The following is a 72,089-nucleotide window of genomic DNA, read 5'->3' on the forward strand; positions in this document are numbered from 1 at the left end:
TCTGAAACAAAATCTTTGAAATTATACAGCCTGCATTGACACCACACTGTCTTAATTACTCTTGTTTCGAATATGACAACTAATTGACAACTTACAATTCCCTGCTTGCAGTTGTTGAGCAATTGAGTTATGCTGACTTTTCGTAAACTGTACATGCCTGGAGTGAACTTGTCTTTATTGTTTGCATCTCCTTCAATTAGCGAATGACACTCAAAGGTCAATCAAAAGGTCACAATATTTCCATTTGGTTTGGTCGCATTCCATTAAAAAGGATCTTGGATTACTTTTAATGAAAGGATAGTATGTAAGTACATTTGAGAAGTCTGACAGTTTCAGAGGCTGGACATAAAAGGCTTGAAATTCCTAGGCAAACTATAATTGCAGGAGAAAGTGAGGTCTGCAGATGCTGGAGATCAGAGCTGGAAATGTGTTGCTGGAAAAGCGCAGCAGGTCAGGCAGCATCCAGGGAACAGGAGAATCGACGTTTCGGGCATAAGCTGAAGAAGGGCTTATGCCCGAAACGTCGATTCTCCTGTTCCCTGGATGCTGCCTGACCTGCTGCGCTTTTCCAGCAACACATTTCAAACTATAATTGCAGCAGCAGGTACAAGGCTGACTTAGATAAACAGGTATATGATATTATACACTTCAAAACTTTAATAACTGGTCACGACTTGAAAGTATCAACAAAGATAAACTGTGATACATGGAAAGCAGCAGTAATAATTCTGTCTGGAATAAAGTATTAAAGTGAAGGACAAACATTCCTATGTCTAGAAAAAGGAATCAAAGCTACATGAACAAAATTGTTTTTACATCTGCTTGATAACTGGCTGCTTTATTTATAAGAATAATTGATTGCCCTGCAAAAGAATTTAAGGAGTTAATCACATAAAAGTTGTGTCTTCAAATAGACAGTCAATACCAAATGTAACAAGGAGCAAGGAAGCTACTTTTGATAAGATGGCAAGCTGCAGACTTGCAATAATTTGGATGAAAGAAACTAAACAAACAAACAATAATATTACATCATAAACCTAAAGGATGAAAAAAACTATGTAAGAATCCAACACTAGAATCATTCGACAAGGATCGAACCCTGGACACTTCCAAATAACTACACCATTGTCTGGAATCACAGCTGAATTCCACCATTAATTGTGTAATAGCCAAGTTGAGTTGTGAAGTTTAACTTGTTTACTTGAGAGGTCTTAATTTGTTGCTACACAATGTTTAAATCATTGTTTCAGTACTTGATTGTCCGTGAGATCTCTTAATAAGTAGTGAAATTACCAATGGTGTTGATTTACCAATAAGTATAATGCTTGAAAGCTTTGAAACTGCAAAAATTGTAGGCATCTTTAATTTTCAAATACATTAACAAATCAAACTGGCAAAAAAACAGGAGGAAGCTCCCATGTTCATGGTCTGTATTTCAGACAATTTCTTAATTCTGTGTCCAGTCAGGGAGCAGACATGTGTTTATTCTTGTAATGTGTAATGAGACAGAATCGATGACCTTATAATAATCATCCTGTAGGCAACAGTAATCATAAATCACACAGAATTTGACATTGTTTTGACCAGATATGAGAGGGTGAATTAACACTCTGCATTCCAACCTTTTTAGTTAACCACAAAGGCTGAAGTCTCAAGTTGAAAAGAACTATCTGTCTCCAATGAAAATGTAGTTAACGTTTTTTAAACTACAGCAGTAGGGAACCAATCAAGGTTTTCCGGAGTGAAATTTTATTTCTGGCTAGCTCTGACAAAAATAATAAAGATGTGACATCAAGCATACATTCATCTGGCAGTCTCTCTCACACATAAATATCCAAAGTTTAAATGGGATAGTGTCTAGTTCACAAAGAAGGTAAGAGAATATACAGCTTAGAGTCCTTGCCATGTCCCTGAAACACAAGGGTTTTAATCTAAGACGATGATTGATTAATTGACTTTTTAGATCATTAGCAGAAGCAAACACTATTTATTTTAAAGTTCTTGGTTTCCTGTTGAGTCAGTGTTGATACTGGGCTGTTTTTCTTGAGAGACAGGGAAAGCCTTTTCCAGCCTATTTCAGACTGCAACTAAAATCCATCTCCTCAACCTTTTCACTAAAAGCACCTCAAAATACAAATCAAAATACAATGTACTCTGTTCTAAAGTTTTGGTTCCTCAGGCTTGCTAATCATAGATGGTAGAGTGAAGACAGAGTCACTTAACAGAGTTTTAGCGTTACGTAAAAGGTAATTATATAGGCCCGAGGAACGAGTTGGCCAAGTGGACTGGGCAAAAATATTAAAGTTGAAGAATAGTGGCAAATGCTTTGTGAGTCATTAGATACCTCTCAATTAAAGTATATTCATGAGAGGAAAAAGGATTGTAAAAAAGTTTTTAAAAAATCATTCATGACTTAACAAGGAGGTCAAGGATAACTAAGGCAAATCATACTGCAAAAGATAAATGACACACTGGAGGATCAGGAGAAACGTAAATTTCTGCAAAGGGTTTCTTAAAAATGAAATCAGAAGAGCAAAGATGAACTACGAAAGGAAACTAACAGAAAACATAAGCACTGATACCAAAAGCTTCTACAAATATAAAAAGGAATACTGAAAGTAAATGTTGTCCATTTAGAGGGCAAAAATAGTGAGGTAATAATGGGAAATTCAAATGGCAGAGACACTAAACCAATATTTTGTTTCTGTTTTCACCAAAACTGCAGTTACTACAGAGGAAATTACAGTAACAATACAGTAACAGGAATGGGAACCTGAGGTGTAGATGCAGTGCACAGGAGGATGAGAGTAGGGAGGACATGAACAGGATTTCACGGTCACAGGAGTGTGCTGGCAGACAGCAAGCTGGTTTGAAGTGTGTCTACTTTAACGCCAGAAGTATCTGAAATAAGGTAGGTGAGCTTGAAGCATGGATAGGTACCTGGAACTTCGATGTTGTGGCCATTTCAGAGACATGGATAGAGCAGGGTGAGGAATGGATGTTGCAGGTTCCAGGGTTTAGATCTTTCATTAAGAACAGGCAAGGTGGTAAAAGGGGGGAGGTGTGGCCTTGTTAGTCAAGGACAGTATAATGGTGGCTGAAAAAATGTTTGATGAGGACTCATCTACTGAGGAGTTACAGGCTGAGGTCAGAAACAGAAGAGGAGAGGTCACACTACTGGGAATTTTTATAGGCCTCTGTAGAATTCCAGGGATGTGGAGGAGAGGATTGGCAAAACGATTCTGGGTAGGAGTGAAAGGAATAGGGTGGTCATTATGGGGGACTTTAACTTCCCCAATATTGACTGGAAATGCTATAACTCTAGCACGTCGGATGGATCAGTTTTTTTGTCCAATGTGTGCAAGAGGGTTTCCTGACACAGTATGTCAAAGGGCCGACAAGAGGGGAGGCCACACTGGATCTGGTGCTTGGTAATGAACCAGGCCAGGTGTTTGAGCACTTTGGAGAGAGTGATTATAATTCGGTTACATTTAGTTTAGCGAGGGAAAGGGATAGGTATATGCCACAAGACAATAGTTATCGATGGGAGAAGGGCAATTATAATGCGATTAGGCAAGACTTAGGATGCATAGAATGGGGTCGCAAAATGCAGGGGATGGGGACAATCGAAATGTGGAGCTGGATTAAGGAACAGATATTGTGTGTCCTCGATAGGTATATCCCTGTCAGGCAGGAAGTGATAAGGTAAGGGTTTTTCTAAAGAAATTGCATCTCTTATTAAGCAGAAGAAGGCTTATGTGAAGTTGAGATGAGATGATTCAGATGAGGCAATGAAGAGTTACAGATTAGCTATGAAGGATTTAAAGAGAGAGTTAAGAAGAGCAAGGAGAAGACATAAACAGTCCTTAACAGGTAGAATAAAGGAGAACCCTAAAGCTTTCTATAGGTATGTGAGGAATAAAAGGATGACTAGGGTAGGAATAAGACAGAAGTAGGAAGTTGAGTATGGAACCTGTGGATATCGGAGAGTTGCTAAACGAATATTTTTCATCAGTTTTCACTCAAGAACAGGACAATATTGTAGAGGAGAAGAATGAAATATGGGCTATTAGACGAGAAAGGATCGAGGTTAGTAAGGAAGAGGTGTTATCAATTCTAGAAGGAGTGAAAGTAGATAAGTCCCCTGGGCCGGATGGGATTTATCAGAGAGTTCTCCGGGAAGCTAGGGAGGAAATGGCGAAGCCTTTGGTCTTGATCTTTGAGTCATCATTGTCTACTGGTTTAGTACCAGAGGACTGGAGGATTGCAAATGTTGTGCCCTTGTTCAAGAAGGGCAGTAGAAATGACCTAGGTAATTACAGACTAGTGAACCTTACGTCTGTTGTAGGAAAAATTTTGGAAAGGATTATAAGAGATGAGATTTATAATCATCTAGCAAGCAACAATTTGATTGTAGATTGTCAACATGGTTTCGTCAAGGGCAGGTCATGTCTCACAAACCTCACTGAGTTTTGAGAAGGTGGCCAAGCATGTAGATGAGGGTAGGGCAGTTGACATGGTATACATGGACTTCAGTAAAGCCTTTGATAAGGCTCCCTATGGTAGGCTTTTGGAGATAAAGAGTGATTTAGCAGGTTGGATTACGAATTGGCTATCTGTAAGAAGGCAAGTGGTGGTTGATGGAAAATATTCAGCCTGGAGTCCGGTTACTAGTGGTGTGGCACAAAGATCTGTTTTGGGACCACTGCTCTTTGTCATTTTTATAAATGACTTAGATGCAGGCATAGATGGATGGATTAGTAAATTTGTAGATGACACTAAAGTCGGTGGAGTAGTGGACAGTTTGGAAGAATGTTACAGGTTGCAGGGGGACTTGAATAAATTGCAGAATTGGGCTGAGAGGTGGCAAATGGAGTTCAATTCAGCTAAATGTGAGGTGATGCACTTTGGGAAGAATAACAGGAAGGCAGAGTACTTGGTCAATGGAAAGATTCTTGGTAGTGTGGATGTGCAGGGGGATCTTGGAGTCCATGCGCATCGATCCCTGAAAGTTGCTACCCAGGTTGATAGTGCTGTTAAGAAGGCATACAGTGTGTTAGGTTTTATTGGTAGAGGGATTGAGTTCCGGAGCCCTAATGTCATGCTGCAACTATACAAAACGCTAGTATGGCCGCACTTGGAATATTGTGTATAGTTCTGGTCGCCCCGTTATAGGAAGGATGTAGAAGCATTGGAAAAGGTGCAGAGGAGATTTATTAGAATGTTGCCTGGTGTGGAGGGAAGGTCTTATGAGGAAAGGTTGAGAGACTTGGATCTGTTCTCATTGGAAAGAAGAAGGCTGAGAGGGAATTTGAGAGAGACATACAAGATGATCAGAGGATTAGATAGGGTAGACAGTGAAAGTCTTTTCCTTGGGATGATGACGTCAGATCGTATGAGGGGGCATAACCACAAATTGAGAGGTGATAGATTTAAGACAGATGTCAGAGGCAGGTTCTTTGCGCAGCAAGTGGTAAGGGCGTGGAATGCCCTATCTGCTAATGTAGGCACCTCAGCCACTTTAGGGACATTTAAACAATCCTTGCATAAGCACATGGATGAAGGGATTGTGTAGGGGGATGGGCTTAGATTAGTTCACAGGTCGGTGCCACATTGCGGGCCGAAGGGACTGTTCTGCGCTATATTGTTCTATGTTCTAACAAGGGAGAAGCTATTAAGCAAACAGATGGGATTAAAGCAGATAAGTCCTCTGTGCCTGATGGCTTGCAGTCCAGGATATTAAAGGAGGTGGCAGCAGAGATAGTGAATGCATTAGTTATACTTTTCCAAATTTTCATGGATTTTGGAAAGTACCACTGGATTGGAAACATGCACATGTGACACGTTTTTTCATAAAAGGAGATAGGCAAGAAGTGGGAAGCTAGTTAGTTTGACCTCTGACTCCAGCAACATGACAATCATAAAGTAGGTGATATCTGAAGGCTTAGCAAAACAAAATTCAATTCACCAGTGTCAGCACGGTTTCTTGAAGGGTAAGTCCTGCTTGACAAACTTGCTGGACTTCTTTAAGGACGTGACCAGCAAGGTGGATGCGCAATATTGTCAGAAGGCATTTGACAAGGTACTGCATAAAAGACTGGTCCAAGAGTTAGATCTCAGGGGGCTCAGGATAGAGAGTATTGGTTTATATAGAGGATTGGCTGACTGACAGAAAGCAGTGGATCAGGATAAATGGGGCACTCTATGGATAGCAAACTTTAACTAGTGGGCGAGTGAGGGGCTCAGTTCTCGAACTCAACTACTTATCTTCCATATAAATGATCTGCAAACAGGGACAAGAGTGTATCATAACAAAGTTCGTACATGATATACTAAAGTAGGTGGGAACGCAGGCAGCGATGAGGAGATGGAGTTTATAATGGATATGGATAGGCTTGGAGAATGGGCCTGAATCTGACAAATTAAAGTGGATAAGTGCGAGGTTGTCCATTTTGGCTGGAAAACTAAAAGGGCAAATTTTTAGTTAAATGGAAGGAAGATTCAAAGTGCAACAGTGCAGGGGATCTTTGTGCATGAATCATAGAAAGTAGGCATGCAGGTGCAGTGTATAATAAGAACGTCAAATGGCATCCTGGCATTTATTGCAAAGGGACTAGATTGTAAAAGTTAAGAGGTGTTGTTACAAACATATAAGACATTGGTGAGACCAGATCTAGAATATTGTGTCCAGTTTTGGTCTCCTTATTTAAAGAAGAATATGGTAGCACTGGAGGCAGTTCGAAGGAGCTTCAGCAAGTTGATTCTAGGGATGAAAGGGCTGTCATCCAAGGAACATTTGAATAACTTGGGTTTGTACTCTCTGGAGTCCAGAAGAATGAGGGGGCATCTAACTGAGGTATAGGAAATGCTAAAGGGGATTGAAAAGGTGGATGCTCCCCCCGTGGGACAGTTTCGAACAAGAGGGCATAGATTTAGAGTGAGAGGAGGTAGGTTCAAAACTGAGGTAAGGAGAAATTATTTCTCTCAGAGGCTTGTCAATCTGTGGAACTCTTTGTCCCAGAGTGCAGTGGAGGGAGAATCAATCAACAGACTCAAGAAAGAAATAGATATATTCCTGATGAAAAGTGAGATAAAAGGTTACAAGGAGCAGGCAGGAAAGTGGAGTTGAGACCAGGATAAGATCAGCCATGATCATGTGAAATGGCGCCTCAGGCTCGAAGGGCAGAATTTCTTACTCCTGTTTTCATCTGCAACACCTTAAGAACCTCATGATAGTGCAAATCATACGAGGATCTATTCATGCCTTTGGAGATAAGATGGCAAGGGTGGAAGGAGCTAGTTGACTGTTTTTATTGCCTTGGGGAAAAGAAAATCAAAATTTCAACCCAGGCTATCTCTTGTCTAAGACACAGTTTCATGAAACTTGGCCAACCTATGTATCTGATTATGCCTGTGGCCATTTTAAATTTGGTGCACTTGGTTTCTTTTCAAAATCATTCAGTCCATAAAGCTTGGGTATTAAATCAGAGGATAGAATTCAAAGATATTAGTCGATATTTTACGTCATGGTAAGATTTAATTGGAGAATGAAAATTGGACATTTGAAACAAGAGTCCTGGATACAGACTTGAATAAAACAGATTAAGAAAATAGGTTAAAGGTAAAATTGGAGAGAAGCAGGGCAGATGCTGAAGGAGATATTTGATAATTCTCAAAGATATATTCTCTAGGAAAGACCTTGCAAGAAGGTTGAACTATCCATGGTCATCTAAAAAAATTAAGGCTTGTATCCAATTGAAAAAAATGACACACAGTTCAGAAAAAGATTAGTTATTCCAAATGATTGGAAACTTTACAAACCAACAGAGGATAACAAATAAATAAAGGGGAAGAAATTAGAATAGGAGAGAAAATGAGGGAAATGTAAGAACAGACAGTGAAAGCTTCTGCAAATATATACAAAAAGAGCAAAAAGCTCAGGTAAACGTCTCCTGGACCCATTACTCTGTAGTTTGACTCTAAATAAATGACTGCAGGCATTGGTGTTGCATCGTTTTCCATCTTGCAGAATTCCTTTGATTTTTGGAAAGGTCTCAGCACATTGGAAAATTACAAATAAAAACATAGGAGTTAAGAGCAAAAATAGTGTATTTAGGTTCTACAGCTCAGTTCTGATCTAACTGTATCCACCATATTACCCTGAGAACGTTTGGCACCCTTGTTATTCAAGAAGGTATCTACCACTGGCTTAACAATATTAAAATATTAAACAACCATGCCACCACTATTCTCTGGGGAAAGAGGATTCCAGAGACGTATGACCTTCCAAGCAGAAAAATATAATTTCTCCATCTTAAATGAGAGGCCCATATTTTGAATGGTGTCCCATAACTCTTGTCTCTCTCGAAGGAAAACATCCAACCAGCATCTAGTCAGTCAAATCCATTCAGGATCTTATGTTTTAATAAGATCTCCTCATTCTTCATGACTCCATTGGATATAGACTCAGCCTATACAATCTATTCTCAAAATATAACCCTTTATCTCAAGAATTAGTTGTGTGAACTTTCTCTGAACGGGGGCAAATACATGGTCGAAGAATATAATTTGGATTAAGTGTGACAATATCCATTTTAGTAAGAAAAATAGATTGGTGGAGTATCTAAATAATGATATATTGGGAAAAGTTGATATCTGTACACCAGTCAATGAAAGTAAGCAGGCATAAGCAGCAAACTGTTAGGAAGGTAAATGCTATTGCACAAATACAGAGGCATGGGATTGAGGGTGATTTAATGGTTTGGATCAGAAATTAGCTAGCTGAAAGATGACGGAGGGTGCTGGTTGATGGGAAATCTTCATCTTGGAGTTCAATTACTAGTAGGGTACCGTAAGGATCTATTTTGGGTCCATTTCAGTTTGTCATTTTTCAAATGACTTAGGTGAGGGCGTAGAAGGATGAGTTAGTAAATTTGCGGATGACACTAAGGTCGGTGAAATTGTGGATAGTGACGAAGGATGTTGTAGGTTACAGAGGGACATAGATAAGCTGCAGAGCTGGGCTGAGAGTTGGCAAATGGAGTTTAATACGGACAAGTGTGATTCACTTTGGAAGGAGTAACAGGAATGCAGAGTACTGGGCTAATGGTAAGATTCTTGGTAGTGTAGATGAGCAGAGAGATCTCGATGTCCATGTACATCGATCCCTGAAAGTTGCCACCCAAGTTGATAGGTTGTTAAAGTGGCATACGGTGTGTTAAATTTTTTTAGTATAGGGATTGAGTTTTGGAACGATGAAGTCACGGTTCAGCTGTACAAACCTCTGATGCGAGCCCACTTGGAGTATTGCGTACAGTTCAGGTCACCGCATTATAGGAAGGATGTGGAAGCTTTGGAAAGGGTTCAGAGGAGATTTACCAGGATGTTGCCTGGTATGGAGGGAAGGTATTATGAGAAAAGGCTGAAGGGCTTGAGGCTGTTTTCGTTGGAGAGAAGAAATTTGAGAGGTGACTTAATAGAGACATATAAGATAGGGTGAACTGTGAGAGCCTTTTTCCTCAGATGATGATGGCTAGCACAAGGGGGCAGAACTTTAAATTGAGGGGTGGTAGATATAGAACAGATGTCAGAGGCAGTTTCTTTACTCAGAGTAGTAGGAACGCACTGCCTGCAACAGTATAGATTCGCCGAATTTAAGGGCATCTAAATGGTCATTGGATAGATATATGGATGAAAATGGAATAGTGTAGGTTAGATGGGCTTCAGACTGGTTTCACAGGTTGGCACAACATCGAGGGCCGAAGGGCCTGTACTGCGTTGCGATGTTCTATGGTCTATGGTATGTTGGCCTTTATTGAAAGAGGGTTTGACAAGAGCAAGGAAGTCTTGCTGCAATTGTAAATGGTCTGGTGAGACCACACACTTGAAGTACAGTCTACAGTTTTGGTCTCCCTACCAAGAAAATATACACTCATCATTCGGAAAGCACAACAAAGGTTTGCCAAACTTATTTCTGAAATGGCAGGTCCTGTATTCAATGGAGTTTAGAAGAATGAAAGGGAACCTCATTGAAATAAAATTCTAACAGGGCCGCACAGACTGGATGGAGGGACATTTCCTCGGCCAGCGACTGTAGAACAAAGGGTCTTGGATTCAGGATACTGTTTAGGCCATTTTGAGTTGTGATGAGGGTAAATTATATCATTTAGAGGGTAATTAACCTGTGGAATTCTATACCAAAAAATGGCCATGGAGGCCAAATCACTGAATACTTTTGAGAGATAGATTTCTAAAGGCTAATGGTATCAGAAGATATGGAAAGAGATCAGGAGTATGGTGTTAAGACAGAAGATCAGCCATGAGCATGTTAAATTGTGAGGCAGGCTTGATGGGCTGAATGGTCTACTCCTGCTCCTATTTTTTATGTTTCCGTAGCGTACACAAAAAGCATTTCAGGTATAGCTGTAATTGAGGAGGTAGAAGGATGAGTGGAAATGACAACCACTGGGAAGGTGTACTGACCAAACAGATGGAGCTCTGTGTTGGCATGTCCCGGAGTCCTGAAGGACTTCATCCAAAGGTCTTAAAAAGAAATAGGTCATGAGATCATAGATGCCTTGGTGTGAATTTTGCAAAATTTATTAGTCTCTGGAAAGAATCCATCAGACTAGAAAGTAGCAAACATAACTCTGATATTCAAGAAGGGACAAACTCGGCAAACAATAAACTATAGGTCAACTAGCTTGATGTCTGTCATGGGGAAGGTGTTCGAATTGATCATTAAGATGATTGTAGATGGGCACTTCAGAAGGTTTAGAGGCAGGGAAAACCCGGGAAGGCAGAATAATTGAAATAGTCTTTCAGAGAACAAACCCAGTCGTGATGAGCCATCACGGTAACAATTAGCCCACACAGTTGCTGTGAATCCATACAGAGTTGGGTATTGTCAGTGTACATGCAGGTCTACATGTGAAAGCAAATGTTGTGCTTTCATATAATTCAGTGCATGTCAACAAGTAAGTGTGAAATAGGAGAGGGCTAAGTACAGACTCTTGAGGACACCACAGGTAATGGTATGGGGGCAGGTTAAAAAGCAGAGACTGATTCGCTGTTTAGCATTTCATTCCAATAGTCCAGAAAACTAAAAGGTATTATTGCAGCAATAAATTTTTAATAATGCTATGTTTAGAAGATGCAGCAATCAACTACTTCATAATTGGATCTATAAAAATAAGAACAAAATGCAGTCACTTTTAGAAAGAAAAATATCTATCGAGTCAAAAAAGCTATTGTATATTGGTTTTTAAAACAAACTTAAATATGCCTGTGGCAGTGACAACTATCTTCTTGCCAACTATTTTCCTGCAGAAAGTCAACTTTTGCAAGTTGAAAATCTAGGCTCAGTGATCAATCTTTCTCAATTTCAGCACAGTTCCAAACTAGAATAGTTTTGGTCTTGAAGTGTTAACCTTTTAACTTTTCCACAGATCCTCCAGCATTTTCTGGTTTTGCTTAAGATCTCCAGCAGCCACAGTCCTTTGTTTTACGCCAATCCTTTGCAGCAGTTCATCAATCCTGATCAGTCAGTTAATCGATTCGTACATGTAACACTGTTCTGGTTAAGTGTGTGTGTTCAATGGTGTGCTCACAGGAAGAATAGCCTAACAGCCGATGCCATCCAAAGCCCGAAAATGGCAGTGCTCGGAACCGACATAGTGCACCAGTTGGAGGATGCTCTGGTGGAATCCTGTCTACATGTACCCCTGTTCAGACTGAATTTACATCAACCCCAAGGATCAGAACTTCCCTCAGGACCCCCCCTTCACTCTTACAATCTGAGCCACCTCTTAGTTACATGCAGTGTATTTCTTGTGAAGAGGCATTTTTAGTAAAGGTTGCTGCTGCACCTCGATTTAATATCAACTCCCCCAGACACGCCTTGGCATGTCAATTTACATCGGGCAGCAGTGATCCCCAGCAAAGGGCTTTCTAGATGGGAGTCCTCTCTCTATTCCTCAGGGATCTAGGGTGGAGAATGTTCCAAGCAGCAGTTCCTTATATCTGTGGATTGAGGTGGTTCAGAGACTCCCAGCCCAACTGTTTCATTTTGCAGTGCTGTGGAGTCTGTGGACCATTTTTATGTTGGTTGTACTCCCTTTTTAATTATTTGTAAAATCTTCTGTTGTGTTTGTGGCTGTATGTAAATCCTATGCTCCTGATCTTTGGGCATCCACTGCAGAGGGGTGTGGGCAGATCAAAGGACTTCCTTGTTGGTCTGCTCCTGATCCTAGCCAGGCTGGCTATAAACAGATCCAGGCAGCGGGTCATGGAGGGGATATATCTGCCAATTGTCTGTCTCTCTTCCATGGTTATGTTCATGCCCAGGTATCATTGGGAAGGGGACACGTTGCTCTTGATGCCTTTAGAGAGAGGTGGGTACCACGGGGGATACAGTGCTTTATTTCCCCATCCAACGCCATCCTGATTTAGTCACTTCCCACTCTCCCCACTAACTGCCTCACCATTGATGGTTTGCATTACCCATATTAGGCTTGGCCTGTAAATATTCAATTGGTGACACTGGTGTTTTTACCGGTGGTAGTTATTAGATTAAAAAACAAGTCACAGGTGTTTTGGTGGTGGGACGATCACTCAGTTGCGTGTGATGGGTAGGAAACAAAAAATAAAAAAGGAAAAACAACAACAGGAAAAATGGAGGTCAGTTAACCCAGGCTTATTAGTTTCAGTCCATGCCAGTTATAATACACTATAAGGCAAAAAGCAGCCTTCAAGGTTTCATCACTGATACAATACCAAAGAAATCACAGAACTGGAATGTTTAAACCAGAAATACAATTGAAAAACCCACCAACCAAGTTCAGTCATCGTTGTTTTACAGTCATTTAATATTAAACTCATTACATTTCCATGTTGTTTTATTTAAGACCTGTTTCTTTGAATTACATTGTCATTTCTTGCTATTGCACATTATAACTATCAGATTTAGGACTTGGTTAGTGCCATGTTGGAGGAAATTCAAGTCAGAGCTTATTTTTGCAAGGAGACAGGCCATGCCTCCTGACGTTGTCCCAACCCCTTCTCTCATGGCCTTGCCTTCCAATGTTGCCTCATTACTTTCTCCTAGCCACCATAACCTTATTTCCCTCTGCCCTGTGCCCAGCCTTGCCTCTTGCACTCTATTCTTCCCAGAGGTCTGTATTCAACTAATCCTTTCTCCCAGCTCCTGTCCTGAGCTCACATTAATGCGTGCCATTTAGACGTTGGTCAGTGCAGGTAATATTGGGACTCAGCAGCTCCCTGCATTAACTGACTTCTTCCACTAGATGGAACCTGATCATCTAAAACGACAGAACTCTTAATTTTTACTTAAATACTGCCTAATGCATTGCATATCTTTTATATTTAGTGATGTATTTGTTTTGCAAATTATTTCAGTTAGGAATGCACAGTGCTGTACATGTATGGTTCAGTATTTCAACTTGCGCATTGTTTTTTTCCAGGCAAGAAATGCCTGAAGGAACATAACTCTGGCTTTAACATTGATTTCTGTGGGAACCTAAGATTCACTTGAAGTCACAATTTTCAGGAACACAATTTCAACTTGAAGTGAGGTATCCATGTAAATTATAAATTTGACTGACTTAACCATCAATTTACCAGCTATATACATGTCACAATCAACTTTGCAAATATTATTTTTCAAAAATAATAACATTTATCAGTCAATATTTTCCACAAGGCTTCCCTGGATATAAGGATTATGCAATATTTAAATGTTTCCATAGAGTACTAACACTTTAGCTTGTAATTATACTGGTACTTCCACATCAAATTTCTGGTTCATACTAAAGAAAACAATTTTTGGGCTAGCTAGGTATCTGACACAAGGAAACCCATCAAATTTATAATGCAACAGCCCCACAATAATGTTATTGACTCTAAAGTGCCCTCTGAAGTCACCTATCCAGTTATATCAAAGCGCAATCAGCAGATTAAGTTATCAAATTGCTGTTAGCTGCAGCTATATAAGACTCTGGTTAGACCTCACTTGGGAATACTGTGACCAGTACTGTGCATCACTCCTTAGAAAGGCTATAATTGCCTTGGAGAATACCTGGACTTTGGGAGTTATGGGGAAAAACTACACAAATTAGGCTAGTTTTCTCTAGAATTTAGAGGGTTAATGGATGATCCAGGTTATGTGGAAATGCAGCAAGATCTTGATCAACAGCACCAGTGGACTGAGAATGGCAGATGGAGTTTAATTTAGATAAATGCAAGTGCATTTTGGTAGGTCAAACAAGGCACAACTTACACAATTAATGGTAGGGCCCTGTGGAATGTTATATAACCAGCAGCGGGATGGGACCATTCGCCACAGCAGATTCACCGCCGACGATTAGCCACTGCCCTTTGACCACCGAGGACGCTTAGCCACTGCCATTAGCCACTGAAGACGATTCGCCACCACAAATAAGTCGTATATTTTGAATATTGGTGGTAGCATTTACTTGTTTTAATAACCATTTATTTTTGTTAATAGAATTTTTTTAATTTAACAACGTTTAAAATGTGAGAGAACAAGCATATCTAAACTATATAAAATTGTCGTTCTATTGGTTAAGGTAGTGTTTGCGTTGTTTCAGTTACAACTTATTTTCATTACAGCAGAGTTTTTTTAAGCCAGTATTTTTTTTCCATTTACCCTCAAGTCTTCAAAATGGAAACAGAAATTATTAGTAAACGTGGAAATAAGAAGTTTTACCACAATGGTTTTATATATGTTTTTGATAAACTATCCAAGAGTGATTCAAATATTAAGTTTTGGCGATGTGAACAAAGGGGCTGATGTAATGGACGAATCCACACGAAGAGTGGCACTGTGATAAAAACAATAAATGAAGATTGTTTGGAATATCTTAGATAAATAGCGCATAACTATCAAATGAACTAAAATTTCATTGTTTAATATTAATGTGAGATTTTACTGCCATTATAAAGATGTTTAAAATATATTTCCTTTTTCTGGTTAAAGTTTGTAACTCATTTTTATATATAAACCAATAAAATGATATTTATTCTACCTTTTTTTAAATCAATATGTAGTATGTAGTTGTATAAATAAAGGGGACTGTGAAGTATGAAAGAACAGGTGGGAGGGAAAACAATCAGTACATATATATATTCCCGGTGGCAAATAGTCTCCAGAGGTCAAATGACCCCAGTGGAGAAACGCTGGTGGAGAACCGGCAGTGGCTAATCATCGGCGGCGAATCTGCCGTGGCGCATCATCACCAACCCAACCAGCAGATCTAGGGGTACAGGTTCATAGCTCCTTGAAAGTTGAGCCACAGGTAGACAGAGTAGTGAAGATGGCTTTCGACATGCTTGCTTTCATCAGTCAGAACACTAAGTATAGGCGTAGGGACATCTTTCTGCAACTGAACAAGACATTGGTGAGGCCACATTTGGAGTACTGTGTGCAGCTCTGGTCATCCTACTATAGGAAGGATATCACTAAACTAGAAAGAAGGCAGAGAAAAGATTTACCAGGATGCTACCTGGACTGAAAGGTTTGAGTTATAAGGAGAGGTTGAATAGGCTGGGACTTCTTTCCCTGGAGCATAGGAGACTGAGGGGTTGCCTTATAGAGGTCTACAAAATCATACAGACATAGATAAGGCAAAGAGCCAACAGCTTTCCCCATGGTAGGGGATTCTAAAACTAGAGGGTATAGGTTTAAGGTAAGAGGGGAGAGATACAAAAGGGTCTGGAGGGGCAACGTTTTCAGAGTGTTCGTGAGTTTTCAGAGGTTGGACTGCCAGATTAGTGGTGGAAGTGTGTACAGTTTTGTCACTTAAGAAACAATTAGACAGGTACATGGATGAAATAGCTATGGAGCGATATGGACTAAATGCAGGGCAATGGGACTAGTTTCATTGTGAAAACTGGGCTGCATGGACAAGTTGGGCCGAAGGGCCTGTTTCCATACTGTGGACCTCTATGACTCTATCAGATCAAAGCCTTCAATATATTAACAGGAAATGATGGGTTATTAAAGGTAAAAGATGGGGTTGTTAAAGTTAACTATTTCCAGCGTTTGGGGCTTGGACTTGGGTTGGGTGAGAAATCAAAATTTAGAAAGCGTCAAATTTGACCACCTTGAGTCCACCTTGAGCCTAACAGATCCTGTTTCACTAGAATGGGAGACAGACAGCAAATCCACATCAGAACAGGAACAAGAAATAGCTTTTAAATAGTGGAGGCTGCATACCTCCATTTAAAATAAAGGTGCCAGGATGAAAGAGCATTCCGGGAGAAAGTGAGGACTGCAGATGCTGGAGATAAGAGCTGAAAATGTGTTGCTGGAAAAGCGCAGCAGGTCAGGCAGCATCCAAGGAGCAGGAGAAGGGCTGATGCCCGAAATGTCGATTCTCCTGCTCCTTGGATGCTGCCTGACCTGCTGCGCTTTTCCAGCAACACATTTTCAGCTCTGAAAGAGCATTCCCCAAGTTTAACAGCACAGCTACTTCCAGTTCAATGTTGGCCAACTTACCTTATCTCTCTTCGTGTATTCTCACAATGACCTCTCACCATCGTACACTCTCACGTTCTTCTTGTGACCTTTCAACAATCTTCCACAATCTCAACCTCCAAATGTCAAACTCCTCTGCTGCCAAACATTCCCAGCTGAAGTCAACTTGTCCCTCAGACTGGCTGTCAGATAACAACCCTGGAATTTAAAAACTGCAATTAATATCTGCAGACCATCCTGCAAACTGACCTCTCAGAGTATTTTATCACACTCCCAAAGCGCCATCCTGTAGTGTGGCCATGAACTATTGCTTTGCACTGCCCTGATGCTAGCTGGCCTTCTGATTATCACCTGCATTTTCTGATTGGTGGTCAGATTTCAAGCCTTCGCAGTGTTTTGGTTTAAGGTAAGAAAGTGTCAGCCGCTCCCTGACCCCTTTAACAGGGTTCAATTCACGGGGGTAGAGCTCTGTGTTCTGTCGGACGCGCGCACAGGGAGGGCAGAGTTTTGAATCGTTTACAAGGCGAACTCCATTTGAAAACCATTTATTTCTTTGCAGTGCATGTAATTATACAAGGCCGTTAAAATTGAATATGAAAACGCACAAATGGGTGTTCAAACAATGAAAATATTTAAAATAAATTCCAAAATTTTCACTGAGGCTGCAATGCGTTCTGCACTTGGCGCCATTCGCTATTTAAACTAAATTCAAACTTTTCAGGCGGGATGGCTTTTCTGTCGCCAAGACAGTTTGAGGTCCATGCATTGATGTCAATAGAAGGACCACTGGGTTATGCTGAAGACTGTGGCTGTGCTGCCCTCTGGAAGTGAGGGCGGGTGGGTGAGTGAGAGGGGATCGCTGCCCAAGCCTCTGGACCAGGCTGCACTCTGTGCGATGGATCAGAGTGGTGCTGGAAAAACACAGCAGGTCAGGCAGCATCTGAGGAGCAGGAAAATCGACGTTGCGGGCAAAACCCCTTCATCAGGATGGATCAGAGCCAGGCTCGGGGAGAAACTTGGCTGTGGATCAAATCAGTGATGCTGACGGCCCCTCTCCCTTCATCTTCCACTGGGCGGGAGGCTGCAGTAAACTCACATCTTTATGCAGCATCTTGACCAATACCGCTACCAACCTGTGCTTTCATTTCCCTTCTCTCTCTGAAGGTTTATAAGCGATGTTTACACATGCATCCAGGGTCATAGAGTCGTACAGCACGGTAACACAACCTTCGGTCCAACCAGCACACGCCCAACATAATCCCAAACTAAATTAGTCCCACCTACCTGCTCATGGCCCATATCCCCCCAAACCTTTCCTAATCATGTATTTATCCATGAGTCTTAAACGTTTTAACTATACCCCAAACCACCACTTCCTCGGGAAGCTCATTCCACGGGAACCGCTCTTTGTTTTAAAAAAAGCCCCTTTTTTTTAAATCTTTCTCCTCTCACCTGAAAAATGTACCTCCTAGTTTTGAAATCCCCTACTCTAGGGAAAAGACAACTACCATTAACTCTATCTATACCCCTCATTATTTTTATAAATTTCAATCATATGACATTATTATGAAACAGTTGAAGATGCTTGTTCTGTTGTAAAATCTTTCCAACATGCCTATAATAATTATAAGTGGTTTAATCTTACTTGTCTATGAGGGTTTAATCCCTTGTTTTTGATACTTTGGCCCTTACCCTGTATTTCAAGGTCCTGGAAATCTCCAGGGTGAGTCTGAGTGGAGTGAGCTGCGTCTGCACATGATTAACTGGGCCAGCAGGGGCATCATAAATGTTGTTGTTCATCCTAAACCCCTCCCCCACACTATTTAGGTCTGAAGAACACCCCGTCCCCCTTCTGAATTTTGAAACCCCTGTGGCAAGTCTAAGTTACCCTTATCATGTGAGAATTGGTCACCCTGCCTGTTTTCTCTGCTTGTTCCACGATTTCTGTGTCTCCTATTTAATCTTTCACTGTCCATCCGCTATCTTACTAACTGTGACACTGTCACAGCTTTTGGTTTATTCATCTGTGGATATTATAAAAGTCCCAGAGGACCATAGGCCTGCTCTCTCATTAGAGAGAGAGAGATGACTTGTGGTTTAACTTCAGGGTCACTATACCTCAGGTAAGGGGCAAGGCTGAGAATGCGGGACCTTCATGGTGACCTCAGCTGGTGTGAGAATTGAAACCTCATTGTTGGTGTCTTTTTGCACCACATCCTGCTAACTGAGCTAACCAACCCCCAATGAATATTATTTTATTACATGGGTCCTTTGTACCTGTCACACCGGTCTCCCTTATAAACCCTATACAAAAATACTTTGCATTGATTCTGAGATTTGGAAGCTCCTAGCTTTTGATTGGCACATAGAGTCAAATTCCACAACCTATCATTTCATTCTTGGAATAGGAACAGCAGGGTATCTTGGTGGTTTTCCCCAAGGCTGAGCAGCCTTCTTCAGGATTCACTCTGTGAGAAACAAAGCTCACACACTTCAATAATTGCAGTCCGAGACAAAGTCTGAATCAGTAGTGTCCTTTATTTTACACTTGCAAGAGGGTGTGATGTCCAGTGTCTATCAGGCAGGGGACATACACACCTCAAATTCAATTAATACACAACATTTATATAATTTGGTTTCTTTTGTTTTACATTGCTCCTCCCCTGTTTACATCTTCCACTTCCCTAAGACTGGCACCTATTACTCCTGTTTATCTCTTGCCTTATCCGGCCTTGTCTGTGACAAAATGCTTATTTCTGGCCTCACAAGGCCGTTTGACCTCATCCCGCTGTAGGTCATTGTTAGGCATATTCTTTCTTCACCATTATCTACTCCTTCCATCTGTACCTTCCCTACCATACTGATCCTTATGACCCTTTTAATTGGGGTTTGTTCCTGTGTCTCTGTAAAAGTGGGGAAACAGATGTTTATACCTACTGTTTGTACAGGCGTATCTAGCTTAATTTCCTCCCCTCACAGCATCTTATCTATTCGCCTGTAATATCTACCATTGTTTTGCAGTCACGTTTCATTCTGGCATACAATTTTAGCTAATACAAAAACAATTATGTATTTCCTCCACATAGTTTCCATTCTTGTTGACTCAGCTCTTGGCTAAAACAATTACACACTGGTGTGAGTTCATTTACTTTGTATAAGTAAATGGAATTGCAGAAGTAACACTATTTTTCCCACATCCCACAACTCTGCTCAGCCCTGCACGGGGAAGGTGCTAGAAAAGGTGTCCATCGCCAACTTGGCTGGAAAACGCAACCAACAGGCTCATCTACTTGTAGACTGAAAACCAATGAGAAACTCAATCTTAGGACCTGGAACACAAACCTTCATCAACAGCAGGCAAAACAATTGTCTGGAATGAAACCTCAAGACCCTTGAGAATGACCATCAACGTTGTTTGAGCCGGATTCTCTACTGGGAGGGCAGGCTTACCAGCATCAGCATACTTGAAGCAGCTAACAGCACCAGCATCGAGGCTATGATCATCTGAAACTAACTCCGCTGGGCTAGCCACATGCTTAGGATGCCTGAGTTATGACTGCCAAAGCAAATCTTCACCCAACTCAAGAAAGGTACTCAAAGAAGAGGACAGAGGAAATGTTTCAATGACACCCTGAAGGCTTCCCCCAAGGAATGCAACATAACTGTTAACACATGGGAAACCTTCATTCAGAAGAAACCAACTTGGAGGAACCTCCTGTATGAAGGTGGACAATTCTTTGAGAACACTCAATGGCAGGAGGAAATACAGTAAAGGCACTGGAGAAAATAATTCCAACAATCTCAATGCCATCTCCTGAAAATACCTGCCAAATGTGTGGTTGGAGATGTGGCTTGAGGATCGGGCTCATCAGCCACACATGGACCCACAGAAACAGCAACCAGAGACACAGAATTTCCTGGGGGAGAGAGTGGGGGAACAATCATACTCGTAAGTGATAATTGCTAACCACAGAAGCTCTACCCGTAATCCTTGGAGATGGTTTCCAAACCTTGTGTTCTTTAATATATATTTCATAAATGCAAAATCAGAAATTATGACTTTTTAAATTTTAAATAACATTTATTTAGTTTTGAAAATGTATCATTTTTGTTTGTCCCTTGACAAAGTGAGGAAATTACTGAACTGAGCATTATCAGCACATGCATTCTGAAAATTACTTGGAAATCCATTTCATAAATTATCCATCATTAACTATTAATTTGTTAATAACCAAAAATAGGACGTAGAAATATGGAAATTAGAGGAGTGAGAGGAGGCCATTCAGCCCTTTGACCTACTCCCTCATTAAATATGATCATGGCTTTCCCCCCATACCCACTGATCCCTTTAGTCCTTAAGAACTATTCTTAGTTCCTCCTTGAAAACATTCAATGTTTCGGCCGCAACCACCTTCTAGGGCAGAGAATTTCACAGGCTCACCACATTCTGGGTGAAGAAATTTATCCTCCTCAGTCGTAAATAGTCTATCCCATACCCTTAAACTGTGATACTTGGTACTGGAATCCTTCGTCAGCAGAAACAACCTTCCTGCATTTACTCTGTCTAGTCCTGTTAGAATTTTCTACAAAATCACCCCCCATTCTTTTATATTCCAGTTGAATAAAATCCTAACTGATCCAGCCTCTCTTCATAGATCACCTGCCATCCCAGGAATCATTCTGCTAAACTTCATTTATTAATCACCAAAACAGTAATTTCCAATAGTTGGCGCTGAATATTTACACTCAGGAAAAAAAACTCTCAGGCTCTCAATTTTTAACCAACAATCCCCAGACACAGGTTTAAAAAACAAACCTTGAGAAAAGGAATTCATGAGTAATGTAAAAATGAGAATTGAGAGTCTCTTTAAAGGTCCACATTTGCTGTACAGTTACAGATGGATAACACATAAGAGGGAGAGGCAAGACTAGAGTAAATTCTGCAAACACTGGGCTCATGGTTAATTCTCTGTGGTCAGTCTGTAACACAGAGGTACAAAGAAATGAGAAAATTTGCAAGTTTATTCCCTAATCTTGGATTTTGAATCAACTCAACCTCAGACAGCATGATGGATGCAGCAACATCCCCATTTTGAGAAATGAGAGTGGAAAGCATAGCACCAAAAATACACCAAGACTTTGAATCAATAAAAAAAGTTTAAATCTCAGCAATAATTAAGATCTCCATTCTAAAATTTAAAATACAATAATTGTAGACAGTCAGAACAACTGAGGGAGATAAGGAGCCTCAAATATTAATGGGATAATACTAGGTATGTTTTTTGGAAGGATAAATGTTACCAGAGGATCAGGGAAAAATCTACTTTTATTTAAAATAGAATCATGGGATCTTTTATGCCAACAAATAGATGAGGGCATCTGTCGGGGCATAATGTACATGCTTACAACAAAATGGCCCATGTCTGCTCACACAATGTGACCAACAAACAGAAAGAGACAACCTGCCTTCGAATTAAAACACAAAATGGCTGACAGGTGTTAAATAAGTCTAACAGTCTGTTCCAGCCTTTAATTAAAGAAAATGATATCTTTGAACAAAGTTACGCCAAGGCCACGAGTACCCAATTCCACAGAGTACTGATAAAGGCATGTCTCTAAAATAGACAAGCAACTAATCCTAGCCCTCATTAATGGAAAAGTAATTGCCCCAGTGAATGAATGAACACCAGGCATGAGATAAGCCCAGTCGCCTCCTTAAGTCATTACCAGAACAACAGTTACAGTTACTTTGTAGTTGTTTCTTTGAAAAGAATTACTCTACAATATGTTCTAAATAGATATTCCTTTGGGAATTGTAAGGATAGTTTTTAGCATAAAAATATATACATATAACCAACGCTTAATAAAAGTATTAAAGAAAAAGCATTTAGATCTAGATGTGAAAGTTAATTAGCTTCAGGAATACCATTCTGCGCTCTGAACAAACTAGATTGCTTACAGCCCAAAGTACTCTTGAGTAGGAAAAGCTGTATTTAACTAACTTCCTAACAAATCTTAAGATTTCCTAATATTACAAATCTTAAAGCAACAAGTTGAAACTAACTGTCCTTTGTATTTTTGCAAGCATAATTAGGACAGTGGGTAACTGAATTTAATAAAGACAGCACGAGATACAATAAATAATCAAATTCAAACCGTCGCTACAGATAAATCCAGCCTGAGAGGCCCGAAGGAGTATAGCAATAAACTTTGGAATGCAAATGAACAGGAAGCTTAGAAAGATCTCAAGGCCTAGAGGTTATAGTGTCTGTTAAACACCATGAGATCATGGGAAGCTGTTGCTGGTCAAAAGGGCATCTATCACTGATTAGGTATTTTACTGGTTTGGGTGTATGGATTAGAAGAGATGGACTTAGTTACATTGTATGTAATCATTGTAATACAGAAATGTATAAAAACACTACTTTTTATTGCATGCGTTAGCGTGTAACATTGATCTATCTTCTGATCTGAGCCAAAGATTAAGCAAATAATATAGTTTGTACATCGAGGCCTGGTTCAGGGAAAATTCTTGGCTCTCTCCCTGCTTTAACCGGTTTCTGCATGAATAAACTTCCACTTTGGAGATGCCGGTGTTGGACTGGGGTGTACAAAGTTAAAACTTACACAACTCCAGGCTATAGTCCAACAGGTTTATTTGGAAGCATCAGCTTTCGGAGCGCTGCTCCTTCATCAGGCAGTTGTGGAGGACACAGTTGTAAGACACAGAATTTATAGCAAAGGTTTACAGTGTGATGTAACTGAAATTATACATTGAACAATACCTTGATTGTTTGTTAAATCTCTCATCTGTTAGAATGACCATGTTAGTTTTACTTCTTTCATACGTAAAACACAAAACTTGTTTTAAAAGTTACGTTCTCAGGTTAACTCGTTTTTTAGATTAGAATCAGTCTAAACATTATGGCACAGACAGGGGGCGAAAACACCTTCAACATATTATCTGGCTGACACCAATTGTTAAAGTTAACCTGAGAATGTAATTTTAAAGAAAGTTTTGTGATTTACATATGAAAGAAGTGAAACTATCATGGTCATTCTAACAGATGAGAGATTTAACAAACAATCAAGGTATTTTTCAATGTATAATTTCAGTTACATCACACAGTAAACTTTTGCTATAAATTCTTACAATTGTGTACTCCACAACTACCTAATGAAGGAGCAGCACTCTGAAAGCTAGTGCTTCCAATTAAACCTGTTGGACTATAACTTGGTGGTGTATGATTTTAAGCTTCCACTTGCCTGAGTTCTGCTTGCTTCCTGAGTTTTCATTCCCTCTCAGGGAAAAACGCTTCTACAGTATCAGTTTAATATATAATGTAAATGCAACATTGACTGTGCACCTTAACCTTGATATCAATGGAAATCACATCTTGAAGGTTCTAGTTTGCCAAAAAGACCATCCAGTTTCACTCCTGGAGCAAGGAATGGCAAGTGCTTGAAAGGTAGCCCGCCTCATCAATAGAAATGGAGTTTCAAAATCTTCTCTGTTGCCTGACAAAAAATCCACATCCAGAACTCGGAGTATTTGGCATGTAAATAAGAGATAAAGATGAAAATTATTCCTGAATACGTCATCAGGTGAAGGCTTTAATTTGCAGAAGGGATGTGATGATTCAGGACCTCAACGGCAGCCTTGAGGCCTCGAAGTCACAAAATGCAAAGTTTAAACTTAGATCATTCAAATTAAGTTAGATCATTACTGGTCCATGAGATGGCAGTTGAGTCAATGAACAGTAGAATGGCCCATTAACTTACAAAAACAATGCAAGCAACATCACAGAAACACAACTGGACAATTAGCTTTCCCTAAACATTCTTCAGCATCAGAAATGGAATCATACTGTCACAGGAGAAGAAAACCAGTTATTTGGTGAGTATCTGCTAAGTAATTAAAGTCTTTTCTAATCTTGAGGTTCAACATAGAAAAGCAACTGGTAGTGAAATTAATAAAATGTACAAAAACATAGTTAAATATAAAGTTCAATAAAGTTATTAAATGTTTCCTTAGAACACATCAATGATGCATGGCATGGAGTTGTATCACAGCTGCAGAATGTGGGAGTTTGAGGATACCAGTTTGGTCCAGAGTAGGATGGCATGGTGGCTCAGTGGTTAGCACTGCTGTCTCAGTGCCAGGGATCCAGGTTCGATTCCAGCCTTGGGCAACTGTCTGTGTGCAGTTTGCACATTATCTCCATGTCTGCGTGGGTTTCCTCCAGATGCTCCGTTTTCCTCCCGCGGGCCAGGTGAATTGGCTATGCTAAATTGCCCATAGTGTTAGGTGCATTAGTCAGGGGTAAATATAGGGTAGGGGAATGGGTCTGGGCAGGTTATTCTGTGGAGGGTCAGTATGGACTTGTTGAGCCGAAGGGCCTGTTCCCATACTGTAGTGAATCTAATCTAAATACATCAGTGACAAGTATCTGTAAATCAAGCAGCTTCTTCTCCGAGTTCATGAACTGGAGGCTGAGCTACAGACACTACAATGTAACAGAAGTGGGGGGGAATGTTACCTCAATTATTTGCACCAAGAGGCTGTGACTCTTGTTAGGTTGGAGTTATCTGATTTAGTCAGTATTCAGGGAAGGAGATTGACTGACTGACAGCATGAAGCAGGTAAGGGGACCCACGGGGGACAGAGCACCAGAGCCTCACCTTTTGCAATTGTCCAACAGGTCTGAGGTTCTTTCAGCTTATCTGGATGAGAATTGGGTTTCCAGATAGCTTCTTGAATGTTATTGGAGCTGCACTCATCCAGCCAAGTGGGGAGTATTCCATCATACTCCTGGCTAGTGCTTTCTGGATGGTGGACAATCTTTAGAAAGTCAGGTGGTGAGTTACTTGCTGCAGGATTATTAGCCACAGCATTAGTATGGCGAATCCAGTTCTGCTTCTGGTCAATGGTAACTCCCAGAGTGTTGATAGTGGGGGATACAGTGATGCTAAAGCCATTGAATGTCAAAGGGTGATGGTTAAAGTCTCTCTTGTTGAAGACGGTCATTACCGGACACTTGTGTGGCATATATGCCACTTGCTCTTTGTCAGCCCAAACCTAGATATTGTCCAGGTCTTGCTGCACTTGAACATGGACCACTTTACTATCTGAGGAATTGTGAATGATGCTGAATATTGTGCAATTATAGGCAAGCACTCTCAATTCTGACTTTATTTAAATATATTTTAGTCCCCTCCCCAACACCCATGTCGTGTGCGTATAAGTGTAGGACACAGCGAAGAAACGAGTGCAGAAATCTGTATTCATATTCCACCACCAGAAGAAAAAGAACACCCGAGTGGCCAGTGACAGGCAGTGAACTCTGACCCTATAATGGAGGCAAGGTTGACCTATCCCCACTTCACCACCCTGCCCCATCTCCCTCTTTATCTGCAGCTCCCCTGACACCCACCCCCAGTCCTCAAGAAGGGTTATACCCGAAACGTTAACCTCTGCACCTGTTAATGCTGCCTGTTTTGCCGTGTTCTTCCAGCCTCCTGCCTGTCTACTTTGGATTCCGGCATCTGCAGTTTTTTTTTGTCTCTAACCACAGTTGTTGATGAGACGGTTGAGCCCAGGACACTGCCCTGAGGAGCTCTTGAAGAGATTTCCTGGAGCTGAGATGGCTGGCCTCCAACAAGTACAACCATCTTCCTTTGTCTGACTCTGACAAAAAATGGCTCCTATTAATTAGATTAGATTACATTACAGTGTGGAAACAGGCCCTTCGGCCCAACAAGTCCACACCGACCCGCCGAAGCGCAACCCACCCATACCCCTACATTCACCCCTTATCTAACACTACGGGCAATTTAGCATGGCCAAGTCACCTGACCTGCACATCTTTGGACTATGGGAGGAAACCGGAGCACCCGGAGGAAACCCACGCAGACACGGGGAGAACGTGCAAACTCCACACAGTCAGTCGCCTGAGTCGGGAATTGAACCTGGGTCTCTGGCGCTGTGAGACAACAGTGCTAACCACTATGCCACCGTGCTGCCCTCGACCTGGTTTTACCTTTCTGGCCAGGTTTCTCTCTATTTCTCCCTCAACTAAATTTTGATTTTTTTTGCATGTTTTTACATTCTGTCCAATCTTTTGACGTCGCTACCTGACTGTGCACAATCATATTTTTCTGTTTAATACTATCTTTAACATTTTCAGTTCACCATGGCTGATAAGTCTATCCCTTGGAAATTTTCTTACTGGTTGAAATGTATCTATATTGTATATTCTGAAACATCCTCCACTGCAATCCTTTAACCTAATTTGCCAATTCACTTCAGCCAGCTCTGCTTTCATACCATCATAATATCTCTTACTTAAATTTTTCAAAAGTCTCAGACCCACACACCTCTCTCAATTGGTTGCTGCTACATAGGAGCACTTCAGCCAAGCAATCATAATCTTATCTCATTGCTTTCTAGTTGGCTCCAAATGTGTTGTTGTAGGAACCTAATGTAAAAAGGTCTGTAAACTCCACACCTAGGATACATTTGCCCAACTGAATTTTCCACTCAATGTGTAGATTTAAAACTCCAATGATTATCGCTGAACCTTTCTGACAACCTTGTACTGTTACTTCCTTTATGCTGCACCCAATCAAATGGTTATCATTAGGTGGCCTATACACCAATGCCCACATGACTTCTTGCCCTTTACTATTTCTCATTTCTGCCCACATCTTTGGTTTTCTGAACCTAAGTCATCCCTTTGCATTGAGCTTCCTAAAAAAAAGAATTGATGGGATCTGGGCATTGCTGACTGGATTGGCAGTTATTACCCATCCCTAGTTGACCTTGAGAAGATGGTTGTGAGATGCCTTCTTGAACCACTGCAGACCGCTGGGTGTTGGTACGCCACATTTGAGAAAGGACTTACAGGATATTGACCTAGATATATTATTACCATTATTAATTAAGACGCACCCCTTCACCTTAAACTGGCTTCCTGTCATTGCTAAATTCCTGTACTTGATTCACGTCCTAATCCATGTCAGCTTGCAGCCTTGTCTCTGTAATTGCTACCAGATTGTACATATTCATTTCTATTTAAGCTCTCCCTTCATCTGTCTTGTTTGAATGCTACAGATATTCTGATGTGGAATCCTTTGTTTTATCTCTTTACTCTCTTTGCAAAGTCTAGTCTCATGTGTTGGTCGTTTGTACATTTGTACTTACTAAATTGTTCAGATGAGGTTCATTTGTCCACAAAGTCTCTTGCCTTCTCCGCCGTGTCAAAGAGATGTACGGATCCATCTAAGGTGATCCAAAGCACCGCCAGATACCTCAGAGAGTAATGAATCCCAAGTTCTCTCAGTCTTCCCTTGACACCATCATAGGATTTTCTTTTTTGGATCACCGCCGCTGAGAAGTCCTGGAAGAACATGATCCTACAGCCCTCGTAAATTAGGGCCTGTGTATCCTTCCCCTGGATTCTGGAAGCTTCCACGATTCTCTCCTTATTTCTATAGTGATGAAACCGCACAGGAGAGGACGAGGACGTTGACTCAAACCTGATCTCCACACCGTGACCCGGTGAGCCCTCTTGATCTTCAAGCCTCTCATGCCAGCCTCCAAGTTAAGAAATTTCAGCAACCAGTCCTCAATAAATTCTGCAGGCCGCTCACCTTCCTTACCCTCAGGCAGACCGACGATCCGAATATTCTTTCTCCTGCCCCTGTTCTCAAGATCATCCACTTGGTCACGCAAATTGCGGACCTGCGTCTCCAGGGCGTGGATCCTATCCTTGGAGGAACTGGCATCAGCTTCCACCACTGTGACTCTGCTCAATCTCATCCGTCCTTTTATCCAGGACTCCCAGCTGCTGTTCATGCTTCTGCAGCATGATAGAGATTGGGGCCAGTTTCTCCTCTACCTGCTTACCCAGCATCTCACGAGATTTCACGAGCTCATTCACCAGGCCCTGGTAAGTAATCGAGTCAGAGGATCCTGTCGGCTGGGCCGCAGGCCCGGCCTTGGCCTCGGTTGCTCCTCCTCCCTTCTTCAGCATATCTGGATGGCAAAAAACTGGAAAGTCAATTTTTCACAGTTTCCTGGGACTCCACAACCTTTCTATCCCAGGATGTAGCAATGGTCCGGGTTGGGCGGGTTAGAAATTTGTCCCGCTTGTGCTGCAGTGTGGCATTCTGCAAGGTGGTCGTCCTAGATTGCCGCCATCTTGGATCCCCACCACCTGACTTTCTAAAGATTGTCCACCAAGGCACTAGCGAGGAGTGTGATGGAATACCCCCCACTTGCCTGGATGAGTGCAACTCCAATAACATTAAAAGAAGCTTGACACTATCCAGTGCTTGATTTGCACCACTCATCCACATTTTTACCTTCCATTACCAATGCTCAGTCGCAGCAGTGTGCACCATCCACAAGGTGCACTACAGAAATTCACTAAGGCTCCTTAGACAGCCCTCTTCCAAACCCATGATCACTTCCAGCTAAAAAGGGCAGAAAATACATGACCTTCAATATCCCCTCTGAGGTCCTCACCTTCCTGACTTGAAAACACCAGTTCCTTGACTGTCACGGAGTTAAAGTTCTGGAACTTGCATTGAAATTTTATCCTCCTCGCACTGTGCCCGTACCGATACCAATGGATTGCAACAGTTCAAGAAAGCCGCCTTCTCAAGGGCAACCAAGGATCAAAAGCAGCGTTAATATATTGAATAGGAATTAACTATTTTTCTGTTGGAGGATGTCAGTGGTGGGGTTGCCAATTTAAACAGGTCACCAGGAACTTACAAATATCTTTGGGTTGTTGGAGTATTAAATAAGCAATCAGAGATTTCTGTAAATGTTAAAGAGACAAGAAACAGCACTGGCAGAGACCTGCAAACAGGTCACCTCCTTGTAGTCTAATCCAGCGATGGTGCTCAGGGCAAAACCCAAGAAAGAAGAACATGAAAAGTGCAAAAATACCATTAAAGAATTATCACCTTTAACAGAATGACTTTGAAGAACTCAAAAATAGAGCATGTTAGGTTAGTCAAAAAATGTGAATTACACTCTTTCCTTGCATCTGTTATCCATTGAAAATTGTATATAAAAACCTATTTTCTGATAGTTTCATCACAATGGAAGCCTCCATAACGCAGATAATATTTAAAATACCTTCTTTGGAACTAGTAGTTCTGTTGAACTAGTGTGTGCTATCAAGTATTTCCTGTAAAACATAAGCATCATCTTAACACACTGGAAAGGTCAACAAGGAAATATATATTCGCTTTATTCACGACAAGCTATAGCATTCAAATGCAAATCTTAATATCTCCGTTTTACACAACATCATGAGTCAAGATGTACATGGCAACAAGATACAAAAATACATTTGTGCAAAGCAGTAACATGTTTGTATTGGTACAGTTATACCTAGAAACACACAGACAAACAAAACCACAGCACTTGTCAGAAAGTTTAAAACAGAAATGGTTCCGACCTGACAAATGGACTGGACTATAAAACTGACAGATTAGTAAATTTTCTTTTTATTTTCACACTTGGTGACACTTGATGAGTTTTATTATTTTTAAGATAAATTTTCCATATAATTAGACTAGATTCATCCATATAGTTTCTATGGACTATATCTCAACTCGCTGGCCTGGGGCATGAAAAGAGAACGAGAGAAAAAAAGTAACAATTCATGGGCAACTGAATGAATTATCTGCCCTAAGACTCTGGTAACCAGTTTGAGAATAGTAAATACTGTACCAAGGAACTAGTTACATTCCTGTCAGTTGGAAAACAGGACTTGTTAAAAAAAGTTAGATAAAATACATGTTTTTCTACTACGTTTTCATTCTAGTCATTCACAAATATATTCACACACCAATATTGACATCCTAGAATATTTTAAATTAAAATGAATTATGGAAACTGATTTTGAAAGCCTCAAAGCACTTACGGAAAGTAAATGGTCTTTAAATAAACAATACTTCTCACATTTTGCTCAAACATATGGAACAGACAATCTTGATTTGCATCAAAGAAGATAACTTTACAAGCACATGTAAACTAAATGACAGGAGGAATTAACTAGCACTTCCAGTATTTGTGAATACCAGTAACTTTTGACTTTAGAATTAATATTGAGTGTTGAATCTAAGAAAAATATAATGCTTATTCCAGGATCTCGCTGGAAAAGGAAAAGAACAAATAACGAGATGCAAGCAATGAGGTAGTGGTCTAAATTAATACAGTCAGTATCTGTGACTGTTCTGTCCATTGACGGTTTCTGGTAATGCCTTCTTTTTTAAAAATCACATGGATCTTAAATTTGTTTATATTCCTCTTGTGATGTGGCAATCTTGAAAATATGAATGTTTGGTATTGCCCTCCATTATGCCCCAGTTACAGGGAGGATAAAATTTCAATGCAATTCTAAAGGATTCCACTGAATTGAATGTATTACTCAAAATAATTTGTTGCATCAAACCAAAATCATCCACCAGTAGGAATTCTGTTCAGGATGTTCACCCTTTTGGAATTTTGTGATGTTAAACATTTTGGGAGTGAGCTTGACCATAAAAGTTTAAAATCCATCTGTACATTTAAATGGGCCATTTTGACATGAAATAGGATTTATTACAGTGAAGCACACATGATATTGTTAAGCAATATATCTCAAGTAAATGAGACACAAGGAGGTTTTGGGCAGTGAAAATTGACTTTCTTTCTCCAAATAACTCTGTGGGTGCATCGTGCATTAAAAAGAGATAAAAGTAAGTTATTGCATTTAATTAGACAAGAAAAGTAAGAGGTGCAGGAAAGCCAAAATAATTAAATAGGAAAAACTGGCAACTATGTACAGGAGCCAGTAAACTGTAACTTTCCAATCAAATATTTGATTTTTCTATCACCCACCAAATTGGAATTTAACATTCAACTTGATCTAAACATGCTAATGGCACTTCTTTAAAAAAAAACTGATTTCTCAATTGATACTTTTACAACAGTAATTCCACCTTAAAGTTGAGCAGGAATCAGTTCAGTTTTGCTCTCAGTTGTAATAAGCTGAATAAGACTTCCTGAAGTGGGTCTGGTTTCTTTGAAGGTCCAATTAAATAAGGTTCTGGAAAAGACATATAGAACTCTATGTTACACAAAAATCTATGTTGTATAGAACAGAATAATCTTCTAAAAGTTTAAAAACAGAGATTAAAAAGTGGGAAAAGGATGATGTGCAGGATGCAAGGTTGTAAAACATATTTAGCACTTTTGGAATTTGGATGATTTAAAAAGAGATGCATATAAATGTGGGTTAGCACTGTGTTGTTTTTTTAAAAAAGTCAGAAAACCATTCTGGAACAATGACATGGATGTACCCTAACTCCATGCAATTAAAGGCTTAGGAGAACCCTTGGACAGTTATGGAAGAAATTGTTTATACATTTGGGTTTATAAAGAGCAGGATAAATATATTAAATTATTAGTTTGCTTTCAGTTCAGTTTAGAAAGCACCAGAGTTTTACTTGTGAAGAATCCAGAGTTAGGTTCAGAAGCAAGCTTTTAGCCTCTGTCCCAGTGTGGGAAAAGATCCGTCACCCTGCCTACCCATAGTGGCCCACACAGAAGACAGGAAAGCATACTTGGCCAAACTATACCAAAAACACCCAGAATGCCTCAGCAGTGACCAAACAGTCTGACAAGTGAAACCAGACAGCACTCGCAGACTAGGGAATACACTTCTCAAAACCTACTAACAATATCCGGCCAACACAGCTGTCCCAAAGCCGAGGGCAGTCTCATAACACAGCAATACCAAAGCCACACAAAGAACAGGTCAGATGGAGAGACACCACAAAGGACCTCACTCCCAGGACAGGACAATGGAAGCACCTTACTGCTTCAAAAGAGACATTCTCATCTACCTGCAAAGAGAACTGGAATCATCTGATCCCATTGATACTGTCAGAATGTTACATTGTGTCGAGAATCAGGATATTCTTCCAATAACTGTTTTTCAATTATCATCATTGTAACTGGATTACTCAATTTCCAAATCCATTGTATCTTTCCCATTTTAATTAACCTTATTGTGTAAGATTCCTATAAAACCTGGCTTCATCCTCAGCTCGAGGAAGATATTTTTGGCTACCTGGACAGACTGTCTGTACTGTTTCAGCTTAGTCAATTTCGCTTCCGCGATATCGCTGTGCTAATAAACTGTTTGTCAATTTCACTTCAAACTGTATTTTGAGACCTTTGCTTTATTGGGCTAATTTCTCCGACACCCCAGCAAGTTTTAGTTCAGTTCAGTTCAGAGGAAACCAGTCATGGCAGCAGTGTTTCTTTCTTCGAGATTGTGAAGTTTGCAAGCCAAGATGACAGGGGGCAGACATTTTCAGTTTGTTCGAATTGAAAAAGGTTTAGGACATCAGCGTTGTGAAAGGTTCATGTCTTCATGTCATTAGACTCAGAAAAGGGATTGTAAAATTGTCACAATAGTTCAAGAAAGAGAAACTGGAAGAATCGGTTAAGTTTCTGTTTATTGTGTCGAGTAATAATTACCTCCACATTTACATGCAAGTTAAGTTAGTAAGTTTGCAGGCAATTGCAAAAATTGGTGTTGCTGATATTGAGGAGGATGGTCTCTATGGATCAGCTGGTAGGTCGGGCAGAGCAAGGCAGATGAAATTCAATCCTGATAAGTGCAAAGTGATGCATTTTGGGACACTGATAAAGGAAGGATTTACGCAATGAAGGTGCCTAGAGAATACTGAGGAACAAAAGGACCTTGGTGTACAAGTCCATAGATATCTAAAGATGTCGGTACAGGTAGACAGACTGGTGAAGAAGGCATAGAGGATACTCGCCTTCATTAGTCAGGGCATAGAATTTAGGAGCAAGGACGTCTTGTTAGAACCTTACAAAACACTGGTTAGGCCGTAGCTCGAATGCAGTTCTGGTCACCACACTATCAGAAGCACATGTTACACCTGAGAGGATGCAGAGGTGATTCACCAGGATGTTGCCTCGGATGAAAAGTTTCTGTCATGAGGAGAGACCGGATAAGCTGGATTTGTTTTTCTCGGAATAGAGGAGGCTGAGGGTAGGGCTGATTGAGGTACACAAAATTATGACAGGCATAGACAGAGTAGATAGTGAAAATTCTTTCCCCATGGCAGATGTGTCCAAGACCAGAGGGCATAAGATTAAGATGAGGAGTAAGTGATAAGATGAGCCGGAGGAAATTTGAGGAAAAGAAAAATCACTACAGGGGGGTGGAAATAGAAAACATGTTGCCTGAGAGGGAGGTGGAGGCAGGCACTCACAACATTTAAGAAGCTCCTGGATAAGCATGTAAAATGCCAGAGCATAGGAGGCTGTGGACCAGGGGCAGCTAAATGGGATTAGTGTAGTTTGGTGTTGTGAAAGCATAACTTCATCTCTACTTCTTCAAAAAGCTAAAGAAATCCCACGTGTTCATAAAGACTCTTCCTATTTTTTTACAGATGCACCTTAGAAAGCATTCTATCCAGCTTGGTATGGCAATTCCTATTCCCAGATCTGTAAGAAAGCACAGTCCAGTCTAGTATGCAAGCCAACCTTCCATACATTGACTCCATCTACACTTTTCACTGCGTCAGGAAGGCAACCAACATCATTAAAAACCCCTCCCACCCTAGTTATAATTTTTTTCCAACCTCTTCTGTCAGACAGATGATACAAAAGCTTAACACACATGTACCAACAGATTCAAGAACCAGTTTCTTCCCCTCTGTTATTAAACTTCTGAATGGACCTCCCAAATCTTAAATTTAATGTTGATCTGCCTCTTTGTGCACTTTCTCTGCAGCCGTAACATTGTATTCCTTGCTCTGTTCTATTGGGAGAAAGTGAGGACTGCAGAAAGTGAGGGCTTATGCCCAAAATACCAGCTCTCTTGTTCCTCGGACGCTGTCTGACCTGCTGTGTTTTTCCAGCACCAGACATTTTGACTCTGTCCTATTACCCTAAAACAGGGAGACGATTGGCCTGTACTGCATGCAAAACAAAATTTTTTTCACTGTATCTAGACACATGAGACAATAATAAATCAATTTTTAAAAAATCTTGTTTGGAAATAAGCTGCATAGACCACGAATGCTGAACTCATTGATTGCAGATTTGGCAATCGTAAAAAAAACCCTGCCACTATTCTCAATGTCCTGGCCTAATTAAGGCATACAAACCATCTGTTTTCGAAAACAACTCTTGTGAACCATGTACCAGGTAAATATAGAGACCACCTTGACTTTGATGCCTCCTGTTGTCAAATATTCTTCTGCCATTCACTGTCTAAACTCACACATAAAGAGGGATGATGTCCAATTTACTTTGATACAACAGAATTTAGATGGAATGGTATATGTTGATTTAAAAAAAAGCTCAACAAAGTATTATCATAGATACATTCTAACTAAACTAGTGATTCTCTTTGCAATAAGCATAAAATATTGATTTCAACAGTGTAATGTGTTTTTAAGGAAGAAGATCTCAAATGGGGCAAAAAATATATTGTGCTTTCATTTGTTTTTCCCATTTGGAGTCACTGACGCAAAAGTATTAATTTCCGTGAGCCAAACTCTGCAAATGAGTCACCAAGGAGAGGAAATGTCTCTCAGAAAAGGTCAGCTGTCCTTTATAATTTGTGTGTTCAATTTGTGGCCCTGCTCAGTGAGATAAATCAACCTTCCATCTGGAGCCTGGACATTGTCTGGTTTTTATTTGCCTATCCAGTGACAAACAGATGTGAAATGATTACTGACAATTCAATCTAGCTGGATACTTACTCAGCAACCAATTCTAATGGTGTCCAGGAGCTGAAATCTGCATTAGGCATTGATTTCCTATTCATTGGCGTGTCCAAGGTAACACTGCAAAATAAATTAAATTGCTTTGAAATCCCTTTGTGTTGTACGCATATTACGTTACCAAGGTGAATAATGCCAGGATGTCGATAAATTGGTAATATAAAAATAAACTCACTTCAGGCTTCTACTGACCTTTCCAAACTGAGAATAAATTCAATTCTACTGTTCCTGCATTGCAGTTTTACTCTGACTTGTAAATCTAAGCCCATGTTCTAACTTTAAGTCTGTTCTACTTACAATACTTGGGAAGCAGCATAAAAACCAGAGTGTGATCAGTTTCTCTTAGAAGACCACCTGGATATAACTGGTAGAAAACCTCACTGATCCCAAACAGTTTGACTGCAATACTGACTGTTAAGCAAGTGTGTTTGTAGCAAAAACAGCTTGCCTTTCACAGCCAAGACAGTTCATAAATAGGTAAATGAAGACGGAAACAGAGCAAGGAAGAAAGAGATTAGGTGATGTACCTGAAAGCTATGACAAAAGAATGAGTTTTGAGGAAGTAATTTGGAAAGTGAAATAAAACAGATAGGGGAAGACAATTAGGGAAGCAATTGCAGAGACAGCCAAAAAAGGTGCCTGCCAGCAGCAGCGAAGCAAAAGCACAATTTGTGCTTAATGCATTGGCTTTCACAACCTCAACATGCCCCAACATTATATGCCATAAATTAAATCCCTTGAAAGCATAGGACCTATTGTAATGTAGGAATGCCCATACCAAACATCTCAAACAATAGGATAATAATCGGATCATTTGCTTGTGATATTTACTAAGAAATAAACATTCTGTGGTGCATCATTGTCTCAGGGTAATAGTGTCATACAGCATGGAAATAAACCCTTTAGTCCAACTCGCCAGCACCGCCCAAACATCCCAATCTGACCTAGTCCTATTTCTCAGCGTTTGGCCCATGCCCCTCTAAATCTGTCCTATTCATTTACCATCCATATAAACTTTTAAATGCTGTAATTGTACCCACCTCCACCACTTCCTCTGGCAGTTCATTCCGTACATGCACCACCCTCTACATGAATAAGTTGTCTCTTAGGGCCTTTTTAAAATCTCTACCCTCTCAACTTGGTCCTATGTCCTCCAGTTTTGACCTGCCCACCCTAGGAAAAATACCTTGGCTATTCACCCTATCCATTCCCCTCATGATTTTATAAACTGCTTTAAGGTCACCCCTCAACCTGCCATGCTCTCAGGAAAAAAGTCTCAGCCTATTTACTCTCTCCCTATAACTCAAACCTTCCAGTCTCAGCAACCTCCTTGTAAATCTTTTCTGCACCATCTCAAGTTTAACGGCATTTTTCCCATAGAAGGGCAACCAGCATTGAATTTAGTATTCTAAAAGTGGCTTTACCAGCTTACAGCCGTAACATTACCTCCCAACCCCTTTACTCAATGTTCTGATCAATGAAGGCAAATGTGCCACACGCCTCCTTCACTATCTTGTCTATCTCCGACTCCACTTTCAAGGAACTATGCACCTGTACCCCTAGGTCTCTTTGTTTGGCAACCCTCCCCTTTATAAGTCCTGCTCTGATTTGCCTTACTCAAAATGCAACACCTCACATTTACCCCAATTAACTCCATCTGCCACTCCTCGGCCTGGTGGCTCATCTGATCAAGGTCTTGTTGTACTCTTGAGATAATCTTCTTCACTGTCCATTATCCCACTATTTTAGTGGCATCTGCAAACTTACCAACCATGCCTCCAATATTCATATCCAAATCATTTATAAAAATGACGAAAAGTAGTGGACCCAGCAACAATCCTTACAGCACACCGCTGGTCACATGCCTCCAGTCCGAAAAACAACCCTCTGTCTCCCACCTTCAAGCCAATTTTGTATCCAACTGACTAGGTTCCCCTGGATCCCATGTCATCTAACCTTACTAGCCAGTCTACCATGCAGAAACTTGTTGAATGCTTGTGCTATTTAGGCTAGAACCTCCTCCCTGGTGAAGAACAGATGTGATGATGTTTGGTTAAAGTATGGGGTATTAATGAGGTCTTAAAGAAGGCAGCAAGAGATGGAAAACGCAGAGACAAAATTATAGAGTTAGAGCCTAGATGATTGACGACAGCCACCAATAGTGAGCAAAGGGAATAAGATGTCTAAAAGAGGTCTGTGCTGTAAAAACACACAGATCTTGGAAAATTGAAGGGTTAAAAAAGGTTACAGATATAAAGACAAGTCCAAACAATATTTCACTACCACTACAAGCAAATAAATAGCAACTTGCATTTACGTAGCACGTTTAACGTAGTTAAATGTCCTAAGGTATTTGACACAAACTAGCTTGAACTCAAGGGGCTGTGTATTTTAAATCTGAGGCAATGGGTGTCACTGCTTATTGACTTACATTTGTCAAATGTAATTGGTGATAGGTGAATTGGACATGTGCAGTTTACAATACAGCTAGTAGATAACTGAGGAAGGATCCTCAGAGGGTCAACAGGAAAAAAAGACAAGGAATGGCCTAGGGTCATGTACAGAAGCCAAACTGCTCATAAGAGTCAGAAATATTAATGACTAAAGAGACATTTTGTGATCACAAACAGATGACCAGAAGGAAATAAGCAATTAACACCCAGTGTATATACATATACAACAAAAGTAATTAACTGCTTTCAAACACTTTGGCAAATCCGAAGGATAAGGCATAAATAAACAAATGTTTGCTCTTTCATTTTTACATTCAAAACACAGCCTTCTTAGAGAACTGTGAATAATTAACAAATTGAAAAGATGTGTTTAAAAATCACTAAAATGTTATTACTCTAAGTTTAAAAAAAGCTAACACTCTAAATATCAGCTTTTGACCTCTGTCATTTTACCCCAGATGCCATTATGTAAGTCATGAGCAATTTTCTCTTCGTGGGGCACTGAACATTATCAAGTCTATTGTAGTGCGAGGTACTATAATTGCAGACACTTACGGCAGAATTGCAAGTGCTGAAGATCCAGGGGGCATTCCACTTTTCTCTCCAGCTAGACTCTGACAGAGCTGATGAACAGCTGCCTTTGCCATGCCATAGCCCACCATTCCTAAAGAAAAAAAATGGAGAATTTAAAAACTAAAAACTTTACTGTGGTCAAATACATTTCAAGTGGAAGGGAAACCCTTTTGTGAAACTTCTGTTTTTAACATTTGGAGGTGCTGGTGTTGAACTTGGGTGTACAAAGTTAAAAATCACACAACATCTGGTCATAGTCTAACAGATTTATTTGGAAGCACTAGCTTTCAGAGCGCCGCTCCTTCATCAGGTGGTTGTCAACTACCTGATGAAGGAGCAGTGCTCCGAAAGCTAGTGCTTCCAAATAAATCTGTTAGACTATGACCTGGTGTTGTGTGATTTTTAACTTTCTATTTTTAAGAACATCTCTGGACTCAAACAACAACTAGTGTTTTTTTCTCAAATAGATTTTGTATAAAATAGCTTTTCCATGTAAACTGATGCATGTTTTCATCATGAACTGTATTTTAAGGTTGCACAATATAAGGTGAGTTCACTTTGTTCTATTCTCTGAGGGCAATGACAGTTTCAAACTTTCCAAGCCTACCAAGGTTTAATGACACTGGCAGCTTTTGAGACTGTGCCCATGCACAGACCAAGCAGTAAACATCAGCTGCTTACTCAGCATCACAGGCAAATATCAAACTATCTTTACCAGACATCCACAAATTTCTAGCAGGAGTCATATTTAGATTTAATTTGTCCAATCAGTTCAGTTTTGCACATCGAGTATCAAATTGAAATAATACACAGGATAAAGGAAATACCAACAAGAGATTGTTATAATCTTGCACTATGTTCAAGTCTTCCAAAATGAAAGACAAATAATGATGACTATTTACTCTCGTTGTGACGAAGTGGATCCTCAGCTTGAGTTCAATAATTTCAGATCCTGATCTCTGTGAACCATTTTGATACATCCTCGCCGAGGTTGGCACCTTGTTTTCAGTCAGAGCTGGCCTCCATTCGGCTCTTAACACCAACTCCGAACCCACAAGCACGATTATGCCCTTTGCTCTCTTGTTCCCTGGCACTTTTGATCTCTAATCTCTCCTGCCCTCTTGCGTTGACTTCCATCCATTTTCCTCTCCTCCACTTAAAAACAGCATACATCACATAACACTTCCATCTCTTCTTCATTCTGAAGAAGAATCACACCAGATTTGAAATGTTAACTATTTTTCTCTCTCCACAGTTGCTGCCAAGCCTGCTGATTTTCTCCAGCTTATTCTGTTTTTATTTAGGCTGTGTCTGCTGACACCCAGTGTTGCTTACCAATGCATGCTCTACACCTGATTAAAACAACTAGAAAAGTTAGGGTCTGGGCTGCCTTCTTGAAATGTTTTGAGGGGGTCTGGCCTGGTCAAAAACACGGGATCCCTAGCAGAGATATTTCTATCATCAACAGCCACACGCAAGTTGCTGGAAGACTGGAGGGTGGCTAATTTGTACGAATATTTAAGAAAGGCTGCAAGGAAAAGTCAGGGAACTACAGACCAGCAAGTCCATCACTAGTGGGCAGGTTGCTGGAGGGCATTCTAAGAGACAGGATCTACATGCATTTGGAGATGCAAGGACTGATTAGGGATGGTCAGCGTGGCTTTGTTCATGGGAAATTGTGTCTGACAAATATGATTGAGTTGTTTGAAGAGATAACCAAGATAGATGGATAAAGGCAGAACGGCAGATAGAGTTTAATTCAGATAAGTGTGAGGTGTTGCATTTTGGCAAAACAAACCAGGGCGGGACTACACAGTTAATGATAGGGGTCTGGCGAGTGTTGTCAAATCGAGAGACCAAGGGGCAGTAACATAGTTCCTTTAAAGAGGCATCATAGGTAGACAGGGCGGTGAAAGCAGAGTTTGGCACGCTTGCCTTTATCGGTCAGAGCAATGAGTACAGGAGTTGGGACATCATGTTAAAGCCACCTTTGGAGTACTGTATATAATTCTGGTCTCCTGCTATAGGGAGGATGTTATTAAACTTGAAATGTTGCAAAAAAGATTTACAAGGATGTTACTGAGACTGGAAGGTCTGAGTTATAAGGAGTGGCTGGAACGGCTGGCACTTCTCTCCCTTTAGCATAGAAGGCTGAGGAATGACCTTGTGGAGGTTTATAAAATCATGAGGGGCATAGAGAAGGTGAATAGGCAAGGTCTTTTCCCAGTGTAGGGAAGTCTAAAACTAGACAGCATAGGTTTAAGGTGAGAGGGAAAAAATTTAAAAGGGACCTGAGGGGAAACGTTTTCACACAGAGGGTACTGGATATATGGAACAAGCTACCAGAGGAAGTGGACTGGGTACAATTACAACATTTAAAAGACATTTGAACAGGTACATGGATAGGAAAGGTTTAGAAGAATATGAGACAAATGCAGGCATGTGGGATTAGTTCAGTTTAGGAAATCTGGTGAGCATGGACAGGTTGGGCCAAAGGATCTTTGTGCTGTATGATTCTATGACTGAGACATTCTAGAAGATTGCATAAAATTCCAATGACATCGTACGCAAAGGGAATCATATGTGTGTGCAGGGAGAGAGAGAGAGAGAGAGAGAGAGAGAGAGAGAGAGAGAGAGAGAGAGAGAGAGAGAGAGAGAGAGAGAGAGAGAGAGAGAGAGAGAGAGAAGTGAGCATGGTGGAGGGAGTGAGGACATCAGGTTAAGAATGGGTGAAATGAGGATGGGAAGCCCCTCTCTCTTCCATCTTCCCCCATTCAGAGCTGCTGGGGGAGGGGGAATTTAAGGCCAAACCAGTTTAAATGCGCCTCAGTAAATTTAGGCATTACCCAGTGCACAAGCACATGGTGGCAACAGACATGGTATTTTATTTATTTTTCAGGTTTATTTTCCAATCAAAAAGGAAAAGGGAAGAAAAGACTGAAAAGGTCAAAGGAAGGATTTTAAAGAATTGTGAAATTTAAGATAAAACTGTATTACACATCAAAGGTGGATGGTTGTTACTGATTCTATGCTCTGATGAAAAGACTATCACCACTCAGAATAAAACAGAACATCAATTATCACATTTTTAATTTAAATTAATATTGTTCTGCGTTGTAACCTAGGAGGAAAAAACAGAAAAAAACTGGCAAATGAGACATACTGGTCCAACTCATCTTATGTATTTCAAAGTTGACATCCAGTATGTTCATTCCTGAGAATTATTATTTTTACCTCTTGGGGGAAAAGAAACAAATGAGAAATCGGTTTTGAAATTAAGGTAAATGCAACACATTTTATAATTTTCCTGTGAATGGAATTTACTATTGTTTTGATGCCAGTTATTATTACTGGAGAAGCCAAATCTCAGACTGAAACTTGGCTTGATGGATCATATTTTGTTTCGGTTTTAACAAGGTAGTGTCTCACTGAAACGTAAGCACATAATGTTACAGATTTTGTGTTAAAAATAAACGAGTCTGTTAGACAAAATAAATGAAGATAACTAGAAAGAACCAAATATTTATGTATAACACTAACACAAATAATTTTAAACATATATTAGAAGACTAACCCCATTAATCCCAAAACCGTCCGTTACTAATTCAAAAAAAAAATCAAATCTCTTATGTAGTACCCAAAAGCTCCCATTACAGTTCTCACACCAGAATCCTGAAAATTTTCTTTAACACTTCACTATGACTTTAACTTTTAGACTGGAACCTCTGATAGCTTACTTAAGTTCTCATACACCTGAGTAACCTCTTTAGGGTTTAACCTAAGACTTCTGATCCAGAACTATCACTAACTCTTTTCAAAGGAAATTTATTTTTACTATATTCTTCCCTTCTCAGGACCTTTGCTCTATACATCCACCTTTTTGCAAGGACTTCACAGAACTTCCTGAACAATGTATAACTTAAACAAAAGTCTTTCTCTACACTATGTGTAATTAAGCCTTAAGCTTAAAAAAAACACTCCAACTCTAGAAATTTTTTAACAGAAAACTTGAGGTATCGTATCTACCTAGCTAAGCTGTAAAATCCTAAAATAACCATTATTGCTGTTAAAGTAGCTCTCACAAATTATTTGAAATCACTATACTTACTGTAAGTTAATTATTGACTTCAGACACACAGGAAATCCATATGTTACTAACTCAAATCCAAAAGCCCAAACTTAAAAGCAATTGCTATTAAACATACATATAAATCATGCAATTCATAAACCTAATATAACAATTAATAATATTTGTACTTTACTGCTTAAATAAAAAAGCAATTCTTCAAGTCCTAACACCAAAGGTAGCAACCTATTACTTTGAAAACAAACATTCAACTTTTAAGCAGACCATCCAAATCATTGACATTGTGCATTACGAAACAAGTCAAAATTCTCTAGGTTCAACAATGCTCCTCTTCTGCTGATCAGATACCAGTTCAAACTTTGAACTCTTACACATCTCAAAGTGCTGTCTCATTCAAAATTTAACCCTTCAACCTATGTCCCCTTGAAGAAATTTGCATATTTTACTTAGCTACGACTTTCAATGAAACTATGGAAACAGCTACCATAATGGTATACATTGCTAAATTGTAAATTAGAAAACAAGAATTATAAAGCAATCCACATATTTATTCAACTATTTTTATGTTTGGCACATCTTCTATCAATAAGATGTTTTTTTCAAAAAAGATTATGTGAATTATAATAGAAATATGGAGCATGATTTCAGTTTTTATTAAATTTTTAATGCAGAAATCCTACTGAAGTTGAGTAAAATTTGCAAAGTTATTCCATTAGTTATTAAACTGAGATAAGTATTTACTTTGATGGATTTAAATTTTGATTCATATTCTGGCAATCACATATTGAAGAACAGAATTTCAGAATTGTTACAGTACTGAAGGTGGGCCATTCAATTCAGCATGTCTGCATCAGCTCTCCAAATGCTTTGAATTCCACTCTCCAGCTCTTTCTCCAAAATGCTGCACAGTGTGTCTATTTAAATAACAATCTCATGCCCCTTTAATGTCTCAGCTGAAACTGTCTCCTTCCAGACCCAAACCCATTGCTGTGCAAAAAAGTTTCTTCTCACTACTTTTACAAAGTACTTTAATTCTCTGCCCATAGTTATAGAGTCAGAGATATACAGCACGGAAACAGACCTTTCGGTCCAACCCATCCATGATGACTATGAGACAGAACAGTTTCTCTCTGACTACTCTGTCCAGACCCGAATGATTTTTAAAGCTTCAATCAAATCTCCTCCTAATCTTCTCCTCTCAAAAGGAAAAACTGCCCCATCTTCCCCAATCTACCTTCAGAATTGAAGTTCCTCATCCCTGGAATAGCCCTCATAAACTTCATCTACACTCTCTCAATTATATGGAGATGCGCTGAATGGAAATGTGGTGAAGTGGGTTCATTCAGGATGGCTTTGGATGATTATTTGGGTTAAAAAAATTGTTATGGGGAGAAAGCAGGAGATTGGCGCTAGATAATGATGTTCATTTAAAGAGCTAGAACAGACACAATGTGCCAAATGGCCTCTTTCTGCACTGTAAGACTTTTGTGATATTGTATTCTGACCATTCCTATGATGTAGCACCCAGAACTATCCACAATACTCCCTTTGAGGTCTAATTAGTGACTTGACCAGGGCATTCAATTAAATTTGAAACATTTGTGGGTTTTACTTTAATATACATTTTATTTATTGCTCACAAATTAATATTTACATTTCTTTGGACCCAAACTTCATTTTTATTTTTTAAAAACTATTTCTCAACATGCCTTGCTGAATTGGTTTATTCATGTGAAGTCACCAGACACAGCATGGTCAGAGAAAACTCATTGGTTAATCAGCAGCAAACTGTCAAATATAGAGTCATGTTCAGAGATTCTATATCCAGTCCAGTTTACATCACATGTCATTGTGATAGTTTCATTATATTCCATCTTCTAGGAGGGATAACTCAGCCAGAGAATACAATTACTGCATCCAGAATACACAGTGACCGACACTGTTAATAGAAATAACTTGAACCACACATAAGAGAGGGTCAGGACAGATACAAAATATTTTTAAAGATTCAATCCTGAATCCAAACTGCTGCAAATTTTCCCACTTACTGCTTTAATAGGGCCAGAGACCAAGTGTTCCCAACAGGAGGCTTGCTTATTTAAATAACTTACTGATTTCCTAATTTCCAGCACAGTTCAGTGCCAAGATGAGCAGAAACGATAATACCAGTCTGCCCAAGTTAACCTATTTCCAACAACATGCATGTAGAAGCATTCCTGTCCATTTGTATATTGTGAGTCAGTCCTGCCATTTAATGAGATCATGGCTGATCTGATTGCAATCTCAAATCCACACGCCCACGACCTCCTGAAACCCCATCGACCCCTTCCTTAAGTAGAATCTATTTACCTCAGCCCTAAGATTCTGTTTCCATCACCTTTTCACAAAGAGAGTTCCGTACTACACGGCGCTCAGGAAAAGATATCACCTAATGTCTGATTTAAATGAGTGACCCCGGATGTATAAAGTGATTTTTTTGATAGTGATAGTTCTTGATTGTCCATCTGTTCCATACTTACCCTGTCAATACTCCTCAGCAATGTGCATGTATCAGTCAGGTCACCTCTATCATTCCAAATTGAACAGATACATCTCTAGCCTGTCCACCCTTTCTTCATAAGACATCTCGCCAATACAAAGCATTAGTACACAGCACAATCCCACATTATCCTGCTTTTGTTCCAGTATGGAAACTGGATCTACATAATGAATCAAAGGAGCCTAATTTCAGCCCAAAAGTTTGTATTTTGGAAGAGAATCCAAATACAAAATTGAATGCGCACATGTAGTATTAAAATTAAATTATTTTTTAAAAAATCAACGTGTTCAGACACCACCAGGGCAGCTTCAACTTGAACTGGACCCTCTGGCCCTGGAATAGGGACACTATCAATGTCCATAAGAGTTCATTCATTTAACAGTTCTAGGAATAACATCAAATACTTATTTTTAATCAAACTGTTTGGACACATTATCACACTGCTTTCATGGAGCTAAGTGTGAGCCACTACTACTGGCCATCTGCCCCCTAAAAGTTATTTTTAATTAACTTGTTATGACACACTTCCAGAATAGACAGGGCTTGATCACAGATTTTTTTGGTTCAGAGACAGGGACAATCCCATTGCACCAGGAGACACTTCAGGAGATTCATTTCATTGAACCTAGTCAACGGTGCAAGTGCTAACACTGACAGACTTCAGCCTATGTGTCAAGAGGTAATAGGAGAAGCTCTGCTCACCTGCTGTACCCTTCAAAGCAGGACTTGCCCCTGTCAGTGTCAACAAGCCATCGTCTTTCAGATGTTTTGTAGCTAAATGACTGGAGATTGTTGATGTCCACACACTCTGTTTCCACATCAAGTCAGCGTTTTTAAAAAGAGCTTTGAAAAATAAATATCAAATATTGATTACTTCCATTGTTCAAACTAACCCAAGGAAAAATGGTAACAAAACAAAGAGATCATGTATTTGGAGTATCATAAAATTATTATTATTAGTAGTATTTCAATACAGAGATTTTTAAAAATCTTTATTGGTACTTAACAAATAACTAAGGACAGAGTGAAGAGAATCCAAGTATTTAACAGAAAAATATTTTATTTATCACAAGCTTGAATAACTATGTGTCAGAATTTGAGCCCTTTAATTCTTTCACACTGCAAGTCTGGATCACTTCCACTGACATTCATCTGTAATTAACCATCTAGAAGCATTTATGAAAAGATATTTACCATTATTTTCTGTGCTAAAGCATACAATTGGTCGATTGTAAGTGGACAAAAATTCCAACAGAATATGATGGTCAAACAATGCCAACTCAAGGTCAATAAATACAACAGTTCTTGTTTCCTTGCAAACATACCATACTAGAAATGGGATTTTTAGATTAATCCATATCACTGATTAAGGGAGCATGCAATTTTCAGAATCTATAAAATGTAACTGTGAAAAACAGAACTCACCAACATTCATTCATTCAACTTCTTAAGACCCCAGAATAATATGGAAGTTGCTTAAGTTTTCTTATCTTATAGAACTATAAAATATGAATGAAAGCTTTAACAAAATAACAATATAGACTTACATTTTGCCTTTGCACTGCCACCAGCCCACCCTCCTGCTACACAGATAATGGCATCCACCTTCTGTTCCCCAAGAAGACTGGCAACCTCTGTGGTAACCTATGACAATGAGAGGCATTTACAAAATGTCAATCCCGAACGTTTAATTCACCTTAACCCTGTGGAAGTACCTACATTAAAACCTACAATAAGGTCCAATGTACTCCTACCTGGATCTGTCAGCAGCATTTACTGCAATAGTTATTACCTGCTCCGCCTGCTCAGTGAACGACTCGCTCATCTTCACGATAATATTTGCATTCGCTTCTTCATTAGACATTAGATCAATGGAGGCCACCCACTGCAACCGAGAGAAGTTATCAGACAGTGAAGGAGATGGTGATTTAGGTTCGGACTGAAATGAAACTCTAGCACAATGTGAAAGTCACGGCCTGTTGCTGAACCCAGCCCCGGCTTCACTTGTCATTAACAAGGCTTTGTGTTTAATGCGGTGCAAATGCCGCCGATTATGCTTTAATTAATTGTTAAATATAGCAAAGTGACAGGTTGTGATCTGACACGAAAACTGCATTATTTTTCCTACCCACCTCCCAACAAATTATCTCCCCGTGTGTCCGCGAGATCCTTGTTCCTGAAACTTACCCAGTGCTTGGACTTAAAAAAATCAACACACTTAGTGCCCAGAGCTCCCTTTCCTCCATACACGATGACTCTATGAGCTGCTGCTGCTGCCATTGTTGTCTTTCTCCGCGTGAAATCAGATCAGCTGCCACCTCCCTCACTCTCCCAGATTGGTCACAAACCTCCAAACGTTAGCCCAAGACCCTCAATATAATGCACAGTCCAAGCAGAGTCAGCAAGAATTAATATGTTGTTCTAGCACCACCTTCCCTCCGGAGGTCTCAGTACACACGAAAAGATACATTTTAGGAAGTGGCTGACAGTATTGACAAGTATTGTGCTAAAGAGTCGTACTTCCACTGTCTGTTCTCCTCACAGATACATGCTTAAATAAACTTGTAAGGTGCACCCAGTTCCATTAAACAAAACAAATGTGCATCCTTTTCAAAAATCATTGAATTGACACAGATGGAGACCACTCAGGACCTGATAAATGCAAAAGCTTTCTGAATATTTTGACAGATTGCCAATCTCCTATCTTTTCCTCATTGTGTTCCACACTGCTTCTGTATTGATTGTAACAAGGACAGCCTATGGACCTCATAGAATATGAGTTCCTCATTGGGGCTGTTAATCAAGGGGCTATCACATCCAGAACTGAGACCTTTTTGGACTTGGAGAGACCAGATAACAGTAGAGGCTCACTTATTATTTATGGGGAGCAAGAGTGGTTGGCTCGATGGTGGCTGAACTCCACCAGGGTTACCAGGGGTTTCCAAAATGAAGATGTTGGCGAGAAGTTATGTCCAATGGCCAGGATTAGATGCAGACATAGCCTAATTGGTGGGACAGAGTCCAGAGTACCAGCAAGGCAAAAGACAAAAAGCCAATGTCTCACCCGTGTTCATGGGAATGGCTAGATAAACCCTAGACTCAGTTACTAGTCAACTATGCAGGTCCTGTGCTCGCTTCGGCAGCACATATACTAAAATTGGAATGACACAGAGAAGATTAGCATGGCTCCTGTGCAAATTTATGAAGCGTTCCATATTTCTTTAATAAAAATATATTTTAAAAAAGACTATGCAGGTCCTTTCATGGGCTCAATGTTCTTCATCATTGTGGATGCCCACTCAAAATGGTTGGACATGCACAGGGTCCATTCGTCAAGGATGGGAATCACGATAGAAAAACTGTGCACATCTCTATTAGTTTTAAAATAGTGATGTAGAAAGATAGACCAAGTCTAAACGTTGAAGGTCTAAATTGGAGAAAGGCCAATTTTGACAGTATTAGGCAAGAACTTTTAAAAGCTGACTGGGGGCCAATGTTCACAGGTAAAGGGACGGCTGGGAAGTGGGAAGCCTTCAGAAATGAGATAACAAGAGTGCAAAGACAGTATATTCCTGTTAGGGTGGAAGGAAAGGCTGGTAGTTATAGAGAATGCTGGATGATGAAAGAAATTGAGGGTTTGGTAAAGAAAAATAAGAAAGCATATATCAGGTATAGACAGGATAGATCAAGTGAATCCTTAGAGTATAAAGGCAGTAGGAGGACACTTAAGAAAGAAATCACGAGGGCAGAAAGGGGACATGAGATAGCTCAGCAAATAGAGTTAAGGAGAATCCAAAGGGTTTTTACAAATACATTAAGGACAAAAGGGTAACGAGGGAGAGAATAGGGCCCCTCAAAGATCAGCAAGGCGGCCTTTGTGTGGAGTTACGGGAGTTGAGAGAAATACTAAATGAGCATTTTGCATCAGTGCTTATTGTGGAAAAGGACATGGAAGATATAGACGGTAGGGAAATAGATGGTGACATCTTGAAAAATGTCCATATTACAGAGGAGGAAGTGCTGGATGTCTTGAACTGCATAAAAGGGGATAAATTCCCAGGACCTGATTAGGTGTACACTAGAACTCTGTGGGAAGCTAGGAAAATGATTGCTGCATCTCTTGCTGAGATATTTGTAATTCGTTAATCATAAATGAGGTGCAGGAAGACTGGAGGTTGGCTAACGTGGTGCCACTATTTAAGAAAGGTGGTAAGGACAAGCCAGGAAACTATAGTTCGGTGAGCCTGATGTCGATGGTGGGCATCTTGTTGGAGGGAATCCTGAGGGATAGGATTTACATGTATTTGGAAAGCCAAGGCCTGATTAAGGATAGTCAACATGGTTTTGTGCATGGGAAATCATGTCTCACAAACTTGATTGAGTTTTTTGAAGAAGTAAAAAAGAAGATTGATGAGGGCAGAGCAGTAGATGTGATCAATGTGGACTTCAGTGAGGCATTCAACAAGGGGTTCCCCATGGGAGGGTTAATGGGTATCTTCAGGCTGGGTAAAGGTTTGTGGTGGAATTCCCCAGAGATTGGTTTTGGATCCCTTGCTTTTCCAGATATATATTGATGATCTAGATCTTGGTGTGCAGAGTTCTCCTTCTCCAAGTGTTCAAGGTACCTTGGAATCTGAGATAGATATGGAGAATTTTGCCAGCTTTTGCCGTCAGCAAAAGAGAATCAATTTCCTGCCTGGCAAGCTACTGTATATCAGGGGCAGAATTTGAGGAACCTGACTCAGTGCTAAAACACCCCAGGAGCAGCTACAAAAAAAGGCCTATGTCCATGGACTCAGAGGAGGAGGGATGCAGTGATTGTAACAAAGTCAGCCAGATCTAAAGATGTGCAGGTTAGGTGGATTAGCCTTGGAGAAGGGCCTGTGCCCGAAACGTCGAATCTCCTGTTCCCTGGATGCTGTCTGACCTGCTGTGCTGTTCCAGCAATAAAGTTTCAACCTGGATTAGCCTTGGAAAATACAGGATAATAAGGGTACGAAAGGGAGTGGGTCTCGGTGGGATGCTCTTCAGAGGGTCAGTGTGGACTCGATGGGCTGAATGATCTGCTTCCATACTGTAGGGATTCTATGATTCTAGGTGGACCTCATAGGAATGAATTCCCTCACTGCCGCTGTTAATCTGGTCTGATCTGGGAATCCTGGCTAACATAAAAACAGGAGTGTCTGACACCCCTGTTCACACTGAGAGCAGCCTCTGAGGGAGCTGAATCAGTGCTGAAAATCAGTTCCTGAAGAAGGGCTCATACCCGAAACATTGATTCTCCTGCTCCTTGGATGCTGCCTGACCTGCTGCGCTTTTCCAGCAACACATTTTCAGCTCGGAGCTGAATCAGTGTCAAGGATTCTCCACGTGCAAATAAAGGATGACTTGGTGACAGGATACTTGCCTCTGTGGAGTTATTTCACTTTCTATTTCAATAATAATCCAATGTCTCTTGGATGCCTCAACTGAACTAGCCTCTAATCTCATTCCAATGCAGTTCATCCCATAACTGTGTGGGAAAGATTTTAATGAGCTTGTATTTGCTTCAGTTGCAAACACTTTAAATCTGACCCCTTAGTTGTTGATCCTTTTACAAACAGGAACAATTATATACTCTATCCAGGCCCATCATAGTTTTGAAAACATATATCAAATCTCCTCATAGCTGACTCCTCTCTAAGGAATACAGTCCCAATCTCTCCAATCTATCCTCATAACTGAAGGAGAACCATCCTAAACACATTTTGTAAATTCCATTCACATCCCGCTTAAAGTAGCAAAAAGAACTGTACACAATACTCCAGCTGAGGTCTAACCAGTTCAGCATGACCTCCTCGACCTTGTACTCCATGCCCCTACTAATGAAGCCTGGAATGCTGCAAGTTGTTATGAACAATCTCAATCTACCTGTCCTGCTACATTTCAATTACTTCTATACACACATATACTGAGGTCATTTTGCTTCTGAGTATCCTTTGGAATTATACACTTTATTTTAAATTGCCTCTCCATGTTCTTTGTGTCAAAATATATCACCTCACACATCTCCACATTGAACTTCATCGGCTACTTATCTGCCCAACATCAATGTCCTGTCAATGTCCTTTTGGAATTCTACACTGTCACAGTTTTTGTGTCATCCAAAAATTTTTAACCTGTCCTCTGCACACCAAGATCTAGATCATCAATATATATCCGAAAAAGCAAGGGATCCAAAACCAATCTCTGGGGAATTCCACTACAAACCTTTACCCAGCCTGAAGATACCCATTAACCCTCGCTCTCTGTTTCCTGAAACTCAGCCAATTTACCTTCCCATTTCCACTGACTCTTTTCTTTTTCCCCATGAGCTATATCCTTTTATCACAATTCTGCAGTATGGTATTGTAATGAATGCCATCATGTTCACACAACAATAGCATTGTCCTCATCAATCCTCTCTGTTACCTCTTCAAATAATTCTGGCAAGTTAGTCAAATTTGACATTTTCTTGACAAATCCATGCAGGCTGTTCTGAATTTACCCAAGATTTTCCATAGAACAATTATTTCCAGTAGTTTCCCCACCACTAAAGCTAAATTGACTGGCCTGTATTGCTTTACAACTTTTTTTGAACAAGAAAAGGGCACAGCTAAGGTGCAATGACTAAGGAAAAGGGTAAATTGAAATAACATTGTTATTCTTAGTTTCCACAGAGGCCTCCAGCCCAGGTCGTGGCAAGTCTCAGACAAATAGACACATTCTTCACTCTGAGGCTCACACCGTTCACTTGTACGCTGCCAAGACTGTGGCAGGGGTAAAGGCAGAATTAACACTCACACGAGGCATTACCGCATGCATCCTTAAATGACCATTATGTTAGCTTTTTCCTGTTTTATTTCAGATTTGCATAATTTTTCAGCATTTTTGCTTTTTGTACCACAATAGACAATAGACAATAGGTGCAGGAGTAGGCCATTCAGCCCTTCGAGCCTGCACCACCATTCAATATAATCATGGCTGATCATTCCTAATCAGTATCCTGTTCCTACCTTATCTCCATAACCCTTGATTCCACTATCTTTGAGAGCTCTATCCAACTCCTTCTTAAATGAATCCAGGGGCCTCCACTGCCCCCTGTGGCAGAGCATTCCACACAGCCACCACTCTCTGGGTGAAGAAGTTTCTCCTGAGCTCTGTCCTAAATGGTCTACCCCGTATTTTTAAGCTGTGTCCTCTGGTTCGGCACTCACCCATCAGTGGAAATATGTTTCCTACTGCCAGAGTGTCCAATCCTTTCATAATCTTATACATCTCAATCAGATCCCCTCTCAATCTTCGAAACTCAAGGGTATACAAGCCCAGTCGCTTCAGTCTTTCAGTGTAAGGTAATCCTGCCATTCCAGGAATTGACCTCGTGAACCTACGCTGCACTCCCTCAATAGCCAGAATGTCTTTTCTCAAATTTGGAGACCAGAACTGCACACAGTACTCCAAGTGTGGTCTCACCAAGGCCCTGTACAGCTGCAGAAGCACCTCTTTGCTTCTATACTCAATTCCTCTTATTATGAAGGCCAGCATGCTATTAGCCTTCTTCACTACCTGCTGTACCTGCATGCTTGCCTTCATTGACTGGTGTACAAGAACACCCAGATCTCTCTGTACTGCCCCTTTACATAAATTGATTCCATTGAGGTAGTAGTCTACCTTCCTGTTCTTGCTACCAAAGTGGATAACCATACATTTATCCACATTAAACTGCATCTGCCATGCATCTGCCCACTCACCTAACTTGTCCAGGGCACCCTGTAATCTCCTAACATCCTCATCACTTTTCACCCTGCCACCCAGCTTTGTATCATCAGCAAATTTGCTAATCTTATTGCTGATACCATCTTCTATTTCATTAACATATATTGTAAAAAGCTGTGGTCCCAGCACAGATCCCTGCGGTACCCCACTGGTCACTGCCTGCCATTCCGAAATGGAGCCGTTTATCACTACCCTTTGTTTCCTATTAGCCAACCAATTTTCAATCCAATCTAGTACTTTGCCCCCAATACCATGCACCCTAATTTTACTCACTAACCTCCTGTGTGGGACTTTATCAAAAGCTTTCTGAAAGTCCAGGTACACTACATCTACTGGATTTCCCTCGTCCAACTTCAGAGTTACATCCTCAAAAAAGTCAAGAAGATTAGTCAAGCATGATTTCCCCTTCATAAATCCATGCTGACTCTGTCCTATCCTGTTACTACTATCCAGATGTGCAGTAATTTCATCCTTTATAATAGTAACTGGTCTATAATTACCTGCTTTCTCTCGCCCACCTTTCTTAAAAAGTGGTATAACATTAGCCACCCTCCAATCCTCAGGAATCGACCCCGAATCTATTGAACTCTGGAAAATAATCACCAACGCATCCACGATTTCCAGAGCCACCTCCTTCAGTACCCTGGGATGCAGACCATCAGGCCCCGGAGACTTATCAACCTTCAGACCTAACAGCTTCTCCAATACCAAATCCTGGCAAATATAAATTCCCTTAAGTTCAGGTCCTTCAGCCACTGTTACCTCAGGGAGATTGCTTGTGTCTTCCCAAGTGAACACAGATCTGAAGTACCCATTTAATTCCTCTGCCATTTCTTTGTTCCTAGTAATATATTCCCCTGTTTCTGTCTTCAAGGGCCCAATTTTTGTCCTAACCATTTTTTTGCCTTGCACATACCTAAAAAAGCTTTTACTATCCTCCTTAATATTCTTGGCCAGTTTACCTTCATACCTCATTTTCCCTCTGCGTATTTCCTTCTTAATAATCCTCTGTTGCTCTTTAAAAGCTTCCCAGTCCTCAGTTTTCCCACTTATCTTAGCTATGTTATACTTTTTCTCTTTTAACTTTATATGTTTCTTTACTTGCCTCGTCAGCCACGGCCGCCCATGCCTCCTCCTGGGATCTTTCTTCCTTTTAGGAATGAACTGATCCTGCAACTTCTGCATTATACACAGAAATATCCGCCATTGTTCCTCCACGGTCATCCCTGCTAAGGTATTGCACCATTGAACTTTGGCCAGCTCCTCCCTCATAGCTCCATAATTCCCTTTATTCAACAGAAGTACTGTCACTTCCGACTGTACCCTCTCCCTCTCAAATTGCAGATTGAAGCTTATTGTATTATGGTCACTACTTCCCAATGGCTCCTTCACTTCAAGGTCCCTGACCAATTCTGGTTCGTTACACAATACCAGATCCAGAATTGCCTTCTCTCTGGTCGGCTCCAGCACCAGCTGCTCTAAGAATCCATCTCTGAGGCACTCCACAAAGTCTCTTTCTTGTGACCCAATACCATCCTGATTCTCCCAGTCTACCTGCATGTTAAAATCCCCCATAACAACTGTAGTGACATCTTTGCGACAGGCCAATTTCAGCTCCTGATTAAACTTACATCCGACATCCAGATTACTGTTTGGGGGCCTGTAGATGACTCCCAAGAGGGTCTTTTTACCCTTGGTATTTTGAAGCTCTATCCACACTGACTCTACATCTCCTGACTCTAGGTCCCCCCACGCAAGGGACTGAATATCATCCCTTACTAACAAGGCCACCCCATCCCTCTGCCCGTCAGTCTGTCCTTACGATAACACGTGTATCCTTGAATATTCATTTCCCAGGCCTTGTCCACTTGAAGCCACGTCTCAGTTATCCCCACAATATCATATCTGCCAATTTCCAAAAGAGCCTCAAGCTCATCCATCTTATGTCTAATGCTTCGTGCATTCATGTATAGTATTTTTAATTTGTTACTGCTCTCACCCTTCCCATCAACCCTTATTTCACTCAACCTTACAGCATGATGCCTTTCCGAGTTTTCTGCCTCATTAATACAGTTGTCTTTCTTGACTTCTCTTGTTCTAACTTTCCCTTCAATTTCCTTTTTAAACATCCAGCTTGTCCCCTCTCCCCCGCTACTTAGTTTAAATGTAGTGGTGTTGCAGTAGAAAACCTGCCTGCCAGAATACTGGTCCCCAACCTATTAAGGTGCAAGCCGTCTCTCTTGTAGAATTTATGTTCACCACAAAATATACCCCAGTGATCCAAGAACTTGAATCCTTGCTTCCTGCACCAGTTCCCCAACCACACGTTCAAGTCCATTATCTCCCTGTTTCTGGCCACACTAGCCCGAGGAACCGGAAGCAAACCGGAGATAACCACCTTGGACGTCCTGCTTTTCAGCCTTCTTCCTGGTTCTCCGAAGTCTCGCTGTAGTATGTTCCTCCTCTTCTTCCCGACATCATTTGTGCCGACATGTACCACCACCTCTGGCTCTTCACCCTCATCCTTGAGGATTTCCTGCACTCTGTCCGCGATGTCTTTCACTCTAGCACCAGGAAAGCAACACACCATCCTTAAATCCCGTCTGCTGCCACAAAAACCCCGGTCAGTTCCTCTCACGATGGAGTCCCCTATTACCACGGCTCTGTGCGATGTCTGACTCTTCCGCTCTGCCTCTGCGGCAACTTTTGATTGACAAACTTGGCCGCCTTGCGAACTGGCAGTGTCATCAGTCTCTGCTTCCAAAAGCTTCAACTTGTTCCTGACAGGTACTTCTCCCGGGGTCTCTTGCACCTGTCTCCTCTCTGCCTTCCTCACCATTTGCTCTCTTCTCCTCTCTTCTGGCATGATTGGTGTAATAACATCGCTGAAGGTCTTGTCCAGAAAGATCTCGTTCTCTCGGATGAGCCTAAGGTCTTCGGGTTCTTTCGTCAGCACTGCAATATGCTCGGTCAATTGCTGAATGTGCACACACTTTCCACACATATACGAGCCAGACACACCAGAGTCGTTGACCTCCCACATCAAGCACGTAGCGCACTGAACCAGCTGGGCAGTCATGTCTTCACCCTCTTCAACTGTGGCGTGATCACTTCACTCAACCTCCTTGTCAAAGAGTCCTGAGCTGAAGCCTCACTCTTCGATCTAAACTTCGTTAGACCCTCTTTTTGTGGCACGTCTGTGGACTCTTAATTAAGGTTAGAGGAGGATGGAGGGAGGGAGACCCTACTTTGTAGGACCTGGGGTTTAGAACACACCCACTCTAATAGTAATCACTTACCTTCCCGACCGGCTTTGCGCTCCGTCTGAACTTCCGCCCAGCTCCCACCGCTCTCTGTTGCGAAAATACTTGGCAACGGTAATTCCGTCACTGCCCTCCGTGATTGCCAACTTTCAAACACACAAAGTCAAAAAGGCACTAGAAAAGCACAGCCAGTCAGGCAGCATCCGAGGAGTAGAAGAGTTGGCGTTTCAGGCATAAGCCCTTCATCAGGAATGTGGTGGGGGGAGAGGGGCCTGAGCGATGAATAGAAGGGTGGGGGGAAGGTAGCTGGGAAGGTGATAGATGGAGGGTGATTGTGACAGGTCAGTAAGGAGGATGGAGCGGATAGGTGAGAAGGAAGACGGACAAGTTAAGAGGGCGGTGCTGAGTTGGAGGGTTGGATCTGGGATGAGGTGCTGGGAGGGGACATTTGGAAACTAGTGAAGTCGATGTTGATGTCATTTGGTTGAGGGGTCCCAAGGTGTTCTTCCTCCAGTTGTCAGGTGGTTTGGATCTGGCGGTGGAGGAGACCTAGGATTTACATGTCCTTGGTGGAGTGGGAGGGGGGCGTTGAAGTGGTCGGCCATTGGGCGGTGGGATTGTTGACTACATGTGTCCCAGAGATGTTCCCTGAAATGCTCTGTGAGTTGAGGTTCTGTCTCCCTGATGTTGAGGAGACCACATCGAGAGCAACAGACACAATAGCTGAGGTGGGTGGATGTGCAGGAAAATCACTTTCTCTCACTTTCAAACAGACAAGCCAGTTATTTCTCACTGTTTATTTCTCCCTGTTTGTTTCATGCTATTTCAACCTTTATTTAAACTAAAAATAAGTACAAGACTCGATGGCTACTTGATAGATTTTGCTTTCTGCTGTTTGTCCGCTTTCCCATATTTTTCACCAGTTTATAATGTATGGGCGGCCTGTGCAAGCCAATGAGAGAACATGGGTTTCCATTGGTTTGAGGCATTCTTAACCAGGGTTCAGAGGTCATGGGGATAATATTCAGTGTAGTCTAAAAAAAGGCAAATATTCTAATGACAATTTCATTAGAAATGGGGTGGGGAGTCCAGAACTAGACAGCATAGATTTAGGGTGAGAGGGGAAAGATATAAAAGAGACCTATGGGGCAACTTTTTCACACAGAGGGTGATACATTTATGGAATGAGCTGCCAGAGGAAGTGCTGGAGGCTGGTACAATTGCAACATTTAAAAGGCATTTGGATGGGTACATGAATAGGAAGGGTTTGAAGAGATATGAGCCGGGTGCTGGCATGTGGGACTAGACTGGGTTGGGATATCTGGTTGGACCGAAGGTCTGTTTCCATGCTGTACATCTCTATGACTCTATGACTCTAAATTAACAAAAGATGTTACGCCCAGGTGAAGTGAGGTAAATAAGCTCCCCACTTTTCAACCTCTTCAGTCAGACATAACAAATTTTAAAAATTATTTTCTTGCACCAGGCTATACCACTCTTCTATAAAAATGTAGTTACCCAATGTCTACACTATCGATAAGGAGTCAAATACCGTATTTTCATGAGTTATATGTGTTATAATATGCTAATCTTGAGAAAAATAAGAATGAAATGCAAAATCAATCATTCATAGATAAAAGTGCAAAATTAAAAAGATGTGGGCCCAGTAGAAAAGAAAGATTAAAAAAACACTTTACAGTCTTTAGGATGTCATTGAGGTATGAAGTTTTAACCTGAAACCGTGGTTGTTTAATCAATAACTTTTATCTTCATCAATGGCAAATTTAGAATTTTGTGTTCTGACATTTCTTTTTAATCAGTTCTATCACTAGGCACTTTTCCTATGTGGAAAATCAAGAGAGAATTTTCTCCAGTTCTGCAAAGTCACAGATCCATCTCTTCCATTCTGCCAAGAACATATGCTGAAAGACAAGCTGGTTTGTCTATTTTTAAGTTTGGGTTCATTGTTTTCAAGCTTGATAACTAAAAATCATTTCGTTCATCTCCTTACACAAGTAAACCAAAACTGAGACTTTGTTTGGGTGAACAAGTTTCAATTTCTCATGATAAAATAATAATTTCAAGTTCAGTTAATTTCTTGCAGCATTGCTGGTGTTCCTCCAAATCATGGATACCACAGTGACCCAGGTGGCCTTCTTTCACGAGACTAGCACAGTTTGGTGCCCTGGTCTCTTTCGGCAGTCCTAACTAAGGAGGACAGCCTGGCCACCAGAACGTCAGGTTTCTGTCATAGATTTGAGGTGTCAACTTCCTCATTCAGCATGGCCTTTGCAATTACTTGCGAACATATAACGGACAGTTTCTGGGTTACAGTGTTTAAAATGGTGCACAGCTGGTGTTTACGTATGCTGCCCATGGCTTGAATGTTGGAAGGACCTAGGTCTAGTGACTAGTTCCCCCTCTGTGTGAGAGTGGTGCCTTGGAAGCATAGTTATTAACGTTAGCAGTGGAGAATTGGGGGAGAAAACTCATCAGGATACTCACCGAAATTGACACTCAGCCTGAACATGAAAATTTCCAGCTCACTGCCTCTGCTGGATGCCTGCCAAACTTGCAACTCACTACCCCTCATCTTACTTACTTACTTGCAATATGCCCCCCCCTCACTGTCTTGGGTAGACAGACAGGTTTGTTATTTTATTTTTTAATAGAGCTTTGCGTAGTACGCAAACTGTGTCAAAACTAATTAAATTTTCTCATAATTGTTGCACATCACAATAATGAAGCAAAATAATTTCCTTCCTTCCTAAACTTTAAAGTCCAACTTCATTGAACAGCTCTATTCTTCAAATGTACAAATCTACAGTTGCTTGTGATTCATCAGATTAATTTACACCATGGCTGGTCAACTGTGTTCGAACTGCATTTAGATTAGTTACATAACGTTAATGTAACCAGGCTAGAAAGGGAATGTTCTGCTGCTAGATTGTTTTTCCAAATCTATTATTTGGGAACTTGAACTTTTACAAAACAGGGATTGAAAGAGAAGATGCAGAATTTCAAAGTTAATAACCTTGCTTAAACAAAAAAAGCTACTATTATGTCAAAGTTAATTTTATTTGGTATTTGCCACAGTGCCTATCTTATTGCAGAATTTTCATTATTTATACATCTCTTGATAAGCATAGGCAGCGAGAACAGCAGCACAGTAACCTAGGAGATGGTCACATGTGCTGCTTTAAGATTCCTGTCCTAATGAATCGCTAATAGTCAGATTACACATTCACTTCTAGTGTTCATTTGATGAAGATTGACTTCTTAAAGAAAAATGCCTTTGGGTACCGTGACTCCAAAGTGTTTGATTTGCGCCACACTAAGATATTTTATGTGGGTTTTTCAGCTACAGTGAAGCTGGACTGTGTTCCTGAGAAAGAAACACAGTTCACAAAGATCAATTTGAGCACAATGGATTTTGGATTACACAGTGAAAGGTAAGTTCTTAAATAAATAAGTAGGCTACTTACTTTTAAAATCATTATTCCTTAAATTCCCAATGTATTTTATCATCCCAATGATAGGTAGGTTTCTGGCATGTGACCAACAGGCAAGGATGGTCTGGTCAGCAAACATTTGCCTGCTGATAAACAATTGAACTGAATTGTCTGACAGGAGATCAATGCATTGTGAGACAAGGAAAGGACTGTTTGATCTCTATTCAAAGAACTGTAAAATCGTGATGGCAAATTTATATGTGAATTCCAGTATTTACTAATAAATGTGGATAATTTATAATTCTGAGGTAGTGGTGTATTGATATTGTCACTGGATTAGTGATTCAGAACTGTAGGTAAATGTTCTGTGGACATCGGTGTGAATTTTACTATAGCAGATGGTGAAATTTGAATTCAATTTTTCAAAATCTGATATAAAAAGTTAGCTTAATGGCAACCTTGTAATCGCTGTCAATTTTGTAAAATGTGGTAATGTCTTTTAGAGAAGGAAATCTGCCATCCTCACTTGGTCTGACCTATATATGATTCCACACCTCAGCAATATGGTTGACTTTTAACTATACTCTGAGATGGGCAATCAATGTTGGCCTCACCAGTGACATCCACATCCCATGAAAGTATAAATAAATCAAAGTCAGTAACAAATGTGATACCCCTATAGAAGCTTTACTCAGAATGTGACACTGTTGTATTATTCAGTTCAATCATTACCCTGCTGTTAAAGAGCTACCTCATTAATATAAACTGATGGGAGCTGGTACAATTTATAAACTTATTCCCCACTTCTTTTGTGTGTATTTTATGCTCATCAAGATCATGCTGATCCTGGGGAAAAATAAAGATCTTTCATTTTGGGCTATGGAGATTTAAATTCTCTCAATCTTTCCTCAGTGTGCTAGAGCTTCAATTGAAGATGAGTTCCTTACACTGAAAGTTGTTTCCAATTTTGATATATGACCGCAGTCTTTAGTCTATAAGCACTTCTGAGAAGTGAATTCTTCTAAAAGTTTTGCACCTTATTGCTATTTTCTCTTTTCTTTTACAGTCATTCCAATATCCACTCTACTATTGCACAGAACATATCCTGGCCTGGTGTTATTGATGCTGAATAAGTTAAATTGGAAGCATTGACGTGCTGACAGTTAATCTTGTCAAACAAGGGTCAGTTCGAACTTTCTGTATTAATTATTTCCCATATTAGCAACGTTGAGGGGATGTGTACATTTAGGAGAAGACACTGATTATTATATCTTCTATTTTGGAGAATTGCACTAAAAATTATAAGAAACATAGAAGAAAATATGAATAACAATTGAATGGAACAGTAACATGACGAATGGAACATTGGATAACATATATCCAAATCGGTTTGTTTTGAATCATTTTATTACTTCAGTCGTGAATTTTCAAGGATCAAAATTTGGCTGGGAGCTGGCTAGGAAAAGAATTTGTGCAAAAACAACTTATCGTCACTTGCACCTGGAAGATCTCAATGAGCCGTCATTTAGTAAGAAATTCACAAACAGGTTTTTAAATTATATTTGATGTGATGCCCAATCACTTGAAGAAAGCTCTCTTTTCCATAGCTGCTATTGTAAGTTTCGTTTCCATAATCCTGCTGACTGTGGCACTGGGGTCAACGCGATGGGTGACTGCTTCTATTCTGTGCAAAACTGGGGCTGATATTGTAAATGCCACTGATCCAGAGATGGTAAAGTTTATGGGACAACTTTACTATGGACTATTCCAGGGAAGAAAGATTCGACATTGTGGTCTTGGAGGACGGTGCTCTAAAATCACAAGTAATTATGTCATATTTGAAGAAATTGGTTTTGTTGTGTTTAGTTTGCTATGTGATTGGGTGTGTGACACATTGAGTTAACACATTCACCTTTCACATGACTGAAGCCCAGGATAGAATGAGACAATGCTAGGATGAACGTTCCCTTTTGTCTCAAAATGGTTAAAATCTAATATGAAATGTTTGTTTATGAAGTCTGAAACTATTTCCATTTGAATATAATAGCTCACTGTGCTAAATTGGAAAATTTAGCACAAAGTGACATCAAATTGTCAGTCTCACTGAACAATCGTAACCAAGCTGTTCTTCACAAGATAAAACAAGGGGTATTTATCTGGTGATCATACCTGCTTGGGGATGCTCCTTGCGAACACTGACATTCCTCATCAGGAACAGCACAACCAAAAACAAAAAAACAGTTATATTTCATTTTACATCAGAAATGAACTTTTACTATGTAATGAGAGTTATTCATGTATCCAAGTTTTTTTTAAACACTTCATTTGAAGGAAACCCAGAATCAAATTAAATTGTAAAAGGTTATTTTCATCCATCAATGTGCATATTTTTAAGATCCGTTGTTTGCGACTTAATCAAGTGAAAAAATAGCTGAAGTGGTCACAATTTAAAACGAGATCAATTGAAGATTATTCCATTTGACATTTAGCTTTACTGTGCCTGAAGAGGATACATGCCACCATTAAATATCAGTGAAACATACAGCTTGGTAAAACCGCATGGTATTTTCTGCATACAAATGAAAATTAATTTGTATTAAACAAATAAGTTGACTTGAAGAAGAAATTGCTTTTTAGATAACAGGCGGATTACTTAAAACGAGCATCCAAAATCCAGTGTAGCTTGTAAAACTACCAACCATGTATTGCAGTTATTGCATTTGATCTATAGCAAAAATATATATCATTTTGAAATTGTTTTTGCACAGTTAAGTTCAGAAAAATAATGAAAGTGAGAAAAAAAATTGGATACCATGCAGATATTGTTCTTGTCTTTACCCTGAATGATAATCAGGCTTCATGTGTTCTACAATGGCTGAATGCTTCTCTCTGCCGACTACTACCCACACAGTGGAAAGTTACCTCCATAACTTGCAATGCAGACTTCATTAGATTTCATTTTTAACTTAATATTATTCAGTAGTATTTCCCCCGCCCCCATCCCGCCAATGCCCCCCACCCCCCACAGCAATTGCTGCTTTAAAATAAGAACAAAGCAACCTGATTTATCAAAATTTGGAGATACCGGTGTTGGACTGGGGTGTACAAAGTTTAAAAATCACACAACACCAGGTTATAGTCCAACAGGTTTAATTGGAAGCACACTAGCGTTTGGAGCGATGCTCCTTCATCAGGACAATCACCTGATGAAGGAGCGTCGCTCCGAAAGCTAGTGTGCTTCCAATTAAACCTGTTGGACTATAACCTGGTGTTGTGTGATTTTCAACTTTGATTTCTCAAAGAAATCACATAATTTGGACAGGGAATTGGATGATAATTGTAAGATTATACCTCCTGTGGACACAGCATAGTGATAAGGCACACAGGCGATGTTATTAAGGTAGCTTTTTGGATAGAAACCCATAGAATCAAGTACAATATGCTTCTGATCCACCATAATATTATTTGCTAACTTTAATGGTGAATAAAATCAGCGGAGATTGTAAAACCAACATTGCATTAATTCCCCAACCAACAGACTGACTTAACTTTTCACGCGAGCAGAATGTAAAGTCAATGATCTGCCTCATATGTTGGATTTCCAATCCAATATGTTATGTGCCTCATAGCATCTGGGAAATTCTTTGGAGCTGCTGCCATCTTGCTGCCAGTACTTCATTGAATGAGTCACATAAATGAGTTTCACAGTGCTCCTGGTCAACTAAGGCCAATGGAGTGTGACCAACACTGAGAAAATTCTTGGTCATAGAATTTACATCATTGGCCCTGTGCCAGTGACAGTGCACCTGGTACTCTGTAATCCTCTCATCTTTAATTCTATGTCATTGATTTTCCCTTATTACGCCTTCATACTGTTTCAGGGGAACAAGAAAGGGTAATGTAGAACCATAGTACCATAAAAATGTAACAACACAGAAAGGAGCTTCTCAGCCATCTTGCCAGCTCTGGCTACATAAACTATTCATCCTTCATTATCTTACTTACCAGGACCTGGTCTATGACCTTGCAAGTTCCAGTACTTCTGTTGCAGCTTCAGGTTCCTTTTAAATGGGTTAACGTTTTCCACCTCAGCCACCAAAATGGGCAGTGAATTGCAGACATGCACCACCTCCTGAGTGAAAAGGAGTTTCCTTATGTCCCCTTTAATACTTCAAACGCTCAACTGACCTCTCTGCCAGAGGAAATAGATCTTCCCTGAGCACACTACGAAACCTCTCATCATTCTGTACACTTCAAATAAGCTCAGCCTCCTGTGTTTTAAAAAAAACACCTTAGCCTATCCAATCTTCCATCATAGCTGTAAATTTCAACTTTTAGCAACATTGTTGTAAATCTTCTCCGTACAGTGTCTAAAACAATTTAGTCTATCCTTGGTGACCAGAACTGTACACAAACCTCCAGCTGTGGCCTAACCAGTGTCTCATATAGCTCCAGTATTACGTCCATGTTTTTGTACTTAATATCTTACCAAATGAAGGAAAGCATTCCTATACTTTTCTGCCACATACAGCAAAGAATTGAGAACTGGGTCCTCTGGAACATACAGGAAACTGTTTTCCATTTACAAAAATGTCCATTGACCTTTTACCCTTTGCTCTCTGTCACTGAGCCAACTGTGGATCCAACACGCCACATTCCCTTTATCCAATGGGCTTTAATTATTCTGAGTAGTCTGTCATGTGGGACTTTGTCAAATGCCTTACTAAAATCTATGTGGACAACATCCACTGCATTACCCCCATCAATCCTTTTTGTTACTGTCTGAAAAATATATTAAGACTCTCACTTGACAAAACAATTTTGACTATCCATAATTAAACCGTGCCTTTCCAAATAACAGTGATAGATTGACCAACCTATAATGATTTGGCCTATCACTCTTATTTTGAATGATGGTCCAACATTGCACAACAGAAGTACTTCCTTTGTACTTCTTTTGTATCTAGTGAGGATTGGAAAATGATCCTTAGAGCATTTGTTATTTACTCTGAAAACAAAAAATGCTGGAGATCACAGTGGGTCAGGCAGCATCCATGGAAAAAAAGCAAGCTAACGTTTCAAGTCTAGATGACTCTTCGTCCCTTGTTTCCTTTAACAGCTTAGGTTACAATTCATCTAGCCCCAATTATCTACCTTCAAGAAGGTGAGCCCCTCCAGTATTTTCCTTCTCATTATATTTACTTTATCTAATAGTTTATCCTCTTCCTCTTGAACAAAAATGTCTACATCAACCCTCTCCTTTGTGAAGACAGAGACAAAATACTCATTAAAAGCCCTGCCTACATCCTCTGTATAGGCTTAATCCTTTTCGTAGCCATCCTCTTGCTCTTAATGTATCGACAAAATATTGTTGGATTTACCTTAATTTTGTGAGCAATTATTTTTACTTTTTTAATTTCCTTTTTCAGTTGACTACTGTACTTTCTATTCTCCCACAAAATGCAAAAGATTATGGGACACAACATAGGAGACGGTCTAGGAATGTTGCTGAATAATTTGATGAGATCATAAGCTCAGTTTCTGAAGGAAGAAAAGGGAAGGAAAAGCACTTAGTCAAAGGAGTATAGTTTAAATGAATAGGAAAGATTTAGAGGGATACGGACTAAATGCAGGCAAATGTGTCTAGTTCAGTTTAGGATACCTTGTTGGCATGGGCAATTGGACTGAAGGATCTGTTTCCATGTAGTATGACAGTGACTCTAAATCCTACAAGTAACTGTGAGATACGCAGGTAACAGGTCCAGGTTTATCGTGAAAACTCTGGACAGCACTGGTCACTGTACCCTGCCTGTGCAGGTTACAAAGAAGCTGTAGAGGAGAGAACTAAGCTGTTAGTGGGAATGTCACACCTGAGCGAGAAAGTAAAATAAAGAAAAATGAAAATTTTTGCACTAGAGAAAAAATCTCAAAGAATGTGTTATCACAGCAATTTGAGAGTTATCATGAAAATAAACACTAAAAATTGTCAGGGATTACAAACACCTCTGGAACCTGCAACATGGACTCACCCTAAGAAATGAATGGTAAATAGAGAGTTTGAATATAATTCTTTTACATGGGGAAACCAGAGATGAGGAACAGATTGCCAGGGGATAGGCGATATCAAGACATTAAAAACAAAACTGGATCATTTATTGTTGATGAAAAAGTTATAAACGATGTATGTCTTAATGTTACTGTTGAGAATACAAGTTTTTAGCAGTCAGGTACTAAAATATTTTTTAAATTACTTTCTCCTGCTTTTATTTTAGAGAGGCATTATCATATTTAAAATAAATAAGTTAATGTCCTGGTTAAATCAATGGCATGGTACCTTGGCCACAGAAATTTCTAAGCTACACTTTGCCATTAACTTTGGTACGGGCCAGAAGTGCCGGAAATGGACTTTCAAGCTCTGTCTACTGCTTTATTTCTAAAAAAAATCTGGTTGCCATAAAGTTCAGAGGTGTACAGTGTGAAACCATTTTCATTCAGCTGAGAAGCTCTGAATTTATGTAGGAATTCACGATGGCCAAAACAAATCATTACCTATTCCCAACAATTTCCCCATCTGTTCGCTAATACATACAATGCTGTTGATCTTATTTGATGCTTTTTCCTTAATAAGATAAAATCAGTTTTCCAAGCCAAAAGGTAAAGCACTGAAGATTTCTCCACAGCTGTCACTATTGTTATTGTATAATTCATCATCAGTAAGGACAGTACAAGATGATTAACTAATTAATTATCAATTTTTTCTTATTTTCCATTTACATTCCATCAAGAAACTGGTAAAAATGGTTGTGTGGTTGTATTCTTTGGAGTAGAAATCCTGGCCATTTTTTTCCCCATAACCTATGGCAGTAAGCACTCTGATTTGAAGCAGTTTGGTCCTGCCCTAAATAATAGCAGCTAACTCAGCACTGATTAGACGGATGAAACCTCGGACCTACTTGTACTACATTAGATTACTTACAATGTGGAAACAGGCCCTCCGGCCCAACAAGTCCACACCGACCCTCCGAAGAGCATCCCACCCAGACCCATTCCCCTACACCTAACACTATGGGCAATTTAGCATGGCCAATTCACCTAACCTGCACATTTTTGGACTGTGGGAGGAAACCAGAGCACCCATAAGAATCCCACGCAGACATGGGGAGAATGTATAAACTCCACACAGACAGTTGCCTGAGGTGGGCATTGAACCTGGCTCTCTGGCGCTGTGAGGCAGCAATGCTAACCACTGTGCCACCGTGCCGCAACATTCTCTAACTTATTGACTAACTCAGTGATATTTGGGACGAACAATGGACAATTTCTATAAAAATGGAAAATAATTAATAGTTTAAATTTTAACCTCGACATGAAAGAAAATGGAATCGTAAAAGTTTAACATTTAAAGCCAGAGGCAACTACACCCAATTTGAATATTATTGTGATGTCACTAGCCTGACAGATTCTATTTGCACATCAATATAAATGTTCTTGCAAGAAGATGCATGCACAAGCTACTATATTTTTTGTCTGGCTATTGTCTTTTCTAATCTATATTTTCAGTTTTTCCACAGCTGGTGAAAACGCTGAATGCAGCTGTTCATATTTTGGTTATATTTTTTATCTGCCTAGCGATTACATTTTCTGTGGTCAGTTTTGGGTTTTGTATTTACAATGCAGTGAAAATTCCTTACCAAGCCATAAAAGGACCAATGGGCATCTACCTTTGGACCTCAATTGCAAGTAAGTGCATCCTTAAGTTGTTCCCACCCTATTATATTCTATTGCTAACATGACCAAACCTCATTAGTAGTAAGTGTTACATTTATATTAAGATAAAAATAGCTCATTTAATCCATATTTGAAGTTGAAGCTTTGTAACAAAGCATTCTCTAAGCTGAGATGCATACATTATTTGCAGAATAGAAAAATCTGCATAATTCATCCATTCTTAATATAGTTAAAAATAACACAACACTGGGTTATAGTCCAACAGGTTTATTTGAAAGCATAAGCTTTCAGAGCGCTGCTCCTTCATCAGATAGCTAGTCTGGTAGCTACCTGATGAAGGAGCAATGCTCTGAAAGTTTCTACCTTCAAATAAACCTGTTGGTATAACCTAGTGTTGTGTGACTTTTAACTTTGTCCACCCCAATCCAACACCAGTACCTCCACATCATTCTTAAATTAAACAGTTTAAACATTTCAACACCAAAAAAACTCCTTCCAGGTTGAAATTTTGCTCATATAATGTGATAGTTAAATCCTTGACGTGATACTTCATAATTTTGTAGCTGGGTTAAGTTGCTGGCATGATAATAATCTCTGGACATTTTGTATAACTTTAAATTGCAATGCAACCACAATACTTTTCACTCTAATTGCAGTTATTAATTGTGCACTTGTTTAAAAGCTAGAAGATTTCTATTTTAAAAGTCTTTTGATTTTATTCTAAGAAACAAAATGATTCTACAAATAGTAACTTATAGCTATAAAAGAACTATTTTAACAGTTACAAAACTAGTCACATGCATTGTATTACCAGACTGGTTGCTATTATGAAGGAAGGGGCGGTACAGTGGCTCAGCAATTAGCACTGCTGCCTCGTAGCACCAAGAACCCAGGTTCAATTCCAGTCTCAGGCAACTGACTGTGTGGAGTTTGCATGTTCTCCCTGTGTCTGCGTGGGTTTCCTCCAGGTGCTCTGGTTTCCTTCCAAAGATGTGCAGGTCAGGTGAATTGCCCATAGTGATAGGTGAATGGGTCTGAGTGGGTTACTCGTCAGAGGGTTGGTGTGGACTTGTTGCGCCGAAGGGCCTGTTTCCACTCTGTGGGGAATATAATCATCTACTCAAATTCTGCCTTATAAAAAACAAATCTGTGGAAGAAGTTCACCTGTTTCTCAGATTAGGGTTTCTCATGTTTTATTACAGATTACACAATGCATGTTGGTTCATACAAGGGGGCTGTAATCCCACTTGATATTAAAAAGAATTTGCAGGTTTCACAGGGTTCTGTGGGTATGTATGTAGATTGAGTTTCACTGTTTGACAGGGACTCTATATTGGCATACTCAGTGAAGTGTTGCTTTAAATAGACTTCTCTAATGTCTTTATATATAGCTTTAAAAATATTTTTAAAATTCATTACTGTGCACCACCAAACCTTAAGCAGATATACCACTGTTCCTTTATTGCTGCTGGGTGAAAATGTGACAATTCCACTAACACGAGGACGACAGCGATACAATTTCAAGGCCCATGATACCTTCTCAGGGCAGCGAGGGTGGGAAATAAATGGGATCTTGTCAGTATTGCCAGATGCCAAAAGTGAAAAAAAGTACTTTTTGTGTCTATTAAATATTTTGTAAGGCTGCACACTAGGTCTCATGAACAAACGTTACTTCCCTTTGATCTCTCCATATTGATTTGCCATATGTCAAAGACCATTCCAGTGACCTCCAGGGTGAGTAAGCCCCATAGACAGTGTCTGGCCCTGCTGGATGGGAAGCATGACTCCCCATCCATGAATCCAATTCTATTTGAGCAAAACCTTTTAATTCTATCAAAAGAAACACAGCATTAACAAAGGTTGGAACTTAAGAACAGTCATATTGGATTGAAAACATTAACTCTGTTTCTCCCTCTACAAATGCTGCCAGACCTCTGAGTTTCTCCAGCATTTTCTGTTTTTATTTTAGATCTCCGGCATTTACAACAGTTTGCTATTATTTTCTTCTAATTCTATGTTGCATTTACACTGGTTTTCTTTTGCAGGTCTATGTGGACTGTTTGCAATTGTGTGCTTTATTTCTGCTGTGAGGCTTCATCGGCATACAGAGAGAATTGCCAATTTTCATGAACATGTTTTTAAATTCATTATCCTTCAGGAATACTTTGATACCTCTTTCTGGTTGTGCGTGGCAAGTGCGGTTGTGCATGTAGCCAACATGTTAGTAGTCAGCATCAGTGGAGTGCATTTCCCAAAACTGAAGACCAAAACAGAGGAAGCAAATGTCACACCTGAAGACCTAATGTATTAGTAAATGGATGTTGTAGTTATACAAACGCTTATTATTGGAACTATCAGCAAGATTAAACAGCTTCCAGGAGTTAAGTGAATCTTGTTACTTTGTGACAAAGGGTTTCTACTTGGTAAAATACAAGTGATATTGCTCCAAAGTTAAAAACAAGCACTTAGCATATTTTCTTCCTGAAGTAAAGTGTCGTCAATAGTATTTACAATAAATTGCTACTGTCTGCGTTTAAAAGCTTATTTTCTTTGTATAACATTCAGTTGATATTCTAATAATATATTTGCTTCTGCATGTATTTTTAGCTTTCTTTTCATACGATAGTTTTATGCCCTTGCTGATGTAAATGTGATTGTACACTATAATATAGAAGTTTAAGGGTCAGAAGTGATGCTTAGAATGCTCAGTATATATTTTGTAAAAGGTTAGTACAACAATATTTCAGAACAACGTCCGAGCTAAATAAAGCCTGTGCCATTACTGTATGTGTTTTCATTCTAGCATACCAACACTACTCACTACTAGTTCAATTTTCCTCTCTGTGAAGGTTTTTACTATGTACCTGTTTGGTCATCTATTTGCAGATCAAACATATCAAGAAATACATTTCTGTGATGGCAGGTCTATAGTGACAACATTCTTCTCCATATGCCAGCTGCAAGAGAAGTAAGGAGGGCAGATGTGCCTTTTTGGCTTTCTTTTGTGAATATTACTGGAGCTTTCAATATTTTCAGCAGGGTAAGGCTCTACAGAATTTATGGGATGATTAGTTGTCTATTAAATATCATCTCTCTTCCAATCCTTTCAATGACTGGTCGGATACACAGGGTGTGGTCAGGTCAGGCGTGCAGTTAGTGGGTTGGCTGAGTGGGTAGGATTGATGACATTCTTGGAGAGAATGTTTGGGTGTATACCATAGTTAATCACTGACTTACACCATACATCAACAGTAGCACAATTCTTGGGTAAATATAACACAATAACTGTAGGATGTGCTGATTTATGTTGCCATGACATTCTTGGTTAAAAGTTCTATTCTGCACACTGTGAAGAGTTAACTAGCCCTGTCTCTTCTTTGCAGTTTATGGCCTGTAATGGCTTTCCCTCACGTATGAGTGGCTTTTATCTGATTGTAACAGATATCTGGAAACTCTTTTATTTATACCATTGTACATAATATTGTCCTCTGTCAATGTCTCTCACTAATGCTGATTTTCTTCATAATCTCTTGCTCATGATCACTAACATCACTGTTGCATCATGATATACATCGCCATTTTATTATCATGTCCATTCTCATTACACCACACCCCTCCCCATATTTCTTTCAAATTTTACATTGACACTATTTAACCTCTTCTTTAAATTCTCATATCATTCTCATATCTACGACTCCACCCCCCCTTGGCAAATGTCCAAGGTATTGAAAAGAAAATGGATGAACTCAGATCTAGACTTACCTTCCAGAGGGAACTAAGAGACTGCTGTGTGCTCTGTTTCATGGAAACATGGCTCACTCCTGCCATACCTGACTGTGCCTTGCAAACTGAGAGGTCCTCTAGACATCGCATGGACTGCACGGTGTCCGTGGGTAAGGCATAGGGCGGAGGGGTCAGCTTCCTGATCAACACCTCCTGATGTTCAGACGTGGCGATCCTGGTAAGCCACTGTTCCCCGGACCTAGAATACCTTACAGTGAAAGGCCGCCCCTATTCCATGCTACACGAGTTCACCCCCACCATCCCGACAGCAATGTACATACCACCCCTGGCGGGTGTGAAGAATGCCCTGGATGAAATTTCACCACAGCAAACACTCTGGAGACAACATCCCCTGAGGCCTTATTTTTCATGGCTGGCAACTTCAACCAGGGCAACCTCAAGAGGATGCTGCCAAAATACCACCAACACATCTCCTGCTCCTCTCGAGGACTGAACATCCTGGACCACTGCCACATAACCACCAAAGATGCCAATTGCTCCATCCCCTGCCCACATTTTGGAAAACAAGATCACGACAATGTGTCCTTCCTCCCAGCTTACAAGCAGGAGATGAAATTCATAGCATTCCTCCTTGACAGAAAGTAATACAATGCTGGTCTGAGGCAGCAGAAGAGCAACTCCAAGACTGCTTGGAATCAATGGATTAGACCATATTCAAGTTCTCAGTGGAAAACCTCCATGAATATGACCCCTCAATCACAGACGTCATTACTTGTGTGCCAAAGAAGTCAATCCGGTGTTCCCCAACCGGAAATCTTGGATGAACTGAGAAATCCACTGTCTACTGAAGGCTACGCGTGCAGCATTCAAGTCAGATGACCCAGACATATGCAGAAAGTTCAGATGTGATCTCTGCAAAGGCATCAGAGATTCCAAGAGGCAGTACCAGACCAAGTTAGTGGCTCCACCCGACCATACAAAGACCTGCCTCCTGTGGCAAGGCCTAAAAAACATAACAGGATATAAAATGGAGCCAAGCAAGATAGCAGACAAAGACACATCCCTCCCTGACTTGGTCAGTGATTTCTGTGCTCGGTGTCAGGGTG

General features: G+C 40.2%; 2 protein-coding genes and 1 pseudogene across 2 annotated transcripts; 2 read left to right on the top strand and 1 right to left on the bottom strand.

The window, feature by feature from the left end:
* Nucleotides 1-29,765: 29,765 nt before the first annotated feature.
* On the bottom strand, nucleotides 29,766-47,357 carry LOC122551834 (dihydropteridine reductase-like). The gene is made up of 7 exons (XM_043694352.2): nucleotides 47,190-47,357; nucleotides 46,795-46,887; nucleotides 46,550-46,646; nucleotides 45,705-45,845; nucleotides 38,359-38,467; nucleotides 35,330-35,413; nucleotides 29,766-31,626 (listed from the first exon to the last, which is right to left on the bottom strand). The coding sequence occupies exons 1-7, from the start codon at nucleotides 47,280-47,282 to the stop codon at nucleotides 31,521-31,523; spliced, it is 723 nt and encodes a 240-aa protein (XP_043550287.2). The 5' UTR covers nucleotides 47,283-47,357; the 3' UTR covers nucleotides 29,766-31,520.
* A 772-nt stretch (nucleotides 47,358-48,129) lies between these two features.
* LOC122555984 (U6 spliceosomal RNA) lies at nucleotides 48,130-48,223 on the top strand (annotated as a pseudogene).
* A 10,905-nt stretch (nucleotides 48,224-59,128) lies between these two features.
* Nucleotides 59,129-69,926, top strand: clrn2 (clarin 2). Its single transcript, XM_043694338.2, has 4 exons — nucleotides 59,129-59,511; nucleotides 60,578-61,334; nucleotides 67,072-67,251; nucleotides 69,285-69,926. Exons 2-4 carry the CDS (start codon nucleotides 61,082-61,084, stop codon nucleotides 69,548-69,550), a joined length of 699 nt encoding a protein of 232 aa, XP_043550273.1. The 5' UTR covers nucleotides 59,129-59,511; nucleotides 60,578-61,081; the 3' UTR covers nucleotides 69,551-69,926.
* The last annotated feature ends 2,163 nt before the right edge of the window (nucleotides 69,927-72,089 follow it).

This window comes from Chiloscyllium plagiosum, unplaced genomic scaffold, assembly GCF_037043375.1.
Source record: "Chiloscyllium plagiosum isolate Xiang-an unplaced genomic scaffold, Cpla_swu_hap1 HiC_scaffold_1, whole genome shotgun sequence".
Lineage (NCBI taxonomy): Eukaryota > Metazoa > Chordata > Chondrichthyes > Orectolobiformes > Hemiscylliidae > Chiloscyllium > Chiloscyllium plagiosum.

Coding starts and splice junctions, on each gene's coding strand:
- LOC122551834 (XM_043694352.2), bottom strand. CDS start 47,282: ATGGCAGCAGCAGCAGCTCATAGAGTCATCGTGTATGGAGGAAAGGGA. Junction 45,846..46,549: donor TGGCAGTGCAAAGGCAAAAT/GTAAGTCTATAT, acceptor TATTTTTCAAAG/CTCTTTTTAAAAACGCTGAC. Junction 38,468..45,704: donor TGCTTTGAAGGGTACAGCAG/GTGAGCAGAGCT, acceptor TTTTTTCTTTAG/GAATGGTGGGCTATGGCATG.
- clrn2 (XM_043694338.2), top strand. CDS start 61,082: ATGCCCAATCACTTGAAGAAAGCTCTCTTTTCCATAGCTGCTATTGTA. Junction 61,335..67,071: donor ACGGTGCTCTAAAATCACAA/GTAATTATGTCA, acceptor CTATATTTTCAG/TTTTTCCACAGCTGGTGAAA. Junction 67,252..69,284: donor CCTTTGGACCTCAATTGCAA/GTAAGTGCATCC, acceptor TTTCTTTTGCAG/GTCTATGTGGACTGTTTGCA.